Below are 60,948 nucleotides of genomic sequence, written 5' to 3'. Positions count from 1 at the left end.
CAAAGGAACGAATAAAAAATTATAATATTTCAACTTTAATTAAGCCAAATAAATCTACATTCTAATAGTTAAACAAACTAGGAAAAAAAAAAAAGAAAAAAAAAACAAGATCTCAATTTAATTTCCAACAAAGATATAACTTTAGTCACAACACTTTATTATTATTAATATTTTTTTTATATGCAATAGTATCATACCTTGCAAAATCCAATATTCACAAAAAAATTTCAAGTTTACTCATCATGTTTTTTAAAATTTTGGTTACTTGTAAAAGTATTTGAGACTTTTAGTAATGTCATATTTTTATCACTATAATTAAGAAAATTTTTTAATTCAAAAAATGAGCTAAAAGTACTTTGCAAAACATTAAAAGTTTGTTATTATTTTTTATAGTTTAAATGTGAGTGTTGTGTACTAGTCGATCTGTATATTTACTATATAACCTAGGATAACCAATCAAGCCATTACCATACAACATTGTATGCTTGATGCAATCAATTCATCCTTTATAAAATAAAAAAAAAAATGTTTTCACTAGATGATTTTCCTCTTTGTTGTACAACTAGCCATATGGATTTTTGACACAAAAACTTAATGCATGTGGTATTTGAAAAAATGAAGTTAATTAGAACTAGCATCATATGTGATAGAAAATAAAAAGTAATAATCAAAATTTAGTGCTTATTAGAAAATTAAATTCCATAGAGAATTTTTTATTTTTCTCCTAGTTTGTTTAGATATTGATAGATTGACTTTCTAATAAATAGAAATTCTATTAAGATAAATAATGATATGTCTACTTTAAATTTATGAACATGAAGTACATTGTAGGTATCTTAAGTTAGATTTCTTATTGATTAAGGAAAAAGACCATTCAACATTTAGTTGGTAGATGGGAAAAAAATTCTTATTTATTAAAAAATTCAAATTATTCCTTGAATGATTAATCATTGATAAGGGTAGGTAAGGAATTTTCTCTATATATATAAATTCAATGTGATTTTGAAAAAATTGGACTAGTGGGCTCCAATCCATATTTATGCTAGCTAAAAACAACCTCCCTAGATGAGTTCAATATAGTTGATGACTTAACTCCAATAGACAATACAATAAATTTTTTTGGAGCCCATATTTATGCTAGCTAAAAGCAACCTCTTTAAATGAGTCCAATATCTTGGATGACTTGGCTACAATAGACATTAAATTAATTTTCTTGGAGCCTATGTTTATGTTAACTAGAAGAAACCTCTTTAAATGGGTCAATATAGTGGATGCATTACATTAAATTTTTTGGAGCCCATATTTATGTTAGCTAGGTTTCATATTTATGTTAGCTAGAAGAAACCTCTTTAGATGAGTCAATATAGTGGATGCATTACATTAAATATTTTGGAGCCCATATTTATGCTAGCTAGAAGCAACCTCTTTAGATGGTCCAATATAGTGGATGACTTAACTCAAATAGATATTATATTAAATATTTTGGGGCCCATATTTATGCTAGCTAAAAAGTAATCTCTCTAGATGGGTCCAATTGTAGATGATCACTTTACTCCAATGGACATTACATTAAATTGTTTTGGAGCCCATATTTATGTTAGTTAGAAGAAACCTCTTTAGATGGGTCAATATAGTGGATGACTTGACTCCAATAGACAATACATTAAATTTTTTGAAGCCCATATTTATGCTAGCTAGAAGCAACCTCTTTAGATGTGTCCAATATAGTGGATGACTTGACTCCAATAGACATTATTTTAAATTTTTTTAGGGTTCATATTTATGCTAGTTAAAAATAGCCTCTTTAGATGGGTCCAATGATAGATGATCACTTTACTCCGATGGACATTACACTAAATTTTTTTGGAGCCCATATTTATGCTAGCTAAGAGTAACTTCTCTAAATGAGTTCAATATAGCATATGACTTAACTCTAATTGACATTACGTTAAATTCTTTTATCAATATATAATGGCCCCATGATGCCACTTAACCACCACTTTTATAATAACAATAACAACAATAATAACAACAATAATAATCAATAATATTATCTTTGCTAAGACTAGACTTGACATTATGTAAAATACAAAATAAAGACTCGAATTCAATTGTCTTGCTAGGACATGGTGCAACTTCTCTTGATAGGACTTGGTGTGAATGGAAAATCATTAAAAACACTTGGAAAGTTGACAAGTATCAACGTCTTGGAAGACTTCTACTTCAATACATGTTTCTTTTCAAAAGATGAATTAATACCAATATCTAAGAAATTTCTTAGATATAAATTTTAAAGTGCCTAGGCAATTGGCTATAGTATTTTCTTTAACAAATGCAACCCTAGCCGGCCCATACACCCTTAAATACCCCATATACCCTATATACTCTTAAGTAGAGACCTATTCTTGGTTCTAAAAGTATCTTTGTACTTTATATATTCCTTTTTATTAATTTATATTTTTTTTCTTTTTTTTTGCATTGTATAAAAATTAGATAAATTTTACTCATTGAACTAAATACACTTAACTATTATTAATTTAAATTTTCGTGCAAAACTTCCCTTATTTTTAATAAAGTGGAAGTGTGTGAAAATAATAAATAATAAAGATAAGAGAAGTATTTGATGAATTCTCAAATTAATGGTAACTAGGTGTATTTGGTCCAAACTTTAGGGGAGGTTAGTGAAATTAAACTTATAACAACTTCTCTAATTTTAATTTTTAAATGAATATTAAAATAATTTTTTTAAAACATTATTTTTTTTTTCTAATGATAAAAATAACAATGTAAACAAAATATTTACTCAAAATATTATGTACACAAAAATAAAAAATAGTACTTTTATAAACTTAAAAATAATATATATTTGTTTTTCTTTTTAATATTTTTAGTCATGATCGAGTAAACGTTACCCATATCTGTTAAAAAGAAGGAACATTAGTCGATGGCTTTTCTTGCCTTTTGGGCCCCATGCTCCACGTGTTGCTGGAATAGTATAAAAGTCAATGGCTAGTTTGCTCAGAAACCAAAATCCAAAACTTGCTAATCCTTGTTATTCCAAAGTATTGTTGGTTTGTGTTGAAGATGGGTGGAAGGCCCTTTCAACGTTTTCTTGGCTTTTTCCTGCTTTTGCTGTGTTTCAAAGCTGGGTTGGGATCCAGTTTGATGGTGGGTGATGCTAAAGTTGGGTGCACAGAGAGGGAGAGACAGGCTCTCCTTCACTTCAAACAAGGCCTTGTCCATGACTATAGAGTTCTTTCTTCATGGGGGAATGAGGAAGACAAAAGAGATTGTTGCAAATGGAGAGGAGTGGAGTGTAACAACCAGACGGGTCATGTGATCAGCCTTGATCTTCATGGAACGGATTTTGTCCGATATTTGGGAGGTAAGATTGACCCTTCACTGGCAGAGTTGCAGCACTTGAAGCATTTGAACCTTAGCTTCAATCGGTTTGAAGGTAATTATATACCTTGTGACAATTCATCAGTTTGTCCCAGCAGAATAAAAAATCTCAATTAATTCTCTCTTTTCCCAATTTTACAGGAGTTCTTCCCACTCAACTCGGAAATCTTTCCAACTTGCAATCCCTTGATCTCGCCTATAATTTGGGAATGACCTGTGGAAACCTTGACTGGCTTTCTCGTCTTCCTTTGTTAACACACCTTGACTTGAGTGGGGTTGATCTTAGTAAAGCAATCCATTGGCCACAAGCAATTAATAAAATGCCTTCCCTAACTGAGTTATACTTGAGCCATACTCAGCTTCCTTGGATTATTCCAACAATATTCATTTCCCATACTAATTCTTCTACTTCTCTTGCTGTGCTTGATCTCTCCAGGAATGGTCTCACTTCTTCAATATACCCATGGTTGTTCAACTTCAGTAGTAGCCTTCTTCATCTTGACCTCTCTTATAACCATCTAAATGGTTCATTTCCGGATGCATTTACGAACATGGTTTTTCTGGAATCTTTTGTTCTCTCTCGGAATGAACTTGAAGGTGAGATTCCGAAGTTCTTTAGTGTCAGTTTCGTTCATTTGGATCTTTCTGGGAACCAGCTACATGGTTCAATTCCAGATGCTTTTGGAAACATGACTACTCTGGCATATCTTGATCTCTCCTCCAATCAACTTAAAGGTGAGATTCCGAAATCCTTGAGTACCAGCGTTGTTCATTTGGACCTTTCTTGGAACTTGCTGCATGGTTCAATTCCAGATGTTTTTGGAAACATGACTACTCTGGCATATCTTGATCTCTCTTCCAATCACCTTGAAGGTGAGATTCCGAAATCCTTGAGTACCAGCTTTGTTCATTTGGATCTTTCTTGGAACCAGCTGCATGGTTCAATTCTTGATGCTTTTGGAAACATGACTACTCTGGCATATCTAGATCTCTCTTCGAATCAACTCGAAGGTGAGATTCCGAAATCCTTGAGTACCAGCTTTGTTCATCTTGGCCTCTCTTATAATCATCTCCAGGGTTCAATTCCGGATGCTTTTGGAAACATGACTGCTCTGGCATATCTTCATCTCTCTTGGAATCAACTTGAAGGTGAGATTCCAAAATCCTTGAGAGATTTATGTAATTTACAGACATTATTCTTGACTAGCAACAATCTCACTGGACTGCTGGAAAAAGATTTTCTGGCCTGCTCTAATAACACATTAGAGGGTTTAGATTTATCTCATAATCAACTCAGAGGGTCATGTCCTCATCTTTTTGGATTTTCACAGTTGAGAGAGTTAAGTCTTGGATTCAATCAACTAAATGGAACTTTACCTGAAAGTATTGGACAACTAGCTCAACTTGAAGTGTTGTCCATTCCTTCAAATTCATTGCAAGGTACCGTGTCGGCAAATCACCTTTTTGGTCTCTCCAAACTGTTTTACTTGGACTTATCTTTCAACTCCCTTACATTCAACATAAGCCTTGAGCAAGTTCCCCAGTTTCAAGCCCTATATATAATGTTGCCCTCTTGCAAATTAGGCCCACGTTTTCCCAATTGGCTACACTCTCAAAAAGGTCTGCTAGATCTTGATATCTCTGCTTCTGGAATTTCAGATGTCGTTCCCAATTGGTTTTGGAATTTTACTTCACATTTAGCATGGTTAAACATTTCCAACAATCACATCTCAGGCACTTTGCCCAATTTACAAGCAACATCTTATTTGAGAATGGATATGAGTTCAAATTGCTTAGAAGGCTCAATACCACAATCTGTTTTCAATGCTGGATGGTTGGTTCTCTCCAAGAACTTGTTTTCAGGGTCAATTTCTTTATCGTGCAGGACTAATAATCAGTCTGGTTGGGGTTTGTCTCATCTTGACCTCTCAAATAATCGATTGTCAGGAGAACTACCCAATTGTTGGGGCCAGTGGAAAGATTTAATTGTTCTTAATTTGGCAAATAATAATTTTTCTGGGAAAATTAAAAATTCAATCGGCTTGTTACATCAGATTCAAACATTGCATTTACGCAACAATAGTTTGGCTGGAGCATTGCCTTTGTCCTTAAAGAACTGCAAAGATTTGCATCTTGTAGATTTTGGAAGAAATAAATTATCCGGAAACGTACCTGCATGGATGGGAAGCCTATCAAGTTTGATTGTTCTCAACCTAAGATCCAATGAATTTAATGGAAACATACCTTTAAATCTATGTCAACTAAAAAAGATTCAAATGTTGGACCTCTCAAGCAACAATCTATTTGGTACTATACCAAAATGTCTCAACGATTTAATTGCTTTAACTCAGAAAGGGAGTTTGGTCATTGCTTATAACGAAAGACAGTTTCATTCGGGTTGGGATTTCTCCTATATTGATGATACATTGATTCAATGGAAAGGAAAAGAGTTAGAGTACAAGAAAACTCTTGGGCTTATAAGGAGCATTGATTTTTCAAACAACAAATTAATTGGAAAAATTCCTGTAGAGGTAACTGATTTGGTAGAATTGGTGTCATTGAACTTATCAAGAAACAATTTGACTGGATCTATTCCTTCTATGATTGGTCAATTGAAATCTTTGGATTTTCTTGATCTATCTCAAAACCAGCTTCATGGAAGAATTCCTTCTAGTCTTTCTCAAATAGCTGATCTAAGTGTTTTAGACCTATCAAATAACAACTTATCAGGTAAAATTCCATCAGGCACTCAATTACAAAGCTTCAGTGCCTCCACATACCAAGGAAATCCTAGACTTTGTGGGCCTCCACTTTTGAAAAAGTGTCTAGGAGATGAAACTGGGGAAGCCTCCTTCATTGGTCCAAGTAACAGAGACAACATTCAAGATGACACAAATAAGATATGGTTTTCTGGAAGTATTGTTCTTGGATTCATCATCGGATTTTGGGGAGTTTGTGGCACTTTACTACTCAATAGTTCATGGAGATATGCCTATTTCCAGTTCTTGGATAAGATAAAAGATCGGTTCTACATGACAACAACATAAATATGAATAGACTACGGAGGAGTTTCCAAAGTTAAATGGTAAGACTTCTCAAATACTCTCCTTAGTTTTTTTAATAAAATGTATTACATTAGTAGTCACTTTTTATTATTTCTCAATTCCTCTTCTATTAATTAACTTATTCTCCACAATATATTGAGATAAAATAAGATTTTGCAAATACAAAGATCATACTTTTGTTGGATTAGAGGTGAAATTTAACTATAGCTAAGGAAGACTAGAAGATTTTATTATACTAGTCGTAACAACACCGCTTTTTTTAGCTCTCATCGTGTATGGATTAATGTTGTGGCTTGAGAATCATAGTTGAAGAATTATAATTATCACTATTTTTTCCTATCTTGCTTATGCTTATATTTTTGCTTTACTTATTTTTATGAATATTCAAGGTTTAATTGTAAATAACATGCTAAGGACTTTCCTTCATATTAATGAAGAAAAGTTACTTTGCAACTATTGAAGACAGTTTTTCAAATTGATGAATATTATTTCATCTTTGTCTTGCAGAACTTCAATTGGGTTGCATTTCAAGGATTAGTAGGCAATATATGCTTGTGAGTAATGGATTTATACAGTATGGGACAACCTGAGTGTAAGAGCATTTGTGTCTATTGAGTTTGTCTTCTTATAAGTAACTTTGGCATGTATTAAGTTAGTTTCTTATGTTATGTTGTGCTTCAAGCCCTTTAAACATATTATTTCCTCCATATCATATGTAAGGCTTGGTATTTTGGTGTTCCATAATTGATTTGGTATTTTGTGTTTTGGTTTGTTATTCCCTTCATAGAATCAAATATATTAGAGAAAGATATCAAGTCCTTTGTGGTGCAATTGTAGAAAATCTTATCTTTAGAAAAATATTTTCTTTTGCTCAAAAACAAAGTCTATTTTTCCTATGGTGCTATGCTACAATATAAAACCATAGCATGAAATGAGACATGGTAAGACTAAGAACTAAAACAGAACACTCTGTTTGTTTGGTGCCCAAGCATGGAAGCTATTGTAATACAATGAGACAGCTGGTTAGAAGAAAACAAAATTTTAAATAGATTTTTGATGACCAATTGTGAGACAAAATGCAGATAATTGGGAATTTGAAATGTATTATCTAATGTTTGGTTTTTTGAAAAAATTGGGAAAGTGTAACGAAAATTTTGACATTATTATATTTTTTTCAGTTATCGGGAAATGAATGTGTGGGAAATCAAAAAGTTGACATGACATAATATGGGTGTAGGTATGAGATCCTTGTTGGATCTTTCAAATTTTCTAGTAATATTTACATGAAGGAAAAAGAAGAGTTAGCTAAAAAGTGAATTTTTGTAAAAATGTTTAGCGATAAGAAGAAAAAACATGGATTAGAGGGGGAAAATATGAGCTTTTAATAGAATGTTTTTACATATAATTTATTTTTAATTGATTTTTCTTTTATATGTCATATCCCAGTACCCAGTTTTTTTGGATCTTTAGTCGAGTCTCCTAAACTTTGAGTTGTGAAGAATCAAACACTTACATACCCGCATCCGACATACACACCTAAGACCCATGAAACATAGGTTTTATCACATTTCATGTCCTTTTTATTCCTTTTTGTTACGATTCATTGAGATCCACAGTGAAGACCAGTGTTCAAACAAGTATGCAAGTGGAACATTACAAAGAAGATCCCAACTTGGTGTTAAATGCTGGTAAGGGATTCTTTATATATACTTCACTACATGTGTGTGCAGGAAGTGTCTAGGATGGGTTTTATTTCTTAATTGTTCTTTCTATATTGCAGCGTAGGTTTTGGTGTTTCTCACAATGGCTATTGAGGCTTCATCCATTGATATTCCACAACAGATAACAGGAGAAAAGAAGCTCTATACTTCATAGGACACAACAGATAATGCTTGCAGAAATGTGTTTTTGGAGCAGCAATCAGATGTGTAAAAGCCTTTATATTTGGGAACATGTTGAGGTTTGATCAACTTATAATTCTAACGGAGATGACTACATATTGAGGTTTGATCAGTTCTAGAAAGGTGACTGGTTATCATAAAACATTAACATGCTCATTCAGAAAACGAACATTTACCAACCATTCTTGAACACAATACTAATGTAATTAGCATGATGTAATTGTGCATGCTAATTGTTCATGCGGTTGAATTCTGCAACATTTTCTTATGGTCCAGGGCTTACGTTTCTGTTCATTTTTTATTTTAGGTGCTTTGTATCATTGTTTTGTTTATATGCGTTGGTTTTATGACTAATCCTATGCCACACAGCCAAGCATTCACAGAGGACGACTGGAAATTGGTCCAGCTTGTGCTTACTTTGCTTCGGAACATTTTAGCTATTCAAGACATCCCGTTGCAGCACAAGGCTGGGGAGAGCATGCCAGTCTAATTTTCTCCCCGAGAGACTGATTCCATGAGAGTTGATATTCCCAGAATGTTGGTGTTCTTGCAACTATCTCTGTCAAGACAACCTGCTTTTATTGGAAATTTTCCATTACATGTTTATGGGTCAAGAGCTAGAGTTGCTTGGTGAAGCACATCTAAATCACTCCAAGGTTGGTTCATTTTATCTCCTTTTTTTTTTCTTTTTTTTTTTTTTTTCCTACCTGGTGACAATAGAAGCATGCACCTCAGGGGGAAAAAAATTGAACAAAAAAAGGAGAAAAGAACTTTGTAGACTGTTGAGCTTGGAATGCCTATTGGACAATATCTCTGTAGCTGATTTAATGGGTAATCAGTTTTATTTTATTTTTTTTCTTCCTTCTCAAGTCCCTAGACTGTCGAGCTTCATCACATCTGCTTCTTCTCAGTTGGGTTTGATTTTTATTTTCACAAGTTATTTAAAGGGTTGAAAACAACCATACTAAATGGAAATGGAAAGTGTGTTATAATATATTTATAACATTTCTGTTTGTCAAGTGGATGGGACAGCAAAGCTTCACATGATAGTCTCAAGTCCATTATGGAAGAGGATGAAGAAAAAGAAAAACATTCCAGGCCACGCAAGTTGAGTTGTTCTTTGTATTTCTGTGGAGCTTGTACTCAGGTTACAATGGTATATGGTTAACTATTCCTGATGCTTCTGCTGGTTTTTATCTTGAATTCTAGTAGCTTTACCGGTTCTTTCCAACCGGATGGTTCCAAAGAATTTTTCATATCCTCAGTTTTATGGTTATGATTATTGTAGACTTCTCCTTAAAATTGTGAGCCAACTTATGGAGTAAATAGGCTCGGAGGTTGCAATCTTTTCACAAAGCATAATTATCTCTAAGGTGAGAAAAGTCAAAATTGCATATTTCATTTATTTTTTATTTGTTTGGTCCTGCTATTTGGAATGTAAGTATGTATGGATTGTTATCCCATGAATTCATGGTTACAACAATGTGTTAAAAAGCTGTTCACATTGCCTTGAATGGCAACCATCTTTTTGTTTTCCTTTTGCTTTCCACTGTTATCTCACTTGGTCCGTCTTTTCGATATAGGAAAACTAGCTAGGAGACTCCTTCCAAAATGGGATAGGAAGCATTCAACCACTTCGAATGAGGGGGTTAGTTATTGATGATCCCTATGGCAATGTTGTTACTAGAGATGTCACCAACAGGTACTTACAAAATTTATTATTTTAAATCCCTTAATGCTGGTAACATAATAACTTACAAAATTTTTTGTTTATCTTCAGAATGCTGAAAATATCATTTAGACAATTCTGAAAGTGGAAACTCATTATTGAAGCTGGTTTTTTCGTTTATGGGGGCTAGCCTCTGAACTTTGGTTCTTATGGATAGACACACCCAATCTAGTGAGGTGGAAGCTACAGGAATCAAAGACAAAGTTGCTTTCAAGCATATCAGTTTGGATGGCAATTCAGAAGATGAAATTATTGCCTTTAGCAGTGGAAAACAGTTGAGGGTTGCAGCTGCCAACTATATGAATAACTCACTACATCAGCAATTAGCTGACGAATTGGCTGATTTGGGGGATGATGCAGCTTCCATTGTATTACCAATAAATTCTATAACTAGAAGAAAGTTGAGGATGATAAGTTAGGTAATTGGTTAGGTTTGTAAATTCATTTTTGTCATCTATAAATAGGATTTATTCATCCTCAAGATTCTATAAACTAAAGATCCTAATAGTAATGCTTTTTTTTTTTCCTGAGAATTGCATGGGATATTAGTCTTAACTCTTGGAGAATATCCTAAAACGAATATGATTATTACTCTACTAATGGCAGTAGTGATGACAACACATTCAAGATGTAAATAACCTTTAACTCTATGTTAACATTGTTGTTGAATTCATTGTAGGATTTTAGGAAGTTTGTGATACTTTTAACAATCATGGAGATATGTAAAAAGATCTACATGATAACACCAGTAAAAATGGCTAGAATGTGATGGACTTGCTAAAGCTAAGTGAATATTTTGTTGTTGTGAAATTAGAAGTTTCTCTTTTTAAAGTAGCAGGTCAACTTTTACTTTTATACTTTCTACATTTAAAATGTTGCTCCAATTTTCTATGCACTCAACTAATTGAAGAGGCTTTTTGAAATTAATGAAAATATTGTCATGTTATTTCTCTCATATATAGAACTTCAGCTTTTCTTAGAATTGTTCTCTCATAAAAGCCCTAAGGTTTATTAAGAAAAATTTTTGTGCTTTAGAATAGGAAATTGTTTTTTAATTTAAAAACTCTACTTGGTCATTTTTTTCTTTTGAAAATAGGTTTTAAAAACAAATTAGTTTTTAGAAAAAAAAAAAATTGAGGTGTTTTTAACAGATTTTTGCAAAGTGGTCCAATAAACAATTAAAAATATAAAGAATACTTTGAAAACTTTTGCATTGTATATAAGTGCGTGTCACCTTCATGGAGAATGAGATGAGAACTATTTTCCATATTTTAGTTTTGTAACAAAAATTTGTTTTTGAAAACAATCAAAACCTATTTTTAAAAACTATATATTCTCAACTTTTTATTTTTTAAACATTGCCAAAGAACCTTTAGTCACTTAATTTTTTATTTTTTAAAACTTTTTATCTTTGAGTGACTTTGGCATGTATTAAATTTCTTATTTCAATTTATGATCATCCTAATTTAAGCTACTTGGTTCTATCCGCTATGATGTTAAAATGCCTCAATTCATCGACTTACTAGAAAAACTAAGAAATAATGCATATTTTATTATTATACTTTGATGCTGGAACTAAAAATACATGATATAAGAGGTCTTTTTTTGCTCTAGTCAAGTCACTAAATCAACTTGGAAATTTTTTCTTTCCTTAGACCAACTTCTACGGTCACTTTTGCTAGTTATTTTCAAATTATAATCATAAGTTGGAAATTCACCATGAACAACTGTTTCCACCTAACTAAATATTTTCTTCTTTCTTTGAATTTTTAAGTACAAACTACTTTACATTAAAAACTCAAAGAGGGAGTCTTCAAAGTGGGAGTCACTCTATTTTCTCAAGTAAAATTTTTTATTTTATTTTAAAATACTACATTTATTTACTTTATGATTATGGAAACTTTTTATTTTAAAATATGTACCAATACCTTTTGTATCATGTTAATATCATCAATCATTCCAAAAATAATGACTCTATATTTCTCAAATAATATCAAAATAAGAACATGACACTACAAACCTTGGCCAAGAATTTTCATCATCATTATCATTAAAAAATTTATACATTAATATATTTGGAAGAAGCAATGAATAAAAAACTACAATTTTTTAACTTTAATTGAGAAAAGTTAACTTAAAATGTTTAATCAAAGTAGGAGAGAGAAAAGAAAAACACCTCAATTTTAATCTTCAACAAACATATAACTGTAGACCCTCCATTTTGTTTTTCTAGTACATGTCCTATTATGTGTTCATTTGGTGCTTTACAACAATTCTCTGGTGGTCTATTATTACTCATGTAGCTTATCTTTTATGAGCCACCTTGGAGACTTTGATTGAGCGACTTATTTAACCCCATTGTGACTCTTAACGACCTTAATTTAGACTTAGGTTTTTCCTTCAAGTTTAGATTAGGCTTCACTGAGATGCACTTTAGGTTAGACTCATTTAGGCTCACCTAAGCCCACTTAGATTTATCTAAGCCCACTAAGTTCGCCCTAGGTCACTTAGGCACTTTTTTAACTCACTTTCTTGTATGGTTGCATGGCCCACATAATTTGTACAACCTACATGTGTTTGATCTATTTATTTATATATTCACACATTTACCTATCCTTTTAAAAAAAAAAAAAAAAATTGCACGGGATTGATAGTTTTGCTTTATATATATATATATATGTATTGTTTTGTTTTATTCTATTATATATATTGCAAGATCTCTAACTTATATTTATTTTATTTTTATTATTTTTCCAAGGAAATCTCCGTTGTTTATTGACTTCTCACAAAGGCATGTACATGAAAAGAAGGCAAGAAAAAATATTTTTGGAGGGAAGAGATCAACTTGGCTGCATACGTATGGAAGAAAATGATTCTCCAAAGGAAATAGAGGTATTCTGATTTTCAAAAAAATGAAGGGAAATGGAAGAAAAGAAAGTGGATTTCCTTTAGCAGATTGAGTTTTTGAAGGCTGATACAAATACACAAAAGAGGAATATTGGAAAGGGGGGAATGAGTGACAAGCAAAAAAAGGGGAAAAGAAAGAAGAACCAGGGTTTGGACGAACTTTAGGGGAAGCACACAAGAGTGGGAAATGGGCGATTGCAGCCAAGATTGTCCAGGTATGCTTTTGGTTACTCTTAGTGTTCTTACCCATATTTGATTTCTCCATTTGGTCATTTCTGAATATTCAATATATTGTTGATTGGTGTGGACAGAAAGGGCCACAAATTGTTTTGTTGAGATTGGTTGCTTACTTGTTTGCCCTGTTTTGATTTTGATTCCTTTATATGTCGTTGGTGTTTGCTGAAATATGTGACCTCGTGCCTGAATTTGATCAATACTCTGTTTATGTTTAAATCCTATTCCTTATTGTCCCCCTGTCCAGCCCATGGATTAACATGTGAAATGGAGTTGTCTATGTTGATTGATATTTTATGCTCATCATTTCTCTATGTTTACTACGTTTTCATCTATGTTTTATGTTTCCTTTCTCGTACGATGTTTGAGTTTTTGTGTACTTGGGCATGTTTCGAGAGAACGATAGAAGTGTTGGTATGAGGGATGAGGTGTGCGGCAATCCCAATGTACTCGGTGTGTTTCTGTGGGTTGACGAGGAAGATTGAGTGATTCTTGAATTCATTTAAAGGTGTGGTTTCTTGACAATGTGGAGGTCATCAAGAAGACTTAATGGGACTGATGCAAATGAAAATGGATTCTGAAGACTAAAAAGTGATAACCTTTGCTGTCTGTTTAGTTTGATAGAATCAATTGTAGTAGACATCAATAATAAGCAGTTTTTCTAACTTTGCGTCTTTCATGTGATGGCTTTAACTCATAGGATATTGGAAAATTCTGAAACCTACTGATTATTTGTGGAGAAATTAAGGACTGAAGCTCTGTTCAACCTACTGCCATAGTTTAATGGTGCCCAGTCTTCTGATGGTATATTTATTCCTTTACACAACACTATGGTCTTCAAAACGCATTACTCAGCACCACTTGGCTCCACTGTTTACGGAATTTGGGAATGATAGCAAAGATGTTTCAGAAGGCATTTTGTTTGAGAAATCCGACAATTTCTTTAAACAATCTAGTTCTTTACTGCATTTGGTGATGTTATTATTAAAATTTGAACCGTGATTGATTTGTTGATGGGATTTTAAAGATTCGAATGTGGCGGAGGACTTTTGCATTTGTTTATCACAAAATCGTGAGGGCCTCTGTTTATTGTCTTTGAGTGAATTGGGGATTGGATTTGAGAAGAAAACAGAGGAGAGTAAGAGATGGGGGATATTGGTGGTGAGGAACCAGGGCATTGGAACACAAAGGGACAAAAGGAGAAGATTTTAGTCTCAGTGAGGTTGAGGCCTTCGGATGTCAAAGAAAATTCAAGGTACCATGTCTCAGATTGGGAATGCATCAATGTGAACACCATTATATACAAGAACAGCCTCAGCTTACCTGACGGTCCCAGTTTCCATCTGCTTATACGTTAATAGAGTATTTGACTACACCATGAGTATTTAACTCAAGCATTTTTGCATATGGGCAAATAAGTAGCGGAAAAACATACACCATGAGTGGAATTACTGAATATGCAATATCAGATATATATATATACATGAAGAGGCATAGAGATAGAGAATTTAAGTTGAAGTTCTCTGCCATGGAGATTTACAATGAAGCTCTCAGAGACCTACTCAGCTCAAATAGTGCTCAACTTAGACTTCTAGATGATGCAAAGAGAGTGACTGTTGTTGGCAAACTTACAGAGAAGACTCTGAGGGATAGGAACCATCTACAAGAGCTCCTTACTGTAAGGGACTACCCCGTGTGACCACGTGGCAGGCCACCTTAACTCCACGTGGCATCCTTTTATCTCTGTCTAGAAGAATGTAACCAGATCCGAATATCCAATACGGATTAGAAGTACCAATAGCCAGTTACGCTGTGTTCCACTAAAACTACGCAATACACTCCGAATAGGTTTCCTGACCCACTCCCACGAGCAATCATTCTCCTTATGCCAAGAGCACGCTATATGGGATGTCACCCTGTCTCCTCAGATGTCTTGCTATATGCTGCACCATACCGCCTATAGACTGAGGTGACAAGTGAACCATCAAGTCACTCCCACTAGCAATCCCTGTCAGTTGCCTAAAGGGTGATGATTGCTCTATCACCAACTGTGCTGTCATCATGACTACGAAAGTCAAGAAGCCATCTCAGCACAGATGTGACATCGTTCCAAACACTATAAAAGCCCTCCTCCAACTCAAAATCAAGGTACGTGCGCACATACACGCAATAGAGACTCTTTTTTAGCTCCTAAAAGGGGGCAACCTCTCAAGTTGACTTTAATCATCTAACTTGAGCTTCGGAGGGTGTGTCCAGACAACCTGTCCGAACATCTTTTGCAGGAAATAAGAGAGAAACATCGCTCCCAGTTGACCTAGCATCAACATTGGTGTCGTCTGTGAGAATTACGAAATGAAAATGTCCACACCCTCAAGGAGTCGGTCTTCAGCCATGGGTGATGAAAGTTACTTTGATTGGCGTGAGAGTATGGAACGACACCAGCGAGAAAACGAGTGACAAGTATAGGCCCTGCTCCAAGACACTAGGAAGCTCAGGAAAGAGAACGATATGTTAAGGATTCAGACATCTTCATCAGGCCTTCCTCGCAACCAGTAATCAAGAAGCCAACAACAAACTCCAGATGGAACCAAGATGCAACATAACCTAGAAACACAAAGCCCCTCTCTGACGTGCACGGTGTATGGCCTGATGAAAGACCCCTGTCAATCTATCACGCACCACAGGATGAAAGCTCAGACTCCACTCATGTCTTGTCAAAATGGCGACTGATTACTACCCAAAAAGTGCTATTTTGCACCTTTAAGTCATTATGTTTTAAGCACTTTTGTGTAGTAGTTCTCCATTTTTATTCCAATTGGCATGTTAAGGACCTAGCAATGACTTCTAATCATATTTGTGGCTAGTTTTAGTGTTTTGACAGCTTTTTGGATCATTAAGACAAGCCAAGCAAAGGAGAGAAGCAAAGAGGAGAAAAGCAAAGAGGAAAATAGAGTGAAGAAAACAGAGGACAGCAACTGCAGTCTTCCTTCGCACTTTTGGAGCACTTCCTGAAGTCCATTTTCTACATGCTATATACCATTTCAAAGCTCAGGAAGTCAAGAATCCAACGCTTCAAACCGTGTACAATTTGGAGCTGAAATGAGGAAGTTACAGCCATTGGAAGCCAATCACTCCAAGCTGAAGGAAGAATTTTGCACGACTGCGAAATCACCCTTTTGCTGCGAAATGATTTCGCAGCCATTTTGCACAGTGCTGTGGAATTTCTCCTGAAGTTTCCCAATATTTGCGACCGAAACTTTTGGATATTTTGCTTCAGATTTTTGATGTCTAAATCCCCATTTTCTCTTTGTAACCCACCAATTATAGGATTCCTTAGTTATTAAGTTTGGAAAAGGGGTGAATAACCTCAGATATTTTGTTTTGTAATTTTCTTTATATATAGCTCTCGGGAGCTTGTTCTCAAACGCATCCTTTGTACAAATTTGCAAGGAAGTAAAATACAGAGCACTTGCTCTGCTTTTCATTTATATATTTTTGTTTTCTCGTTATTTTTCTTTCTAGCCAATCAAACTCTGAGGATTTTTCCTCAGAGGATGAGAGGCTAGGCTCTTTGTCTCTTGGAGTGAAGAAAGCTGGGTAAGTTTCCTCATGCATAAATTGGAAGTTTTGTTGTTTTAGTTTTTAATGAAGAGAAAGTGTGACCCGTTAATGGTTTTTATCTTTTTAGTTAACTTAAAACGCGTTTAAATCACTTGAGCCAACACTTGGTAAGGCAAGTGATCTCCGTCCATGGAGATGCACTGGTTTACCTCTTGCGAGCTTTTGGGAGGTGGTTTAAAGGTAGGATTTTCTAGAATAGCCAACACTTGGTAAGCTTTTGGACTCTAAGGAGACATCCATTAGTTATCTCTTGCGAGTTTGTGAAGGGAAATCCAAGGTTAAAGATCACCTTGAATGGTAAATGCTAGGTGAGAGACACGAGCCATTGCAAGTTGCATTAGTGAGAGGGAATTAATGTTTGAACCCATTAAGGGGAAGCATCTGTACCACACCGGTTCGGAAAATAACTATAGGTTAAATCTCGAATGCGAGGAAAAGAAACAAGTGACCGGAATTCTCCTTTTTTGTATGAGGAATCTGAGCCTAGTGATCTGAAACTCCAAGAAACACTTTTCTTTGTAATTAAAATCAGTTACTATTATTTTTGGTTAGCTTAAAACCAATCTTTGTTCAAACTTATGTCTTCTTTTAAAGCTAACAAAGAAAAGAAAAAACACCAATTCAGTTTTTGAACTAATATCAATTGCGAACTGAAAACCCATCTCTGTGGACGATCCTAGAGCCACTATACTATGCTAGCTAAATGCTACCCTGGTATATGGTGAAATAGGTTTATAAATTTTGTTGATTACTCCCGTCTGAGGATTGAGATCAAAGCACATCAATTGAGTTGAATCAATTGGAACACCAATCGGGCACGAATCAGCGACGTGATAGGACGTCCCAGTTATCGGACGCGATGCGCGTAAGGTTGGGACCACAAACACCCGGTATGGAGAAGTCGTGTGAAACTACAGCCTAGGAGGCATATCCTGGTCCCTCAGCTGCACCCATCATATCTGACTATCCTCCACACCCACCACTACAACAAATCGGAGAGGATGTGGCAAGTAGAGGGTCCCCGGCTCTATCAGCAGGCGGTTGGATGACATGCTCTCCAAGCCTTTCAACACTCACATTATCAATTATGAGCCCCCAAGAGGGTTCATCGTGCCAAAATTCTCCGCGTACGACGGATCCAACGATCCATTTGATCATATCATGCACTACAGACAACTCATGACCTCGACATAGGGAATGACACACTGTTATGCAAAGTCTTTCCATCCAGCCTCCAAGGTCAGGCTCTCTCATGGTTCCACCGCCTCTTGATGAATTCCGCCGATAATTTTCGGGATCTATCAAAGGCCTTTATGGGACAATATCTGTGCTCAGCACGACATAAGCAAAATATCATCACCCTGCAAAACATAAAAATACAAGAGAATGAATTATTAAGATAATTCATAAAACGATTCGGGCAAGTTGTACTCCAGGTAGAATTTTACAGCATGGATGTTGTCCTCCAAATTTTTAAGTGAAGTATCTGCCCGAGCATGCCATTCTTCGAGTCCCTCGCTAAAAAGCCCCTCGTGACTATGGATGACCTATTCAAATGGGCGAACAAATATTCTATGCTCAAAGGCGATGTCCGCACAACCACACAATAGATCTTGGTCACTGGCCAACCGGCCAAGAATGATGCGATTAGGAATCCCAAAACCATGAGCCAACGAAGGCAATCAAGTAGGGGGCAAGGTGAACAACGCCAACTAGACCAATCTAATCTCACCCCCTCAACGTCTCGTATGAGAAACTCATTCCCATGACCCGCGAGCTGTCCGACTTCAGGTGGCCAGAGCCCCTAAAAAGGGACCCAACCAAGAGGGATCGCAACAGAAAATGTGCCTACCTCAAAGAGCATGAACATACCACGGAGCAATGTAGGAGTCTCCACTACTTGGTGGAAAAACTTGTAAAAGTTGGACACTTGAAACAAAATGTTCTCTCAAAAGGAAAAAGTGAGGAGACATCCCGGGGTCCATCCACCACGACTCCCACAGCTTCCATTGCTCCTAGAGTCGTGATCAACTATATCCATGGCGGACCCCTTGACAAGGAATATAGCTCCAAACAAAAGAAACAAAGGGTACTTCGAGCCACATCTGTACGAGAGCAGGTTAGCTCCATCTAGCCTGGATTGACCAGTGGAAGCACACACCTAATAAAAGGGGTCACCACTTTGCCCCTAGTAGACCCCAACCGAATATTGCAACCGCACCAGGATGTCCTTATCCTGACGTTGGGAATCAGTGACTTCGATGTAAGATGAATCTTGATTGATCCGGGTAGCTCAGTGGACCTCTTACAGGTATCTGTGATCAAACAAATGGGGTTTACACCCTTGAATATGGAAATTCCTAGCGGATATTGTTAGGATTCAATGGGGCTTCTACAACGTCTCTGGGCGACATCTTGTTACCAGTCCAAGTCGGCCCTGTTACCCTTAACGTGCAATTCTTAGTAGTAGAGGACTTACCCCCATTCAATACCATATTGGGACACGCCTGGTTGCATGGCATGAAAGCCATCCCTTCTACATATCATCAGATGGTGAGTTATCTTATCGAAGACGGGCAAATTAATCTCTATGGTAGCTAGCTGGTAGCCCGGCAGTGCTACCAAGTGGCATCGGAAGTCGGACCCTGTAGTAATCATGAACCTCCTCCCGAACGTGTAAGCGTGGCTGATCAATAGCAATTACGGTATCCGAAGGGTAAGGATCCCCCGGTAGTCGATCCCCTACAGACCATTTAGATCTTAAAGGAAGATGGTTACTTTACTTACGCCAGTTCCCTTTTAAAACCAAATGAGGCACAACGCCTCGAAGGGACGCTTCAGTGGAACAAAGATGTTTTCGAGTGGACACACTCTGACATGCCCGAGATTCACCCATTGATCGCCTCCCATCGGCTTAACATCCTGTCATCATCAAGACCTATCGGCCAGAAGGTTCGATGGTTTCACCCAGATAGGCAAAGAATCATTCAGGATGAAATAGACAAGTTACTAGCAGCCAGATTTATTAGGGAGGTTGAGCATCCAGACTGGTTGGCAAACGTGGTTGTAGTCCTAAAAAAGGTGGGAAATGACGAGTCTGCGTCGATTCCACTAACCTCAATGACGCTTGCCCTAAAGACAACTTTCTCCTACCATGGATAGACCAAATAGTGGACTCCACCGTCGGACACGGGATGCTCTCTTTCCTAGATGCCTTTTTCGGGTACCATAAGAATCCCATGCACCCACCAGATGAAGAAAAAACTGTCTTCATAACACCACACGAACTCTATTACTACAAGGTCATGTCATTTGGACTCAAAAATGCTGGAGCCACTTACCAACGATTGATGACTAAAATCTTCAAACCTTTAATCAGGCACACGGTGGAGGTATACATTGATGACATCGTGGTTAAAAGCAAAACCAGGGGCGAACATGGTCAACACTTAGAAGAAGTCTTTTACTTGCTAAGAGAATATTGCATGAAGCTCAATCCGTCCAAGTGCGCCATCGGGGTAAGTACAAGCAAGTTCTTGGGGTTTATGGTCACTTAAAGGGGGATAGAAGTCAATCTAGATCAAATCAAAGATGTCATGGAGGCATCCGCCCTGAGCAGCAAGAAGAAGCTGCAGTGCCTCATCGGTAGGCTCGTTGCACTAGGACGTTTCATAGCTTGGTTCACGAACAAACTAAGGTCATTCTTTCTCATGCTGAGAGCAACCAACGTGAAAGGGTGGATGGAAGACTGTCAGTCTGCATTTGAAGAAATCAAGCATTATCTCACATAACCACCCATACTGAGCAGCCCCCAGCCCGGCGAGCAGTTATACATGTATTTAGCAATTTCCAACTGGGCAGTCAGCGCTGTTTTGTTTCGCTGCCTCTTAGACAAAGAGTAAAGGCTCGTTTACTACACCAGCAAAGTGATGGCCGACACAGAAACCAGATACTCGAAGAGGGAGCAAACGACCCTAGCCTTGAGAAGTGCCGCTCAGAAGCTCTGCCCCTATTTCCAAGCCCATCCAATAGTTGTGCTCACCAACCAACCCCTCAGAAGTATTTTGCACAAACCTGATCTAGTAGGGAGAATGATGAAATGGGCCATAGAATTGAGTGAATACAGAATCGAATCTCAGCCTAGGTTGTCCATAAAAGGATAAGTCATGGCTGATTTCATAGTAGAGGTCCCCCAGCGACACCTTCGACTCACAGAACCAGGCAAAGAGGGATGGTGGACTCTACACGTCGATGGGGCCTCCCAGACCTTAGGATCTGGGATAGACCTCCTCTTACAATCGCCGATTGGGGAGCATCTGGAGCAGGCCATCTGGCTTGGGTTTCCAGCATCTAACAATGAAGCCAAATACTAGGTCATCTTGTCTGGACTGAACCTCGCACTTGTACTCTCAGCTTCCAAGCTCGAAGTCTGCAGTGACTCTCAACTTGTCGGGCATATCCAAGAGGAATACGAAGCCAAAGATGAACGAAGCTTTCTCTACCCACTCCACTAGACAACCCCTTCTGTCCTTACCTGCACCAACCAAAACAAAAAATGTTATCATTAAAACGACATCGGTTTAACAGAAAAAACAAGAGAATGAGCACTCAGAGCCATCTCTACCAAGAATTTTCAGTGAAAAGTTAGGGCGGAAGTCCCTTTCTGAATGCTCTATTAAGCTAGCCCATGGTCCTCGAACCAGGACGTGCCATTTGGCTCTACCCCTATTCGAGTCAGGAAGACCAGTCACCAGTTGGTGGGATAGGATATGGGCAAACATGTTGAAAATATCCGTTTTGCCATTCTTAATAGTGTAGACGAAGAGAACCTCTAACAGGGAGAGGTCCAAATGGAAAAACATGTTCAAGATGCTGCATCTCATCAGCACCTGGATGATGTTAGGGTGGATATAGGCTGGAGGAATTTGGGTATAGTGCAAGAATTGCTTGAAGAAAGACGGAAGAGGAAAACAGAGCCCCGTGTTGAACTGCTCATTTCTAAAGAAGATCGCACCCTGGGTTGCCTTCTTAGTGGATGTCAAATCTCTATCCACTAATTGAATGGAAACACCATTCAGAATGAAGAAAAGCTCGCAGAATTCTCTCTCATTAAGGAGCTTGGTAGACTTCCCTAAACTAGGGCGTTCGGAACTTACGCCTGCTCGACCACCCTTCCCGCCTTGCCTAACCACGCTGGATGAGGCGATATCCTTTTTCGCAGGCATCTTGGAGCAATGGGCCGAGTTGGACCTGCATGGCACAATGTCGATAGTTAGAAAGCAGCTACTCGGCCCTATAGCCAAAAGGCAGTGCCCCAAGACATCCAACGGGCTAACGTACCAGATTTAGGGTCTGCCCTATTCAAGGTACCCAACTCCACTCATCAGTCTTCAATCTCGATCGAGGATTTTCCCGCTATGACACCCCAAACACACAAAGGAAGAATAAATGCCAAGCAGACTCAACAGAGCCTCAAATCAGGAAAACAACAAAACCTAACCCTAATAGAGGTTAGCAGGGCGCGCCATTGACAAGACCTATTGCCCCGGGAAAGTTACGCACCATCTTCTACAAACCTCGAAATAGCCACTTTTGTGGTCGACGAGAACTCTCAGGCACCAGAATAGTTCCCAATCACAAACCAACTACACAACCAAGGAAAAATGGGAAATCGAGGGTATCAGAGAAGAAGGAAGAATGTACTTGATAAGCGCTTTCAGCAAATTACAAAGACAAATCGCGAGCGCCAAGATAAACCAATTGAAAAACTGTTGGAGAAGAAGTACTGCAACACAAAGGAAATAATCGCTGCTTGGATGTGGGAAGTGTAGAGCAAATGGAAGACGAAAAGAAAATTTGAGGAAGAAACGACAAATAAGTGTGCTTCCTAGGGATTAATTTCCTATTTATAGGGGCAAATTCCTTAAGAACCCCAAACGACAGGACGCCCAAAAACGCACCCCTCGAGGCGACATGCCACCTGGCAACAACTTCAATAAATGCCCCTCTCGGACGCCATGTGTCATGCGGTCACAGAAGAGGTTTGAAAAATATTTTAGGTTGTCTTTTCTGTCTGAACGAAACAATCGGGTTAAAAGAGGGCCTTGTAGGGGACTTCCCAGTGTGACCATGTGGCATCCTTATATTTCTGTTCGAACGAATGTAACCAGGTCCGAATATCCAATCCAGATTAGAGGTACCGATAGCTAGTTACGCGGTGTTCCACTAAAACTACACAATGTACTCCGAATAGGTTTCCTAACCCACTCCCACGAGCAATCATTCTCTTTATGCCAGGAGCACGCTCGATGGGACGTCACCTTGTCTCCGCAGGCAGCTTGCTACACATTGCACCATACCGCCTGCAGATTGAGATGACAAGTGAATCATCAAGTCACCCCCACTAGCAATCCCTATCAGCCGCCTAAAGGGTGATGATTGCTCTGTCACCAACTGTGCTATCATCATGACTACGAAAGTCAAGAAGCCATCTCAGCACAAATGTGACACCGTTCCAAACACTATAAAAGCCCTCTTCCAACTCAAAATCAAGGACGTGCGTATACACGCAATGGAGACTCCTTTTTAGCTACTAAAAGAAGGCAACCTCTCAAGTTGACTTTAATTATTTGACTTGAGCTTCAGATGGTGTGTCCGGACAACCTGTCCGGACATCTTTTGCAGGAAAGAAGAGAGAAACATCTTGTCTAGACATCTTTTGCAAGAAAAAAAGGAAGAAGCATCGCTCCCAGTTGACCTGGCATCAACACTTCCCATATGTGAAGCCCAAAGACAGATAGGGGAGATTGCCTTAAATGAAACAAGCTCCAGATCTCATCCAATTCTCCGATTGACAATCGAAAGTTTTGCTCGTAAATTTGTAGGAGCTGAGAACTCAAGCAGTCTTGCAGCTACCATAAGTTTTGTTGATCTTGCGGGGAGTAAACGTGCTTCTCAGATATTATCAGAGGGTACAAGATTGAAAAATGGTTGCCACATAAATCGCAGTTTACTAACCTTGGGAACTGTTATTCGCAAACTAAGAAAATTAAGAAATGCGCACATACCATATAGAGGCTCTAAGCTAACACACATTCTACAGAATTCCTTAGGAGGCAATGCTAGAACTACCATCATTTGCACTATGAGCCCTACATACAGTCATATTGAGTAATCAAGAAACACTCTCTTGTTTGCAAGTTGTGCTAAAGAGTTGTCAACAAATGCACACATCCATGTAGTGATGTCAGATAAGATATGGGTAAAACATTTGCAAAGAGAATTGGCTAGACTGGAGAGTGAGTTGAAAAGTTTAGGATTAAATCATGTTGCCAATGACTCTATCGCACTACTGGAGGAAAAAGAGCTTTTGATTAAAAAGATGGATAAAGAGACAAAATATTTAACTCAGTAATGCAATCTTGCTCACTCTCAAATTAAGGATTTTCTAAAATCAATTGGAGAAGATCAATAAAAACATTCGATTGAATCTAATCAGATTTCAGAACACCAAGTGCAAAATACATGCTCAGATGAACACTCAACATCAGAATCATTAGATATGCCTAATTCCCATTGCCTGGATTTGGATCTCACAACATGCAGCTCATCTCAGTATTTTAACCACGAGAATGGCCTTAATTCCAGATGGGACAACCTACAGCTTCTTGAGGATTCTGAAAACCACTTTCCATTTGTTAATGTTTCTCCAATACCCTCAATGAATACTCCAATATTTGTTGGGCCCGACCCATGTTAGGGGTGGGAGAAGACCATTCAAGGACTAGATAGGAACACAGAAGATGATACTTCTTTACCTTGTCCTGAAGAGAAAGATGGGAAGTTATCTTTGACGGTGGCTGATAATACAAATGTGATATCATTCCTAAGGAAGGAATATAAGGATTTGTGTCATATTAATAAAGGTCATATTCATGATTCTTTGGAGCAAAAAAATTCAAGACATGAAAAGACTATTGAGCACTTTTTTTTAGTATGTATCCTTTAGAACCATCTCTTTGTTTCACTGAGGCAGACACGTCTAGCTTTAGAAGCTTGAGGTTGAATAGAAGCAGAAGTTGTAGACCAGTTATCATGACTATCCAATCTCCATGGTTTGATGAGGTAGAACAGGGTGAGAGCATACTGCCAAATGGTTTAGACAAAGATTTCCCTCGAATACCAAAAGGCTTCCTGCCAAAGCTTCATGAAATGGAGTTTGGTGATGGCATAAAAAATTTTTCTAGACAAGATTCTCAAACTTCTGTTAGAAGTGTTTCCATGGATGAAAAAACACAGAATGTCAAGACATCGAGTGAATCGGATGCCAATAGTGCCCACAAATCTGTTGCACAATTGAATGAAATGGTCGGAGTTCAGTCTGCAATGGAACTTGGTGATGATATGGTCATGGAGCCGATACCAGATGTTGATGACACTACAGGGAAAATTTCTTTACACAAGGAGGAATTGAGAGAATTCTTCAAGGGATTCTAAGACATAATTTAGGGGAGCGATTCTGCAGACTAGGTAAAAAGGGTGGAGAACCAAAGAGAGATCAACACTGCTGCAAATCACTACCACCATTAGAGCTCTCCATTTCAGACTCCTAAATGTTCTCATTAGATTCATCTCCAGAGGTGAATCGCAGTCACTATCTTCATATTGGCATTTCATTATTTTTTTTTTATCAATGGATTTTCTCCATCAGATTGACGTATCATCAAATGAGTTTCTATTGATGAACTTGGTGATCCTTAGACAACACATCATCTATCTCATCACGCATTAGATTCAGTTCATCAGAATCATTTGATTTCCACATCTCCAAACTATCATCAATAAGCATACTACCACCAAGCATGGATTCGTCTATAGTGGCCTAAAGATACATTCATAAATTGCTGAATCTCAAAGGAAAGTTCAGATCTGGTCCAAATCTGGCTGCCATAAAGAAAGAAAACTACCAAACTGGTCGATTGAAGCAAGGTCATTGAGTTCACAATGAAAGTGGGTATCTCTCTCAAAACTTATTGTATGCTTGACATGGGAAAAGCTACTAAGGTAATGGAATTGATGATCAGTTTAGAGGGTTGTGTATGCATGGAAACTTGAGTCAAAGCATGCAACTTTTGGATAAATTTGTGAAAAAGGGATGGGTTCCAAACATCTTCACATACTCATTTTTGCTTGAAGCTGCGAATAATGAGAGAGAGGTTGATAAACCCATTAGGCTCTTGGATGAGATAACTGTTGAAGGGGGGAAGCCAAATATGGTTAACTACAATGTTATGTTAATTAGGCTTACAAGAAGATATCAACAATTTGGATAGTTTTGGGAACTTGGATGGGGAGACTTCTAAGTGGGAGGCCTTGTGTTGAAGCGATCACTGGTCTATCCTGAACTGTGCAAGAGTTAAATCATCTTCGGGATGATCTAGAGCTTATATTCAAGAGTGGGAAAACTTGTGGTTAAGGTTCGTATAGGATTTAGTCTGGTAATATAAGAACAAGAGGAAAGCAATCTGGTGGATCATTGAACATTTGGTGACTCATTGAAACTAACATGCATGGAACACGTCTTTAGATTAGAAAAGACTGTAGGGTTTTGGCTCTCCATCTTCATCATTAGAAACCGGTCCATCAGAAAGTGAAGCATATCAGAAATCCAGCTTTCCAGTGTGTAGAAAATGACAGAATGGCAGATGTAGTCGCTGAAGAAATGTTGATTCAAATTGAATTATGCTTAATACAAGATCGAGCAGCCCATTGTCAATTCCATGAAAAACTGGGATGTATCCTTAAGAAATAATCCATGCATTGGGGAAAGTAGGGGCTGCAGATTTGATTCCAAAAAGGTGCAGCCGCACCATGGCATTGCATATAGACATAGCCAGCTCCACTTCTTTGGCCACATTGGTGCACACCTCTTCCTCTATTTGTTTCTTTGATTGAGAATTTACAGTTTTGAATTGAATTATCAAATCATTTTCAATTAAATAATTCTAACTTAAAAAAATCCATCTCTAGATTTCTTTTAGGCAATAAGAATCCTCATTTTCAATAAACTTTCTTTCTTTTGCAGCCAAATTTCCTTCTGGCATGCATTCTCTTCATAATCTTTATGGTTTTTTTAATTTTCTCGATTTCATCAAGCATGAACAAACTTCATGATTTCAAATAATGGAATTCATTGAACCAATCCATGCAAAAATTAAATGGGCCTTGGTGGGGGTCCAACATCCACATTTTCCCCTTTGATATTGATATTGATTCTAGATATGATTGTTTGATATCTGATTGATTGTGCTTCCTCTTTGTGGTGCATGAGATTATTTTGAATTTGTTATTGGGCTAACCTTGTTTCCCATAGAGGCGTTTTAGCTTGCTATCCAAGTACGCTCATTCTCACCTATTTTCGAGAATTCTATGGACACGTATGCTATTGGTGACTATATCCATACATGATGTGATTCTTGGGTGTTTAGATATATGCTTGATTTGCTTGGATAAAACAAATGTTGTGTCATATTTCCAAACTAACCTTTGATGTCTTTTGATGGCGCTTAAGAAGCGGTTCAAGTACGCATCCTAACTCTCCTTTATTGTGATTTGATCTTGTTTGGCATGCTATTTTTTGAAATCACCTTAGTTTACCTAGGTACCCTCAATCAATCAATTAATTGTCATATTTCTCTCAACTTAGTCAATAAAGACCTTTGTAGGGTTTAGAGGGGTGCTATCTTTTGGAGGTATCTTCCAATAGGTAACTTAATCCCCGGACCTAGACTCATATTTTTCAAAGACACACTTTTCCAAAAATATGGAGTCACTTTTAAGGGTTTTCTTTCTTATTTTATTTTCTCTTTTAAAATAAAATAAAATAAGTGGCAACTCCAACTTTTCCAAAACTAATTTTTCACCAATAAAAACGAGTCTTGTCGATTGAGTGGGGACACACATAAAAAATACAGGTCCACAATAACTTTAGTCATTACACTTTTTTTTTTTTTTTTCCTTTATTCCTTTCACATGCAATGATAGTTCTAGTCATTATACCTTTCAAGACTTAACACTCACAAAATTTTCAAGTTTTGTCATCATAGCTTTTCAAGTTTATTTTAATTTCTTTTCCCTTTTGGTTATACTTATTTGAATGTAAAGAAGAACCAAAGTATATGATTTTACTCTTTGTTACCGCATGGAGTTTAGACATGAAAAATTCATGTATATTTGATCTTCAAGTTATAATAATTAGATCTAGTATTATACATGAAGAAAAAGTATAATAATCTAAATTTAGCATTTGTTGGAAAAAAAAATTGATTTGCAATTTTTTTTTTCTTCTGCATTGTTTAGATATTGACTTATTGACTTATTGACTTGTTAATATTACTTTTTGTTATTTCTTTTATCAAAATGTCTTAATTTGTGATTCTAAAATGTTAATAATAAATTATAAAAGAGATTGTTGCTACTCTTAGCAATTATAAAAACCTTGTACACAAAAAAAAAAAAAAAAACAAACAAAAGTATCCTCAAATAAACAAAAGGTTTTATAAAAATAATTAATTAGACATGCATCCAATTTCAATTTTTTACCTTGAGTACATTGTATGTATCTAAAGTTAGATTACAGAAAGATTAAGGCTATGTTTGGTTCCCGGAAAGTACAAAGGAAAGAAAAAAAAATGCTAAGGAAAATGATTTTCTCATGTTTGGTTGTCCTATGAAAAATATCAAAGAAAATCAAATATAATTAAAACTAATTAAAAACTTATGTATTTTTAAATTATTTAATCTATATATTAATGAGTTAAAATAAATAAAATAAGTTTGAAGTAACAAAAAAAATAATTTATCAACTTTTAATCTATTTTTTTATTTTCCTTCACTTTTTCTTTCCTTCTACTTTTCCTTTGTATTTTCTTTCTCTCGCATTTTCCCTCAAATTTTTCGGGAACCAAACATAGCCTAAAGAAAAATTCCATTCAATATTTAGCAAGATGGGTAAACTCTTTATCTATTACAAAATTCCACATCATATTTTGAATGATGAATCATAGGTGAGGTTAGACTAAGGAATTTTCTTGGTGTAAATAAATTTCAAAGTGTTTTTTGACAAAATAGGTTTATGAGCTCTAGTCAATATCTGTGCTAGCTAAAAGCAACTTCTAGAGATAGGTCCAATATATTGGATGACTTGGCTCCAATAGAAGTTATACATTACTATCATTGTTTTTTTGGTCCAAATAAAATGGTGGGATGATGTCACTTTCTAAAGCAACCTTTATAGATAGGTCGAATATAGTGGATGACTTTATTCTCGTCGAAATTATATTATTGTTATTATTATTATTTTGCAAAAATAAAATGGTGGGATGATGCCACTTCTTTAACCACTCTTTTTATAACAATAATAATAATAATAATAATAATAATAATAATATGGGTACAAAATTAATAAAATAAATAATGATGATTAGGAGAACAAGAGTTAGAACTTATGACAATTAGACTTGGCATTTTTCTTTTTCTAGATTTTATAAAAGTTTCTCCAATTGTCAACTTGTAAATGAATATTAAAATCATTTTTTGTTGAAAAATGAATAATAATATTTTAAAAGTTCACACGAAATTTAATTTAATTTCAAATGAATATTAAATTATAGGGAATAAATACAATAAATGAGAAATAATCTGCAAATGAATAATATTATTACAAATAGTAATATTAATTATAAAATATAAACATATAAATTTTATTAAAAATAATAATATTTCAATAGAAATTATAAATATAGTTTTAATAAATCCATAATTTTTTTTAAATAAATAATATAATTTTAGAAAATGATACTTATTAATAATATTTTGTTTAAGGTGAATTATGAAAACAAGTATAATTCATTTTTGTAAATATATAAATAAATAAAGTTTTTTTCATTATACATAAAATTTCTCTTTAATGACTTATTTTTAAAAGTTATTAAACTTTTAGTTGATATGTAATTTAAGAATTTCTTATATTCTTCTAATTTTGTTGATAAATAAATATTGGAACCAAGGTTTGAAATGTCACGAAAAATCATCGAAATATCGACATTTCATACTGATTATCCCAAAAAAAATGGGAACAAATTTTTATGAAATTTCCTGATATTTCGGGAAGTCAAAGACCACCAGCCTCCAATCAACAGGTCAAAAGGCTTAGGTTCAAACTTAGTTGTGACTGGGTCATCTTCTCTTTTGTTAACATATATACATAATAAATATGTTAAAGTTCATTATTAAAAAAAAATAAATTAATTCTAATTATGTTATTTTAAATTTATTTATTTAATTAATAAATATATAAAAACCACCATTATAATTTTCTTAACAAGTATTTTTTTAATATCGTTTATATGATAATTAAATATTAAAAATTCATATATGCATCATCGTTTATTTTACATTATTGAATGCATTTGAATTAAATAAATAATATTTTTAATATTAAAGGTATTATCATTATCTCATTAATCTTATTTTAAAAAATTACTATCACTTCACTTTTAAATTTTTTTTATATTTACCCTTTTAATTTTATTTAATTTTGAATATTTTTATTTTAAAATATTAAAAATATAAATTAGTTCAAAAAATACTAAAATATATATAAAAAATAATTAAGTTCAAATATTTTATAAATTAAAATTAATTTGATTATATAAATAATAAATTATTAATACCGATATATCCTTACTTACTGATATTTTTCTCTTTAATCATACATATGTCAATTACACTTAAAAAAAATAACTTTAACATATGTATTTTTATTTATTTTATCATTTTTTAGAGTTTCTCCAAATATTTCCATGAATTTTAAATAATTTTTGTTTTACGGATATTTTTGTTAAAATATCCATCCATATTTCTCTTATATTTCCGAAATATCCGTAAAATTCAAGTATCGATATATCCGTGTTTACCAATATTTTAATCCTTGATTGGAACTATCAAAACTTTAGAAATAATATCTTAAGAAATGAAAATCAACTCAACTAGTATTTGAAATAATTTCATGTTGGATCAAAGAGGATCAAATTAATAAAGATAAAAGTTTTTGAAATTTTATGAGTATTACAAAATTAAAAGATATGATAACTAGACTTAAGAAAAGTTGTGAGTGTTGGGTTGGGTTTTGCAAATTAATATGACCTAGCATTGCATGTTAAAAATAAATAAATAAGTAATCCCACAATATTAAAAAATATGATGACCATATGGGAAAAAAGTTGAATGCCAAGTCTTGCAAGTTATAATAATTAGACATTGCATACCATGCCGAAGGAATAAATAAATAATGACTTTGGAATATTAAAAGACATGATGATAAAGAAAAGTTGTGAGTGTCGGGTCTTACAAGTTATATGATTAGACCTTGCATTATGTATTGAAGGAATTAATAAATAAATAAATAGTAACCTTGCAACATTAAAAGATATGATGACTAGACCAAAGAAAAGTTGTAAGTATCAAGTCTTCTAAGTTTTGATGATTAGACCCGACATCACAAATCTAAGGAAAAATAAATAAATAAATGACCAAGTTACAAGCTTGTTGGAAAATTAAAATTGGCATACTCTTTTCTTTATTTTAATATTGAAGGCATTGACTTGCCTTCAATATTAAAAAAAGATTGGCGGATGACCAAGTCAACGTCCATGCTAGCTAAAGGCAACATTTAGAAGTGAGTTGGATAAAATGGATGACTTGACTCTAAATACATGTGTATGTTAGTGTTCTTTTACCAAAATAAAATAAAAGATTCAATATAGTAGATAACTTAACTAAAGTAGAATTCTCATGACAATTCTTCCATCAAAATGAAATGGAAGATGTTACCATTTTAGTACTAAGTATTGTGAATAAAATATGTTAAAATACAAAGTAAATGTAAATGAAAGATAGATTTTTATAACCAATATAGAATTTAGTCTTATAAGTAGAAAGGAAAATAAATAATTTCAAAATTATGAATTTACAACAAAATCCTATTTTGGGTTTAAAAAAATTAAATTAAATTAAGCATACTTAGGTTGCACTCTTTTTTAGTGTCACTCAACTTCAACATTGTACTATTATGGACTTATATGAATTGATCAAATGATGTGAGAATTATGATAGCTTTAAAAATTCACTTTGTCTATCTTTAAATGGATTCATTCATCTTTGAGGCTTTCTTACATTGAAGTCCTTGAAATCCTTATTGAATTAGGATCCAAAGTGGGGATAAATTTGTCACAAACTATATATTCAAGTTAATGTGGGAAATTGATTCATTTGTTTATAACTATTAAAGTTAATGCAAAGCTTTTTCTAGTAACTAAACAATGGAAAACCTCATATTTTCATGTCTAGTTTTGGGGTAACTAAAAGAATAAAAGCATTTGGTTGGCGTAGCATAATGTGTTTTTATAATTTGTAAAAACATACATTTGCAAGAGTTTGGATGAAACTCATGCAAGACTTCAGAAAAAGCATGGAAATAATTTATTCCAATTTTCATTGATATATCTGCAAATTGGGATGATTTTTCTCATGAAGTTTCTTGGAGAACGAGATAATTAATAAACTTCATCAAAGTCTTTTGTATAGCCTACTCTATTTAAAGAACACTAGCCTTGTAATTTTTTGGTATATTTTTTTTAAAAAGAGATCTCTAAAAAATATTCCCTTTTTAATAACTAGCTTGTTCAAAAAAGGGAGAATCATAAGGCTAGAGCAATAAATATCTTTTCAAATCTAATGTAATTTAAGCCTCAAAAGTACTCTAATTTACAAACATTGGTCTAAATGGTAAAGATAAATAAATGGAAAGGTTACATTGAGTAACAATTACAACATGATTAATGCTTAGTAGCACACTTACAATAATAAAAAAGGATAGAGAATTTTTCTTTCAATCTAATTCTGGAACAACTGTCAACTCTTGTTGAAGAGATTTTTTGGGCCTTTTGATGTTTGTTCTTGTTGGACCTATGGAGGCAAAAGGATTGGGAGGCATGGTTAAATTGTCTCCTGTTCCTTCCAACATTTGAACAACAACTTTCATAGAAGGGCGATCTATTGGATACCATTGAATGCACCAAAGTCCCACAATAGTTAACTTCTTTGCAATTTTGGTATCTCCTTCTTCCTCAATCCGAATATGCACTTCCTCCCTTTGATCTAATTGGGTATAAACCCATTCTGGGAAGTATACTTGGCTAGTGTTCTCAATTGTAACATCAATATTTTTCCTTCCCCCTACCATTTCAAGTAACAACATTCCAAAACTATAAACATCTGACTTATAAGACACATTCCCAAAGTTCCTAGATATCACTTCTGGTGCAATGTAACCCATTGTCCCCCTTGCTGCAGTCATTGAAATTGCACTTTGTTCCTTAGAACATAATTTGGCAAGACCAAAATCAGATATTTTTGGATTGAAGTTTTGATCGAGCAAAATATTATGAGGTTTGATATCAAAATGAAGAATTCTTTGTTCACAACCTTGATGAAGATACTCAATTCCTTTGGCTATGCCCACAGCAATGTCTTGAAGCATCTCCCAACCAAGTGAATGGTTCTTAATGGGTGTTGGAAATATGAATTTCTCTAAAGACTCATTTGGTAAGAACTCATAAATTAAAGCTCGTTTAACTCCATCAGCACAGAATCCAACCAAGCGAACTACATTGACATGATGAATTCTACTCATTGTTCCCACTTCATTAATGAACTCTTCTCCATTGCCTTTGGAATCGTTAAGGATCTTTACTGCAACAAGAACTTCATTGGAAAGCTTTCCTTTGTACACTGATCCATAACCTCCTTGACCTAATTTGTCCTTGAAGTGATTTGTGATCTTTTTAATATCAACATAGGAGTATCTTGAGGGATTGAGAGCTTTGTAATCTTCCAAAAACTTTTCAATCTTTTTGGTATTTTCTCTATCAAGTTTATTTGAGTTATACACATAATAGAGTGTAATTACTACAAACACGAGAAGAAAGAAACCAAGGATTAAACCTGCATATGAGAAAACAATATTTTTTTTTCAATAAATGCAAAAGAATGAAATTGAGAGTCAATTTTCTCTTTTAATTCTTAGTATAATTGAAAAAGAAGGAAGTATGGTGAGTGGAAAATCACCTGTAACCAGTTTTTTTTGTGATCCATCTGCAAGAAGAAAAAATAATATTAATAAAATCATTAGCATGTTGCTTTTGAAAGTAATATAATCAGGACCTATTACACAATGTCATGGATTTAAACCTTGGCTTTTTGGGTGTCCCTTAAACTCACGTCACTAGAGGTACTCACTCTTTCCTACATTATGGCCGGTTTCTCAAACATAAAGTTCAAAAATATAAAACCCCTATCTTCCATTAGGTTCTAGGAAATACTATGGCTATGTTTTTTTTCCTTGCAGTTTCCCTACTCCGATCTTCTAGAAACCAAACCTATCTTTACTAATAATTATTTTTATAATAGCTCGAAGGAAGTTGATTAGCTCATACCCTCTGCAGTAGTTGCTCCTTTTCCTAATCAAATAGTTACTGATTTTAAATTACATAATTTTATACTAAAGAGTAAAGGGCACAATTCAGAAATGCAGGTAAATGATTATAGAGGAATGAGTGTTGTACCTTTTGCTGGTTTTTCAACGCATTCAGTTTCAGGTTCCTTGCTAGTGTTGCTCTTCAGTCTGCATTTCTTACCTTGTCTTTCGCAGTCTCCGCATATCGATTCTGACCAAGTGAAAGAAAAATAGTTTTCCCCTCCATGAAGTATAGAAAATGGAAGTGAAACATTGAAAATCTTGTGGCAAGAGGATAGGTCCAACTGGTCGAGATCCGTATCAGAAACAACAGCATGGACTGGGTTACTGGGGAGAAAACTGCAAGGGATGTGCCAAAATAAATTTTTGTACTTTGTTTTACTTGAGGAACAATTGAAGAAGATGAAGTCCTCTACGAAGTAGAAAGAATGAAATTTGAAGTTGAAGGGAGTGGCAGATAAAGTAAAGTTTTGAAGCTGTCTTTGAAGGCAAAAATCTGGGTCATGGACGACAATCTCCTGAGATTTGTAATTTATTTTCTTTACCGAGAGCTTCACTGAATATGGCAGCTCCACTATGGTCTGCTTCTTCTCTGTGCAAGATATCTCAAACCCCGGATATCCACAGTGGTGTGGCTGGTCTTTTAGCCGGAACGGGAACCGGATGGCCGGACCATGGTGACTGCACCTTGATACCTTGCAGACATCTTGACTCGCTTCAATTTCTGCAAATAATCTCATGGGCAAGAAGAAAAATAAAGATAGAACCATTTTCAAGAAACTGCTCATCTCTAGGGTTTTTGCAGTACTCCTCTAGCCTTTTGCAGTGATTAGAACTTTTGCAGTAATTCAATACAAAAAATTGGGGATGGAAAAGGAGATATGCTGCTTCCCTGTATTTACACGTTAAGCTTCCTTGATATTTCCCATCACTCCAATTTATTTATTTATTTTTTGTCGTGTACTTTGCAATTATTCGATTATTTTACGTGCATTAAAATTATATACTAATTGAGAGACTCCAACATTTCTACTTCAAACAATTTTCTGTCAACTCCACTACTCATTTAAACGACTTTGTATGACTAGAAAAAGGATAGAGAACTTGATTCCGCGTTTTGCAGAAAACACAAACATTTTTATATAGTTGATTGTGACACCAATGAATAGAGAAAAATCAAGTTGGAACGAAGTTGAACTATGAGCTGGCTCGCCGACTGTGCTTTAATTTTATATCTTCTTCTGAATTAAAGGACGGCCAAAAGTAGAGCTGCTCTCCCTCTGTTTTCTGAACCTATAACCATATGAGTTTAATTTCAAGGAAAAGAACTCAATTCACTACTAAAAAAGTGGAGATAGAAAAGGAGATATGATGCTGGGCGGCCACTAGCTTGACTTGTATTCCCATCTCATGACAAGTCTGTAGCTTGACTTGTATTTACAAAGTAAGCTTCCTTGATATTCCTTATAACTCCAATTAACTTTTTTTTCTTGTACATTGCAATTATTTGCTTAGTTTTGATTTGGTCGTAGTTGGAGCCTGATGATAATGACCCAGACCATCAAGTTTGACCAGAAATTGAATAATAATAATAATAAGAGGAAGAAGAAGAAAACCATATGGAAAATCAGATATTTTATATGGGTTGTTGATTATGATACAAATGAATAGAAAAATCAAGTGGGTAGAAAGTTGGACTCCGAGCTGGCTTAGCCCAAAACCAGAGCTGCTCTCCCTCTGCATCTGAAACTATGATGATGAGAGAAACAAGACTTGTGGGAATAGGCATGATAACACTCCTCCACGCTTGGTTCCTTTCAAATTGTGTTGCTAGTGAAAACCAGCCCTGCAGGCCGTCTTCTTGTGGAGATATCCGAAACATCAGCAGCCCCTTTCAATTAAAGCTGTGGTCATTCTGGTCCTGCATATGAGCTGGTTTGTGAAAAAAACACTTCATGTCTATAACGTACTACCTTGTGTGCTCCCAATAGATCTAATCTTAGCACTTGAGGGGATGTAGATCTCCTTCACAACGACAAAAGCGAATACAAACTTTTTTAATTGTTTTGGGAACAAAAAGACAAATGTGGTTGTCTAAATTATTCGTATAAAAAACAAAATCCTTTTAAGGTATGATATTTATAGAATATAAATACCTTGTGGGCTCAAATTAAAATTTCCAAAATAAAATCGGTTAAAATATGAAAAATAATTGGTGGAGATTTGGCTCTCTATGCAACCGCTTGAGCGTTCTTAGAGCACTTTAATGCTCTTTGAGCTCTCTCCTTAGTACTTGAGCGCTTGAGGAGATTTTCAAAATGATTTTAAAATCCTTTTAGCTTAGTTTTAAAAACCTTGATCCACACCATGCTTAATAATCCCTAAGTTGCCTTTCTTGGACCTTTCTATTTACATGTGTCATCCCAATTGATTAAATAGCTGTCTTGAGTCTTCAATGGAGAGTAAGACACAATTTAAAAAGATCCTAATATCAAAACAATGGAACAAAATTGTCGATATTAAATTACATAGTATAATATATCAATATATTAGAAAAAGAATATAAAATTTGATTACGCGTTTTGTAGAAAAATCAAACATTTTTATATAGTCGATTGTGACACCAATGAATAGAAAAATCAAGTTGGAACAAAGTTTAATTCTGAGATGACTTGCCAATTGGGTTTTAGTTTTATATCTTTTTTTTTAAACAAAGGACGCCCAAAACTAGAGCTGCTCTCCCTCTAATATTTTCTGAACCTGAACCTATTATTATTAGATGAGTGATACTTCAAGGACAAGAACTCAATTCAATACTAAAAAATTGGATTCCCATGTCATGACAAATCTATAGCTTGACTTGTATTTGCAAAGTAAGCTTCCTTGATATTTCCTCCTAACTCCAATTAACTTCTTTTTTTCTTGTACATTGCAATTATTTGCTTATTATTTTACTTGGCCGTCGTTGGAGCCTGATTGATAATGATCCAGCCCATCAGGTTTAACAACAAATAATAATAAAACCTGATTACTGGTTAAGATATAGAAAATCAGATATTTTATATGGGTTGTTGATTATGATACCAATGAAAAGAAAAATCAAGTGGCTAGAAAGTTGAACTCCGATCTGGCTTAGCCCAAAACCAGAGCTGCTCTCCCTCTGCATCTGAAACTATGATGGTGAGAGAAGCAAGACTTGTGGGAATAGGCATCATGACACTCCTCCATGTTTGGTTCCTTTCAAATTGTGTTTCTAGTGAGAAGCAGCCCTGCAGGCCGTCTTCTTGTGGAGATATCCGAAACATCAGCAGCCCCTTCCGATTAAAAGGTGATCCACCTGGCTGTGGTGATCCTCATCTTGCATATGAGCTGGTTTGTGAAAACAACCGTACCATCTTATATGGGAAATACTATGTTGAGGAGATCAATTACCATAACTCCACCATTAGAGTTGTAGTTCCTGGTCTAGAGAAGGGCAACTGTTTCTCCACTCCTCTTTATTCCTTGATATTACACGGTCTATATCCATATCAAGCTCCTTATGAACACACTACTATAGTTCTGATGACCTGCACAAGGACAATCCATGATCATAACCACATTCCTATTACTTCTTGCGAGGGTAGCAATAACAATGTCTCTTCCTCACAAGCATATACTTATGCACTAATTGGGCGAGGCAAGGTGGCGAGAGATATTCAGAGTTCATGCACCTTGGGCACGACTGTTGTTACTGGTAAATTCGAGGCAGTTTCAGAGACCAGAAAGAGTACTTCAATGTCAGATTTGCAAGAAATTCTGCTTATGGGGCTTGAGCTATCGTTTTTGTACTTCCGCTGTGGCAAATGCAAAGGAGGTCTAAGCTTCTGTGAGCCGAATTTCAATGACAATAGTATAATATGCGACGAGTACTGGACTGATGGAAGAAATTGTAAGTGCTGAAGAATTTCTAAGTGGTGGACCAACTCACCAGTTGGAAATCCAGTTATGCAGTTGAATAATTAAATAATTAGGATAACTAATTTCAGTTGATTGGTTTACTTATGCAGGGCTTAGCAAGTTGAAAGATGATGTACTGGTTCCAATGATCAACTTTTTCAGTAAGGCTTTTGGAGATTGTTTTCTTTCATTTTTATTTTTATTTTTTTTCTTAATTGAACTTTCACTATGTTTTTGCTTCCTAGTGTTATTGTCCATGATTATAGAAACATTGTTAATTGATAATAAAAATCATAATAGCTACACTCTTAATATTTCTCGTTCTGAATTTTATGTCTTCTCTTGTTGACAGCCGAGGCCTTTTTTCGAAGTCCCTTTACATTTGAAGGTAATGCTTACTACCTAGTTCCAACTATTAATTTTTTGAAGTTCTATTTTGGGAAGTCAAGCAATTTTTCTTTTTCTTTTTTCTTTTGCTTGAACTAAAGGGTTATTTTGCAGTAAAAGATTTAGTAAATAATTAGGACAAACAAATATACAAACTGCAATTTTGGAACTAGGCTTTTCATCTTCTATAACTGATACTGCTTTCCTGTTTGAATCATGCAGGCCTTAGAAAATATCTTAATGATGGAGACTATCCCTCCGCGGGTGTTGTAATTGGTAAGGCTTTGGTAGTGCCTTCTATTATCTTCCATGTTTTACATGTTGAACTTTCCATTTTCATTATGCTTACTTTCTGTAGTTTGTATATCTTCTTCTCCTATAATTAATGAAACTCTCTCATGTGCATCTCATTTCTAATTTAATTTATGTCTTTCTCTTATCAGGGGCCTGGGTTGTTCAAAAGGCTGGTAAGACTCCCAACTTCCAATTTTAAATTTGTGTAGGCTCTTATCTGAAATCCTTGAAATTCTTGCATCTAAGATTGTAGACTGTCAAATTCTTTTGCTTAAATAAAGGGTTGCTATTTGTTTGGTTGTGCAAAATTGGGTTCGATTACATTTTAGTTCCACGACATTTCCAAATATTTGTTTTTCCATGGAACTGTTTTGTGAATTTGGATACATTTCATTTCAAATTAAATCTAGTGGGATGGAATGTAAAGAAGCCAAAATTGTGAAATTTGGCTGATTCTAAATTCAAGGGTCAAATTTTGTGCAGCCAAATGCCCCCAATTTTCTCTCCCATTCAAGCAATTGTATTTGTTCGATTTGACATCTAAATGTGTCTTTATAAACCTTTTCCTAAAATATTTCAACTTTCTCATGTTTATCTATTAGTCATAACAATCGTTGGTGGACGCACAATACTCGGGATGTTATGTCTTTTTTCCTACTTGATCTTCAAGTTTCATCGAAGACACTTATCATCAGATGAAGATATTGAAGAATTCTTGCAAAATCACAAAAAATTTCGGCCCATCAGGTATTCATATTCACATTTAAAGAAGATGACCAATAATTTTAAAAATAAATTAGGTCAAGGCGGCTTTGGCTCTGTATACAAAGGTAAACTTCGAAGTGGTCAAATTGTAGCAGTAAAAATGTTGGTCATATCAAAAGCTAATGGGCAAGATTTCATTAATGAAGTTGCTACAATTGGAAGGATTCATCATATTAATGTGGTACGACTTGTTGGATTTTGTGTGGAAGGATCAAAATGGGCCCTCATATATGACTTCATGTCGAATGGGTCTCTTGACAAGTTTATCTTCCTCAAAGGAGAAAAGAGCATTCCTTTAAGTTGGGAAAGATTGTACAAGATTGCACTTGGGGTAGGGCGTGGAATTGAATACTTACACCAAGGGTGTGACATGCAAATTCTACATTTTGATATCAAGCCGCACAATATTCTTTTGGATGAAGACTTTACTCCAAAAGTTTCAGACTTTGGCCTTGCAAAATTATATTCAACAGGTGAAAGTATTGTGTCTCTCACTGCAGCTCGAGGAACATTAGGATACATTGCTCCAGAATTGTTCTATAAAAACATTGGGCATGTGTCATATAAGGCTGATGTTTATAGTTTTGGAATGTTGTTAATGGAGATGGTGGGAAAACGGAGGCATGTGAGTGCACATGAAGAAAATCTAAGTGAGATATTCTTCCCATCATGGATTTATGACCAAATTGAACAAGGTGGACATATGGAAATGGGCGATGCCACAGAGGATGAAAAGAAATATATGAGAAAAATGATCATAGTTGCATTATGGTGTGTGCAAATGAAGCCCATAGACCGCCCTTCTATGAGCAAAGCACTAAATATGCTTGAAGGTGACGTTGAAATCTTGCAAATGCCTCCTAAGCCTACCCTATATTCCCATGAAATGTCAACTCAAGATCGGCAGAACAACCCAATGGGGGATCTAATTTCCTTATGTAATGCAAGTATTACAATTAGCTTAGATGGAAGGTAACTTAACAATGTATCTACTTGCAAACTCTCTCTCTCTCTCTCTCTCTTTCTATATATATATATAGAGAGAGAGAGAGATATATAGATATATACATATTAATGCACTATCTAAGCAACATGGAAGCTAGTTCCTTTACTTTCTAATTTCTAAGGAATACATAATTGTAATGCTTGGAGAGGTTAATTCAAGCAATTTATTTTGTAATGTATTTGTTGCAACAACCCTCAAAGTCCAAAATTCACAAGCCAACTACATCTTTTTTTCTAAGTTAAGGTGTGAGAGGATTGATAAATATTTATTATATTATGATAAAAAACACAATGCTTCACTAATGTAACTTTGACCTCTAAATTGAGTTGTTTGTTAATATTTCTTTGAATGAAATTAGTATGACATATACAAAGGAATGAAATTGATAGAATGGAATAAGTTATCAACATTAAAATTTGGAAACAAATATTGAGCTTTTGTTCACAAATAGAATTCATCAAGGTTATTTTTTGAATTTATAGTCCTTAGTATACTTGCATTAAGACTTGGAAAATAAATTGAGAAGAAGTTATTGTAAGGAATATCTTGATATCTATATTCCCAACCCTATATCATTAGAGTGCATGCAAAAACATCTTGGGGGTTCTCTAGATCTAGCAAGCGAAAGCATAATGAATATTAAAACTTAGATCTATGGAAAATTGTGTTATTACCTGTGAGCTGGATGTTTCAAGATGAAATCCAGTCAATGAAGAATCAATGTGTATCTCATAAACCAATAGATCTTCCACCAAATGACTCTCTTACTTGGGTTCTAGCATGAAAAGAGATAGAATCCTCTCCAGAGGGGTGGAGGTGAAGGTTCCTTTCCTTAAAAGTCTAAATGGTAGAAACTCTAAAAGTCGTAACCCTTAAGAGGGTTTATATGGGTTTTTCCTTATGGGCTTAAGTAACTTGAGTCAATGTTGGATTTAAGTCAATTAATTTAACTTACCTAGGTCCTAATTATTAATGAACCCTATTAGTTTCCAATTCATTAGTTTGTCTAATCCATAGAGATCATTCATAATCTCTTATGTAACCTTATATATTTATAAAAAAAAAACTCTTATGCACACATATGAATATAAAACACAAAATCCCTTAAAAACCATCCCACAAAGGAATATAAGTTTGAGTGGGAACCAATGAGACCCATAGAAAAATATCAACTCCCTTTGAATCAAAATGCTAAAGTTAATTTGACATTCCACTACAATTGCACTCCAATATATTATGATATTATAACAAGATACTAACCTTGAGTCTATCCAGTATGTGTACTTCCCATGAACTGGTATCCGTAATTTAATAAGTTGAATTCTATCAACCTCTTAAGATTACCTTTATCATCTTTGAGTCTCATAGTCTCTTATTATATGATCAACTAACATGTTATCACAAAAAGCATATATCAAATTCCAATTAAGGAATTATTACAGTCATAGATTTTCTAATCACATGTCCTTAGGATCACCTAAAAGAATACCCTATCTCAAACCTATAAGATGTCATATTGTCTGCCTTGAGTATACCTCCTACTACCAACATCAATCAACAATAACCTAATCTATAGGGAACATATGACCACCTTAAGGTCTCACTTATACATCAAAGTCACTAAAGACCTTAGCACTAGCTCACTATCCTCTAAAGGTTGAAAGGTCATACAATATAGTAGCTTAGTGAGATTATGACTACCCAATAATCAACATCATGACTCATCATAAGTCATGTCCAATACAATCATACATACTAGTGCACTAACCATTGAAAAACCATCCTGATGACCAACACAAGTCATCCCCTGAATTAGGAAGTAGTGCACTACATCCTCAAATGGATCGCCTAAGTCCATAAACTAACTATGAATAACTCATCTTGAAAGAAACCAATGAATTAGATCTTTAGTCCAATTTTTAATACGCTCAAGTCATGTACAATGTAAGAGATGGCATATTTAAATGTTAAGAATGCATAATGCATGAATAGGATAGATGAATTTGGGAAATTAGGATACTATTATAAACAGTAAATTCGTTCATTATTACATCATGTTATACTTTTAAGGGTACTATCCTAAAAGTTGTAATATTAATTTGGTCTTTGGTATATACTATTTTCATCATCCATAAGGAAAAACAAAGAGCAATTCTTCATGGGTTGGATTAATCATATATCATATCCATTTGGTTATCTAAAGAATTTGTTAAAAATAAAATAAAATAAAATAAAACTAGAGCCCTAATCTTAACTTCCATTATTAAGGCCCTAAACTTACTTCAATAGACCCTAGTCAACAAAACACTTGGCCTAATTGAGCATTAAAACTTTGACTTTGTTTTTACTATTTGAGTTATGATCATGGCAAAAATAGCATAAGAGCATCTTTAGGGCTTTCAATATATCAAGAACTCCATACAATTGTGTTTTCCATGTTCTAATGTATTCATAATCGGACAAGATATTGGATTAAAAAAAAAAAAAATTATGTCATGGGTCATTGACGGGGTCATTGGTTCAACTATGATATATAGCATCATATAATAAATAATAATTTATTATTAAAATTAAAAGTTAAAAACATATATAAATATTTCAAAAAATTAAAATTCTTTTTTTACTTTTCTAAATTTTCATAATATCAATTAAAATAAATAAATGCACAACTAATTTATTTTCAAATTAGTTGCTTGGTAAAATACCATTGGATACTCAACTATAAAGCTTCAATTCTTATGTGAAGGAAACACTGAGCTTTATGGCCCCTTCTAAAAAGTTGTTAAAAGAGATGAAACAAGATCAGAAGATTCCCACCCCGATCATAGTGAAGACCAAATTCAATTGACTATTAGTATTGCTCTTAGATTCATTAGAAAAGATTCTCATGTCTCTTTGCTGCTCAATGATTCATGGAGATATGTTTATCTCCAGTTCTTGGAAAATAAAAGATTGCACGAATTCACGGGACTGCAACAATTAATATGCATAGGAGTCTAGAAAGCAAAGCAGTAACAGTTCTCTCACTCTTTGATCGCTCCAAGGAACATGCTAGAACTTCCCTCGTTTGAAAACAGTCATTTTCTTTTCATACAACAAATCGAATATATTTTTGCAGATTGATAAATGTTGTTTCACCATTGTGGTGTAGGGCTTCAACCTACTTTCCTGTGAATCATTAGTCAATAGTTTATGTTGGGGAGAGTTGGGAATGTTTGTAATAGGACATCAGCACGACAACAAAATTTCTTATCACATAATTGTTTTAGCATGCGTTAAGTTTCTTGTTTTATTTGTTAATCACTGTACTTATGTTTCGTAGTTTTCGTGTTTTATATCTTATTGAGAGGCATGTAAAAATACTAAATCTAGCCAGCTTAAAACTTCATAATGTTACCTCCATTGGTAACCTGCAAATTTTTCAAATGACAAAATTCTCTGGACGGCATTGTTATTTTAAACTTTATCTCTCGTCTAACATGGGAAATTGCTCCTAAGATGTCCTATTCTTATTTTGTTTTTCTTCAGCTCAATATCTCCATCCACGCTCGAGTCTCTGAAAGTTGCTCCAAGATATGCTTAAAAAATTATTTCAACGATTACTTCTATAAGGTATATCCATATGAAAATTCCATTGATACCATCATCATATACCCCCCATTGCATAAGCCAGAGAACATGAATTGAGAATATTATATAGGTCAGTGCTCGGTGTATTAAGAATTCCAAACAGAAACTTGCAAATTCTCAGTTATTTGGAAGTTTTGTTGCTTCATGTTAGACATGGTTGGAAGGTCCGTTCAACCACTTCTTGGGTTTATTGTGCTTTTACTATGTTCCAAACCCGACCTTGGATCCTGTATTCAGGTTGGTGATGCTAAAGTTGGGTGCATAGAGAGGGAGAGACAAGCTCTCCTTAAGTTTAAAGAAGACATTGCTGATGATTTTGGAATTCTTTCTTCATGGAGGAGTGAAAAGAACAAAAGAGATTGTTGCAAATGGAGAGGAGTCCAGTGTAGCAGCCAAACCGGTCACATAACCTCGCTTGATCTCAGTGCCTATGAATACAAAGATGAGTTCCGGCATTTAAGAGGTAAGATTAGTCCTTCATTGCTTGAACTGCAGCAGTTAAACCATTTGGACCTTAGTGGCAACGATTTTGAAGGGAGGTCTATGCCTGAATTTATTGGTTCCCTCACCAAAATGAGATACCTCGATCTCTCTTCTACTCATTTAGCTGGACCTCTTCCCCATCAACTTGGAAATCTTTCAAACTTGAATTTTCTTGATCTCAGCGGTAATTCTAATATGAGTTCTGAAAATCTCGACTGGCTTTCTCGCCTTTCTTCTTTAACACACCTTGGCCTGAATCATCTTAACCTTAGTAAAGCCATCCGATGGGCAGATGCAATTAATAAACTTCCTTCTCTCATCGACTTGCTCTTAAAATCTTGCGATCTCCCTTCCCCCACCACTCCATCTCTTTCCCTTGTTACTTCTTCAATGTCTCTTGCCGTCCTTGATCTCTCTTGTAATCAGCTCAGTACTTCGATATACCCATGGTTGTTCAACTTCAATAGCAGCCTTGTTCATATTGACCTCTCCTATAATCATCTGCAGGCTTCACCTCCTGATGCTTTTGGGAACATGGTTTCTCTTGAATACCTTGATCTCTCTTGGAACCAACTTAAAGCTGAGATTCCGAAATCTTTTAGTAGCAGCCTTGTTTTTCTTGACCTCTCTAATAATCAGTTACAAGGTTCAATTCCAGACACTTTTGGGAACATGACCTCTCTTAGAACTGTCAACCTCACTAGGAATCAACTTGAAGGTGAGATTCCAAAATCCTTCAACAATTTATGTAATTTACAGATACTGAAGTTGCATCGAAACAATCTTGCTGGAGTGCTTGTAAAAAACTTGTTGGCTTGTGCAAATGACACATTGGAAATTTTGGATTTATCTCATAACCAATTCATTGGATCACTCCCTGATTTGATTGGGTTTTCATCGTTGACAAGGTTGCATCTTGGACATAACCAACTAAATGGGGCTTTACCTGAAAGCATAGCACAGCTAGCTCAACTTGAATTTTTGAAAATTCCTTCAAATTCATTGCAAGGCACTGTCTCTGAGGCCCACCTCTTCAGTCTCTCCAAATTGCAACGTTTGGACTTATCTTTCAACTCCCTGTTGACTTTGAATTTGAGCTCAGACTGGGTTCCCCAATTTCAACTCACTCATATATTTTTAGCCTCTTGCAAACTGGGACCACGTTTTCCAGGCTGGCTTAGAACTCAGAAAGGTGTTGGTTGGCTTGATATCTCAGGTTCTGGAATTTCGGATGTCATCCCCAATTGGTTTTGGAATTTCACTTCCAATTTGAATCGGTTAAATATTTCCAACAATCAGATCACTGGTGTTGTGCCGAATGCATCAATAGAATTTTCTCGTTTCCCTCAAATGGATATGAGTTCAAACTACTTCGAGGGTTCCATACCAGTATTTATTTTTTATGCTGGATGGTTGGATCTCTCTAAGAACATGTTTTCAGGATCAATTTCTTCGTTGTGTGTGGTTAGTCGTGGAGCTTCGGCCTATCTTGACCTCTCGAATAATCTGCTGTCAGGTGAGCTACCCAACTGTTGGGCACAATGGGAAGGATTAGTAGTTCTTAATTTAGAAAATAACAATTTCTCTGGGAAAATTCAAGATTCGATTGGCTCCTTAGAAGCAATTGAATCATTGCATTTAAGAAACAACAAGTTAACCGGAGAATTGCCTTTGTCTTTGAAGAATTGCACAAAGTTGAGGGTAATTGATTTAGGAAGGAATAAACTGTGTGGAAACATACCATCTTGGATAGGAAGAAGTCTCCCAAATTTGGTTGTTCTTAATTTACGATTCAATGAATTTTATGGAAGCATACCTATGGATCTGTGTCAACTGAAAAAAATTCAAATATTGGACCTCTCCAACAATAATATCTCAGGTATGATACCAAGATGTTTCAATAATTTCACGGCCATGGTTCAACAAGGGAGTTTGGTCATCACTTACAATTACACAATTCCATACTTTAAACCGTTGTCTCGTCCAAGCTCTTATGTTGATAAGCAAATGGTTCAATGGAAAGGAAGAGAACTTGAGTATGAGAAAACTCTTGGACTTTTAAAGAGTATTGATCTTTCAAGCAATGAACTAAGTGGAGAAATTCCTAGAGAAGTAACAAATCTTTTAGATTTGATTTCATTGAACTTGTCAAGAAATTTTTTGACTGGATTAATCCCTCCTACAATTGGTCAATTGAAAGCAATGGATGTTCTTGATTTGTCTTGGAATCGACTTTTTGGTAAAATTCCTCCCAATCTATCTCAAATAGAGCGCCTCAGTGTATTAGACCTATCACACAATGACTTTTGGGGTAAAATTCCAAGTGGGACACAACTACAAAGCTTCAATTCTTCGACATACGAGGGAAATCCCAAACTTTGTGGACCACCCCTTTTGAAAAAATGTCTAGAAGATGAAAGAGGGGAACATTCCCCTGCCAATGAAGGCCATGTTCCAAAAGAGGCAAATGAGTTATGGTTTTATATTGGGGTTGCTCTTGGATTCATTGTAGGATTTTGGGGAGTCTGTGGCACTTTACTCCTCAACAGCTCATGGAGAAATGCCAACTTCATATCCTTGAAAAAACCAAAAAATTGACTAATGAGGACTCCATAAAATAAATGGTAACATCTCTCTCCTCTCTCTCTCTCTCTCTCTCTCCTTTTTGTCTATCTATCTGATTTTTAATTAAGACAAGATATTGTCAGGGAAAGCTAATGATTGAGAAAGATCCCTTTGATCTAATTAACACTTAACCTTCCCTAACTTATTATCAAAGACCAGTGGTTGAAAAAAAAAAAAAACAATCAATCCCTAATCAGCTTCACCATAAATTAATTTTCTGCAATGGGGATCATAGTCAAACGTTTAGTTTTTTGTTTTTTTTTTTTGGTTATTCTCTTTCTTCTTACAGTTTTTTCATTTGCTGTTATTCAACTTCACTGGCTTCACTTCTCTTGAAATATCATAACAACTTTCAAGATGTTGCTCTGTGCAACATATCAAATGTTCTGTCTAAAAACCAAGAGCAGTGACTCCAACTTTGCTTTTTTAATTGATGAATATCATTTTACCCTTGTCTTTCAGGACTCCAGGCTGCTTTCCTTCCAATGGCAGTAGGTAGCATCTGTTGGGGAGTATTGGGTGAATTATTATGGAACAGTTGTGTGCTTGAATTCAACAAGATATGTCCATTCAACTTCTTAGCTTATAATTTACTCTAGCATGTATTAAGCTTTGTGTTATTTGATGATCAGTACTGTAGCTTAAGTTTCTTGGTTTATGTTTTATTATGTAGTGCTTTTGTTTGATTTATACCTGTAATTCATTGGGAATGTTAGTTTTCTTTCAGAACTTATTGGCTCTGTTGTGCTTTAACTGAAAGCCAAGTTATAATTCTTGGAAGTAGTTTTGGAGCCTGGTCAGCAATTTTAGAATCCTCTTCTTATAGGCTTATGAAGAAACAATGAAAACATTGTTGCAAATAGTGAGGAGCAAAATGTGTTGCACTGCTTCTGTTGGACTTGAGTCATCCACTAGTAAAATGCATCTAAGATTGAGTTATACTTAACCTGTTGTGAAATTGATGAGATCTTCCTTCCTTATATTTCCCATATCATCAATTCTTCTACTTCTCTTGTTGTTTCTAATCCCTCTTCTAATCATTTATGTACTTCAAGAGCTCATTAAAGAAAGTCATCTTAAGAATTTTCTTGTTATTCTTTCTTTTCCTTCTCTTGTTTCCATGGTTTCTTTCTCTATATTCAGAATAAAGAATATAAGGAATAAATCAGACAATAGTTGTAATGATCAAGTCATAGTTGTGTCTTCTCCATAATTACTAAAGCAAATTGTTGAGATCACATTACTATATGATAATAATTGTATGATTTAGCTAGATCCTATGTCTACACCTTTATCAAGCCTATGTACTTAAAATAGTCTTAAGTCAAGTCATTATCAACCCTAGTTCTCTTTCTCAATCTCCTAGTCCTTTGTCTCTGTCAACCCTACCATGCATAACTTCCTCTTAAACTCATTCAATTGAACTAGCTCCGTTGACATGCGCAATTCTATACTCTGATATAAGCTTATAGTTAGAGTTAGTCCGACAAACTAAAAAAAGTTATTTTGAAATAGTTTACATTTACTAATAAAAGTAATGTTTATTTACATACTTTTGTCGAATTGAACGTTTATTTTCTAAATAATATCATTATGACTATTTCATTTAATCAAGTTACACTATGCATGGTTTGAATATATGAGTGGTTGCACATAAAGATATAGACCATGGGCTCCATGAAAGTTGATAAGTTTTTTACTATTGTTCATGAGTTTGGGCAACTTAATAGTACTTGTAATATATCACATTCTATTCGGATTTTGCAATGTCTAATATATCAAGAGTTTGGCATCCTTGATGGCACCTTAATCTTGCAATGATATATAAGGAGAAACTCAAACAATAGTCATAATCAAGTCATATTCTATGTTAATAAACTAAAAGATAAGCGTTCAAGAGATGACAATTATTAAAGAGATCGATATTTATATTGGTGTAAAAATGTCTTATTTGTATTAATATTTTTTATATATCTAAAGATAAATAAGACACTTTCATATCAATATAACTATCTCTTTAATACTTATCATCTCTTTAAGTCTTATCTTTTGGTTTATTAATGTAGAATTAGGGAAATCTCTAAAATATTATCTTTTTTTTATTTATCAGGTATAAAGGAGGGAGGGTCGATATAATGAATAATACAAAGTTTTAAAAAATTTAGTTCCATAGAACTATACAAAACTAATTTGAAAATGATTTTATGTTCTTTAGAACAAAAAGGAATTTTCTATTCTTTAAAACTAAAGAATATATTTTGCGAACTTTTAATATGAGATAATCTTTTGAGAATTTGTTCGGAAAACATATTATTTTTATATTTTAAAATTTACATTTTTTTTTATATAAAGTCTTAAGAGGGAAGTTTGAAAGTACCAAGATTCCAAAATATTATCAAATAGGCTCTATTTTTTTTTTTAGCATCTTCTCTTCTCTTGTCTATGAAAAGACCATTGAACATTTGTTATTGGTGGGGGCTTTTATCATAATGATGCCACCTAACTCCATTTGGCTAGGTCAAAATTAATAGTCCTAGATATTATTTATTGGAATAGCTTAAGTTGTTGCAATCCCTTCTTGGTCCTTTTTTTTTTTTTTTTTCCCAATGTCTCAATCCATTGACCATACTAGGATTAAAAAGAATGGTGTGGAAAGATGGAAGGCATGTTACCTCTTAGTGTTCATACTTGAGAGTCTTAGATATCAACGTCCTGTCTTTTATGTAACCTACTAATTTGAAAACGAAGATTAATTTGAAGACTTTTAAAGATGAATTATTATTCGTAAGACTGAGGTGTCATGTTCTTCTAAGGTGACTTCTCACAAATTTACTAGTAAGTCCCAAAGTGATCGATCTTAAGAGTGGTTGAAGTGTTTTTCTTTTTCTTTAACAAAAATTATGTATTTGATAATTTTTTAAAAAATTAGATAATCACATGCATAATAGGTGATCCTTTAAGAAATTTATTTTGTTATTTAACATTTCTCTGGAAAAAAAAATTCCATTTATATTTAACCATCTTTAAAAGTGTCTTTAACAAAAATATTGCAAACAAGAGGATGACAAATTAAAATATATTTTAATAAAATCACTTCACAATAAAATTTTAAAGTGTGTTTGACAATAATTCTAAGAAACGTTTTATCATTTTTAAGACTTAAATGATAAAACTTTTTAAATATTAAAAATACTAGAAACGCTTCCTATAATTACTACCAAACAAACTCTTAGATCACATTTAGAAGTGTTTTAATCGAAGTGTTTTTAGTGAAAATATTTTCTTCAAAAGTATTTTTAAGAAAATCACTTATCAAATATTTTTTCAGAAAACACTATAAATGATTTTTAAGATTTTTCATACTATTTCCTAAATTTTGTTAAATCCCTAATTTAAAAAAAAAAAACATTTTTTAGTCTAAAAGTGCTTCCTAGCTACTAACCGAACTCTTAATAACTCAACATTAATTTTATAAATTAATTTAAATGGTAAATATGATAAACATATATGGTAAACTAACTTAATAATATTACATAAAATCGAATTTTAGTGAAGGAAATTAGCTAAAAGAAATTAATTTTTATAAGCCAGAAATAGTTCTTGTTCTTACTATCCTATAGTACTCTTTCTTAACTTCCTATCAGCTCTTTACCATAGGTAAATATAATTCTTAATTCTTTCCTTGGTTTCTTGTTCATAATCTCCCTAGCATCAACATTACTAAAAAGCACAGGTGGTTAATCTAATTGAACACATCCACTCACACTTTCTCACATATGAAAATTACACCAGCCAAACCTGTTGCCAACTTAGATATTTAGGTAGCTCTTGCAGCAACAATAAATGTGGCCAACAACGACCATAAATATGATTGGAAAAGGGTCAGCAAAATAAGGTTCAAATATAATTGACACTTACCATACATGAAACCCCACACGGGAGATTTTTTAAAAAATAATAATAAAGTAATTTTAAAAAAATATTTATTAAAATATGATATTTTTAAAATTATTTTCAAATTTATGCTATTTTCAAAAAATTCAATAGAAAATCGTTTTTTTAAAAAACAATTTGTACTGTATTTGAACAGAAGAGAACTTCTAATTAACTTTATAAAAAGTCTCAAAAAATTCGAAGATAATTTATGAAGTATGATATTTTAATACATGTTTTTTAAAATTACTCTAATTTTTTCTAAAATCCCCCACATGGAGTTTAACAGAAATGAACTAATATGAGCCAATGTTGTACTGTACTGGCCAAGAGCTACGAAGGCAGACTTATTAAACGATGGATCCAATTATTATATGACTGTCATAGCTTGGTCTTCTTCTGAGAATTCAGAAGAAATCCTCCTCTTTATTTGGCTCTGCTGTCAGCTTCATGTTGAAGATGGCTCAAGGGTCCTTCCAACACTTCATCATCTTTACTTTGCTTTTACTATGTAGCAAACCTGGCCTTGGATCCGGGTGCGTAGAGAAGGAAAGACAAGCTCTTCTTGATTTCAAACAAGGGCTTGTTGATGATTTTGGAATCCTCTCTTCATGGGGGAATGAAGAAGATAGAAGAGATTGCTGCAAATGGAGAGGAGTCCAGTGTAGCAACAGAACCAGCCATGTGATCATGCTAGATCTCCATGCCCTGCCAACTGATATGGTTTACGAGTACCAGTCTCTGAGAGGTAGGATCAGTTCTTCACTGCTTGAACTGCAACACTTGAATCATTTGGACCTCAGCCTCAATGATTTTCAAGGAAGTTATGTACCTGAATTCATTGGCCTCTTCAGCAAATTGAGATACCTTAATCTCTCTGAGGCTCATTTAGCTGGAATGATTCCTAGTCACCTTGGAAATCTTTCCAACTTGCATTTTCTTGATCTTAGTCGTAATTATGGTATGAGTTCTGAAACCCTCGAGTGGCTTTCTCGCCTTTCGTCTTTAAGGCACCTTGATTTGAGTGGCCTGAACCTTGACAAAGCCATCTACTGGGAACATGTAATCAATAGACTTCCTTCTCTTACTGATTTGCTCTTGCATGACTCTGCTCTTCCTCAGATCATCACTCCATCAGCTCTATCCTATACTAATTCTTCTAAATCTCTTGTGGTTCTTGATCTCTCTTGGAATTTTCTCACTTCCTCGGTATACCCATGGTTGTTCAATGTGAGTAGCAGCCTGGTTCATCTCGACCTCTCATTTAATCAGATACAGGGTCTGATTCCAGATACTTTTGGGGAAATGGTGTCTCTGGAATATCTCGATCTCTTCTTCAATCAACTTGAAGGTGAGATTCCACAATCCTTGACTAGCACCAGCCTTGTTCATCTTGACTTCTCTGTCAATCATCTGCATGGTTCCATTCCAGACACTTTTGGGAACATGACTTCTCTTTCGTATCTCGATCTCTCCCTGAACCAACTTGAAGGGGGCATTCCTAAGTCTTTTAAGAACCTGTGTTCTTTACAAATGGTAATGTTGCTTTCCAACAGTCTCACCGCACAGCTTCCTGAGTTTGTCCAGAACTCATTGAGCTGCAGCAAGGACACACTGGAGGTTTTGGTATTAAGTTGGAACCAATTCACAGGGTCATTTCCTGATTTTACCGGATTTTCAGTGTTGGGGCATTTATATATCGACCACAACAGATTAAACGGGACTTTTCCTGAACATATTGGGCAGCTATCTCAGCTTGAAGTTCTCGAAATTTCGGGTAATTCCTTGCATGGTAACATCACTGAAGCTCACCTCTCTAGTCTCTCTAAACTGTACTGGTTGGATTTGTCATCCAACTCTTTGGCTCTGGAATTGAGCCCTGAATGGACACCCCCATTTCAAGTTGGATATTTAGGCTTATTGTCCTGCAAAATGGGGCCAAATTTTCCTGGTTGGCTTCAAACACAAAAGGATTTGTTCAGCCTTGATATCTCCAACTCCTCCATTTCAGATGTCATCCCCAGCTGGTTTTGGAATCTAACTTCCAAGTTGATTAAGCTAAGAATAGCCAACAATCAGATCAGGGGCAGAGTGACAAGTTTAAGAATGGAAACTGCTGCTGTGATAGATTTGAGTTTGAACCGCTTTGAGGGTCCAATACCAAGTCTTCCTTCAGGCGTTCGAGTTTTGAGTCTCTCCAAGAATTTGTTTTCAGGGTCTATTTCGTTGTTATGTACAATAGTTGATGGGGCTTTGAGCTATCTAGACCTCTCAGATAACCTACTATCAGGAGCTCTTCCTGATTGTTGGCAACAATGGCGAGACCAATTGCAAATTCTCAACTTGGCAAACAACAATTTCTCAGGGAAACTTCCTTACTCGTTGGGCTCCTTAGTTGCGCTTCAAACATTGCACCTGCACAACAACGGTTTCCTTGGAGAATTACCTTCGTCTTTGATGAATTGTACAAAACTAAGACTTGTTGACATGGGGAAAAATAGATTCTCTGGAGAAATACCAACATGGATAGGAGAAAGGCTATCAGACTTGGTTGTTCTCAGCCTTAGATCAAATGAATTTCATGGAAGCATACCTTCAGATATATGCCTACTGAAAGAGCTTCAAATATTGGACTTTTCCCGAAACAATATATCAGGTACCATACCAAGGTGCCTCAACAATTTTACTGCCATGGCTCAGAAAAGGATATATTCAGTCATTGCCCATGATTATCTTGCCTTATTAATTGTTCCTAGAGGTCGTAACAAGTTAGGAATCACTCCTCGATGGGCTTCTATCAGTGGTAGCTTTGATACCATAGCCAGATATGTTGATAGTGCATTGATTCCTTGGAAAGGAGGTGAGTTTGAGTTCAAAAATATTCTTGGACTAGTGAGGAGCATTGATCTTTCATCCAACAAATTAAGTGGAGAGATCCCTAAAGAAATAACCGAGCTCATGGAATTGATTTCGTTGAACTTATCAAGGAACCATTTGAATGGACCAATCCCTTCAATGATTGGTCAATTAAAATCATTAGATGTTCTTGATTTGTCTAGAAACCAGCTTGATGGCAAAATTCCTAGTAGTCTTTCTCAAATAGATCGACTCAGCGTCCTGGACTTGTCAAGTAACAACTTATCAGGTCAAATTCCATCAGGTACCCAGTTACAGGGATTTGAGGCTTCTTCATACATGGGAAATCCTGAACTGAGTGGGTCACCGCTGAAGACAAAGTGTCAAGAAGATGAGACAGCACAAACTTCTCCCACCTCAGACGGCAATGAAGATGACCTTCAAGACGATGAGTTTGATCCATGGTTCTATGTTAGCATTGCTCTTGGATTTCTTGTAGGATTCTGGGGAGTTTGGGGCACTTTAGTACTCAAAAGGTCATGGTCAGAGGCCTATTTTCGGTTCTTGAACAAAATAAAAGATTGGTTTTTCTAATCCCGGAAGAATCATCAAGGCTAACTTCCTGTCAGGTATGTTGATTATTTGAGTGTTTAGCATAGGAATGTTGCAAGCTTGAAAGCACTAGGCATCCATTCCATTGACTATTGTGTATTTCTAAGAATCACCTGTCTCTTTTGTTTGTGTAAAACCTTTTATCCAAGTATTTTCACCTTCAATGTTTCATTCCATTTAGTATGTTCTGTTTCCACATAGATCCAATATTGTCTATGCTCAGATTATGTCTTCTGTAGGTGTTTCAAAGCTTAAGAACATTCAAAATAGCAACCCAATGACAAGGACAATATTTTCAGAGATAAGGTTAGAAATGGGTGGCATAAGGTAGGAAATCCACTGGAAAGCCCATAAATCAACCCTCCTCTTTAACCAGTTGCTTCTGGCCTAAGGTTAAAATAGGATGGAGGACTGGAACAGTTGGGCATCAAACCATGACCAGAATCAACTGCTCCATTTGAAGCCCTAAGAATGCGCTGTTGTATTGCCATAATCAAGTACAGGTTCATGTTCATAAATTGAACTGGAAGATAACTGAAAAAATTGAAATATTCAAAGGGATCACTGAATCCGAAAGCAAATGTGAGAAACTATATTTAGAGAGGGACTATCATATCAAAGAATTGGGAAGTCATGATACAGATCATTTGAATAAATTACAACATCATAAGAAGCTCCCTTTAGACACAACCTACTAGGGAGGATACTGGTATGAAATTTTTGGTCAAACCATCACACTGGAAATGGAGCAAGCTTCACTCCATGACCTCCAACTAACAAAAAATGAAAAAATATGAGCCAGAGAGAGAGAACAAGCAAAATTTATAATATAGATGTGACACGAACAGAGTGATCAGCTGAACCAGTCACAAGGATGGGCAATGTCGGGTGCCAGTCTACAGTTGTTATAGCTGCAGTATGAGGCAATGTTCTCCACCCACTAGTATGACCTCGAACCTGAAATAGATGAGTAATATGTGAGGGATCCGGGGGAGAATTCTCAGCTATCTCTTGTTTTAAGCTCCCCTATGAGCCTCTCAACAAGGATTTAGCTTAGTTTATCTCTAGCTCAGGAAGTGGAAAGCAGGTAAGGTAAGAAGGAAGTCGAAAGTAATAATAAACCTCTCCTGCCTTTTCAACAAGCAACACAGTACAGCATTTGATGTATAAAGCTGTGTTGAGCCAACTGACTAGCTTAACCATATCCGGAGAGAGGGGGAAAGGGAGAGAGAGAAAGAAGAGACTTAAATGGACATACCTGATATATGGGTGCTCTTACTGAACCAGATGTTACCAATAATCTCCTCCCATTAGCATCTAATGACATTTCATGCCTATAGTGTCTTGAGCTCTCAATGTTGCAGAACCTGCAGAATAAAAACAGACTATTTGCCATGGTTTTTTCTTTGGGAAAGGAATATGCTAATATAAAATGTCTAACCATACTTATCTAACGTTCTTTTGGAATGAAATGATTTGTTCTGGGGCAGCAGTATGCTGTGTACCAAAGGCACTCATTGTTTCAAAGTAAACACGGACAAATATTTATTTCCATGATTTTAAGCTTTCATAAGTCTTCATGAAGTAATTTGAGGAGCTCAAAATACCCAGAAACTGAAGCTACAAAGCCTAGTGTCAGTTTAATTGAAACTTTGATCCTTCCCCTTTTACTTTCATAAATTTCCTTGATTTCCACAAATGCATTTTAATTCTGAATGACTGAACTTCAACCCTCCAAAACCACTAATGAGTTTCCATCTTTAAAAATTAAGGGACCATAATTTCCACAAATTTGTTTTGAAATTTTCAGTGACCAAACCTCAACATTCTAGACTCTAAAAACAAATCCCCACCTTTAGGGAATTCGTTTTCAATGCAGTAAATAAGGCTGTAAAAAGATAATGATTGAGAAAAATCATTCCATATGGAATAAAACATTGTTGCAATTCAAAAATTCCACAAACCTCCAGTTTATTAGGTGGAATGATACCACTATATTCACACAGCAAAACAACTATTTAGTCATTGTCCAAAAATTAATGATAGACTTTCATGGACTTTCCTTCTTCAGTATTGACTTGTATGGAATTTCAAGACTATTATACTAGCTGAACTGTTTGATTCCAAAATAATCTCAAGTGGCCAAGCATCAAAGCCCATGTTAAGGCAGAGGGGTCAAGAACTTAAAGTACCTGCTACAATTTCTTGACCAAAGAATTTGACCTTGGTTGTGCAAGCTCCATTCCAATATCTGAACACACAACTTATCATGAGAGGAGGATCTCTATAAATGATGTTAACATAAGAACAACAAGAGGGAGCTGATAGAAAAATGTGGTTATCTGAAATTCAAAGGATCAAAGTAACAAGACAAATATAGCACTAAAGGTACTTTACCTTTCCATCAGACCCCAAACTATAAATGCTTGTTTCATCAGGACCAAAAAGTAGAGAGCTTATAGCAGAGTCATGAGCAGGCCAACCAGTAATTTGTAGTCCAGCAGACATATCTTTGGATAGTTAAGGTATATAGCTTAGTAGATATGCTTGTGCAAGCAATGCATGCACATTCCCCTGTACATAATTGAGGAACTTGCCTATCTAGAGAACAAAGTTGCTCTTAAAAGAGAAAAGGCATATTCAGTGAGATCGTTTTCAGAAAAAGAAAAAAAAAAGAAAGGGCAGATCACATATAAAAAATCAGGGAGTTTCCTACTCATAATGAATCATTAGCACTTAAATAATATCAACCCAAGATGAACATACACTATTAAAAGGATACCAAACATGTGAATCATTCCATCAGTGGCAGCAGCAGCTAAAATTTTCCCATTGTGGTTAAAGCATAGAGAAGTAATTGCTGGTGGATCTTCACCAAGAGGAAGAACTGTCTTCATTGAAGTTGAAAAATCCTTTAGGCTAAATGAATATCATAAGAAATAAACTAACTTTGTCAACACATGAAGCATTGACATAAATAAGCACATACCACGGCCTTCCAAGTCTTCATGTTCCAAACAGTCAAAGAAGCGAAACCAAATTTATCAAAATAATTTCGCCCTTGCCTAAAACATAAAATAAGATCAAAATTAGGTCTAAAAAATTTATCTTAATAATATAAGAAAGAAAAAAACATTAATACATAAATACAGATAACTATGTTTAAGATAGGGAACAATGTCCTATCTAAACACATCTAAGCATTTTTTGCTCACAGAAATACTGTGACTAAATCTATTCCAATGATTACTCATTAAAAGTACGATTCTCCTTCAAAAAAATATATATAGATTTACCATTAAATTAGCATATTGCCTACAATCAAGTCTCTTATATTTAATAGCTACTAAACTAATTGTATCTAGTGACAATTAACGATTGGGGAACCAAGATGAGACATCAATAATTCCGACAGCACTATGGTAGTAGAAATCCCAGGCAGCTTGTCAAACTCATTTACAGAAACTACATCTATCATATCCAGAGTAAAACCTTATCAATTGAAAATCATACGTCGATCTGGTCAAAACATTATTACAGGAGAAAGAGTCTTGCTCACTCAAACAGATAATTAGAATTCAGATATCTTCAGAAGATATGTAAGATTAAGAAGAAAGTACCCTCTGGATGCTGCTGCAGAAACAAATATTGGCTCCACAGGGCTGCATTTCAGATCCAACACACTGCAGTATAGAAAATATGTAAGAGCAAGCACAAGGAATAAGAGAATCACAAATCAAAATTTGTGAATAATAACCTTGGAAATGCTTCAGTAGTGTTAAGATCACAAACAACTCTCTTTGCATCAACATTCCAAGCTTTAATGCCTCCATCAGCAGTGCCTATAAGAAGCTTCAAGAAGATTGACGACACTTAAAAATGAATTTCTTATCTCAAATAACCAAAGAATCATCCCTACATAAAACCAAATATAAAACCAAGAAAAATGCTAATAACGTACCAAACGATCAGATTTACACTCCCATTCAAGCGACATGATCTCGGCCCCACAATAGATGGTTGCATTTCTAGATGTTGGGGTTGAAGAATCATATGTCCAAATCCTTTGTTTAAAGAAATCAAGGACAAAAGGCTATTATGAATTGGAAAATCAAGCATAATCAAGACAAAAGGCAGTTTGTCTAGCCTCCGCTAGCATACACATTAACCTAGTTGGCAGCCTAACCACTGCCACCTCAGGATTTGATGTAGTCAAAGCATGAACCACATTTAAGAACTAACCCACCCATGAAAGCCATGTAAGTTTAAATGGGAAACACACACACACACAAACAAAAAAATGGAACTGATCCAGAGAAGTATTATTGACCAAAAGTTAAATTCCATGGAACCAAGATTATTACTGTGCCCCAGGGGCATAAAGATGTTAAACTTCAAGGAACCAAAATTATTACTGGGCCAGGGACATAACGATGTGGCAAAACAGTTAGACATACAGTTGGAGCTTTTAAAGCAACATGTATATGCACATAGTAAGAGACCAGGCTCCCATGAAACTGAGGGGGCCCAGGCTGCCAAAATGTCTCTCATTGAGGTGATCCCAAACATTTATCAGGTCATGACATTTTATCTCTTTGTAATCTCAATATGTTATCAAATTACACAGTAAATACCTGACTGTGCCATCCACTGAAGCGCTGGCAATATTGTCTCCAGATACAGAAAAACGGCAACGGCTGATTGGACTTGTGTGGCCCAAGAATGTTTCCTACAAACCACGGTCATTAGGAATTAAATGACTTCAATAAAGAATAAACTAGAAATATAAAAACAAAGAAAGCCAAAATATAGTACTCTCACATTTAAGAATCAACAAAATGGATTTACTGATTTTTTTTTTCCCTTTTTCAGTAGTAATTCATTAATATGAATTGGTCAAGTCAAAGAGGATAACCCATCATTTCAAAAACACAGAATCTGACCAAAAAAAGGATAGAGTACTTCAAACAAACATTCAAACAACCCAAACTCAAGAGAAGCCAGAGCAAACAACCAGAATTCAAATAAGTTCTTACAAGCAATTTTACCTGGAAATCCACTTTAACTTCTGGGAATTCCTCTTCTCCTTCCATTTCTCTGCCATTTTCTGCCACCATACATTCAAAAATTACTTAAACAACTCTTTCCTTTACTCTAAGAACTGCATCTAGCTCAGTATCAATTAGAGGCTGCTTATCCTAGCTATTTGTGACAGGAAAAACACATCGATGTTTCAGCAGATCAAAGTCAGATCCTTGGTGAAAAACAAGGATGCTGGAATCTCAAATGCAATCCATAAAAATCCAAACAGGATCATGATGACCTTTAAGATAACATTAAAATTAGAAGTTGGATTGTAGGGCCAAAACTACAAAATCATTATGTATTGTTTGAAAAAAAATAATTAAGACTTCCCCCCTTTGCCCTATGATATTTCATTTTCATTTTTTATAGATAACTTTTTCCATTTTTTGGGTCAATGCTAGGACTTGAACCTGGAACTACCCTGTCCCCATACCAAACCCTTGCCACTTCAGCCAAGCCTCAAGGGTTTCATCCTATGATCCTTCTAGGGTATTTGCTTGTACGAGGGATAAAATCCTAGATAGAGTAAAATGATGAAAATGAATTTGTCAGGCAACTTCAAATAGTTGGGAATTGATGATTTTTTAGGTGGAAGAAAATATTTCTGTTTTTCATTTTTAGCATAAACATATAGGCTTATGGATCAGGGAGCATGACAAGAAAACTAGTCAAAACTAGTTGTATGCTGGTTGTTCTGGCATGTGAGATAACCAGGACTTTGTATCTTCTAGAGCTGACTAGTTGCAAGTAACCACTCCCTAGCCAGTAGATATCAAACAGTAAATCAACAATAATTTTATTTCAGGACTTTGTGACAAGTGAAGAATGAAGATGGAAGGATTTAAACCCTAATCTGCTAATACGAGCTTGGAACTTGC

At 35.2% G+C, this 60,948-nt stretch overlaps 6 protein-coding genes and 1 pseudogene across 8 annotated transcripts in view; 5 read left to right on the top strand and 2 right to left on the bottom strand.

Annotated features, from left to right (window-relative positions):
• Nucleotides 1–3,047: 3,047 nt before the first annotated feature.
• LOC117933082 (receptor-like protein EIX1) lies at nucleotides 3,048–10,589 on the top strand. 3 transcript variants are annotated; one of them, XM_034854449.1, is made up of 9 exons: nucleotides 3,048–3,457; nucleotides 3,544–4,551; nucleotides 6,148–6,487; nucleotides 6,975–8,155; nucleotides 8,248–9,024; nucleotides 9,389–9,524; nucleotides 9,657–9,741; nucleotides 9,952–10,070; nucleotides 10,149–10,589. In XM_034854449.1, the coding sequence occupies exons 1-3, from the start codon at nucleotides 3,085–3,087 to the stop codon at nucleotides 6,447–6,449; spliced, it is 1,683 nt and encodes a 560-aa protein (XP_034710340.1). In that variant the 5' UTR covers nucleotides 3,048–3,084; the 3' UTR covers nucleotides 6,450–6,487; nucleotides 6,975–8,155; nucleotides 8,248–9,024; nucleotides 9,389–9,524; nucleotides 9,657–9,741; nucleotides 9,952–10,070; nucleotides 10,149–10,589. The 3 variants fall into 3 exon arrangements, with proteins under 3 accessions (XP_034710340.1, XP_034710341.1, XP_034710339.1); XM_034854450.1 differs by lacking the exon at nucleotides 6,148–6,487; XM_034854448.1 differs by having other exon boundaries at nucleotides 3,544–6,487.
• A 3,794-nt stretch (nucleotides 10,590–14,383) lies between these two features.
• On the top strand, nucleotides 14,384–24,490 carry LOC117933487 (annotated as a pseudogene).
• Nucleotides 24,491–32,710: 8,220 nt separating this feature from the next.
• On the bottom strand, nucleotides 32,711–35,298 carry LOC117933486 (rust resistance kinase Lr10-like). Its single transcript, XM_034854865.1, has 3 exons — nucleotides 34,544–35,298; nucleotides 34,047–34,073; nucleotides 32,711–33,923 (listed from the first exon to the last, which is right to left on the bottom strand). Exons 1-3 carry the CDS (start codon nucleotides 35,241–35,243, stop codon nucleotides 32,809–32,811), a joined length of 1,842 nt encoding a protein of 613 aa, XP_034710756.1. The 5' UTR covers nucleotides 35,244–35,298; the 3' UTR covers nucleotides 32,711–32,808.
• Nucleotides 35,299–37,588: 2,290 nt separating this feature from the next.
• Nucleotides 37,589–40,846, top strand: LOC117933518 (LEAF RUST 10 DISEASE-RESISTANCE LOCUS RECEPTOR-LIKE PROTEIN KINASE-like 2.3). The gene is made up of 6 exons (XM_034854907.1): nucleotides 37,589–38,386; nucleotides 38,505–38,555; nucleotides 38,747–38,782; nucleotides 39,004–39,057; nucleotides 39,225–39,248; nucleotides 39,678–40,846. Exons 1-6 carry the CDS (start codon nucleotides 37,630–37,632, stop codon nucleotides 40,814–40,816), a joined length of 2,061 nt encoding a protein of 686 aa, XP_034710798.1. The 5' UTR covers nucleotides 37,589–37,629; the 3' UTR covers nucleotides 40,817–40,846.
• A 3,783-nt stretch (nucleotides 40,847–44,629) lies between these two features.
• LOC117933390 (receptor-like protein EIX1) lies at nucleotides 44,630–47,540 on the top strand. Its single transcript, XM_034854755.1, has 3 exons — nucleotides 44,630–46,348; nucleotides 46,401–46,475; nucleotides 47,472–47,540. The coding sequence occupies exons 1-3, from the start codon at nucleotides 44,630–44,632 to the stop codon at nucleotides 47,538–47,540; spliced, it is 1,863 nt and encodes a 620-aa protein (XP_034710646.1).
• Nucleotides 47,541–51,886: 4,346 nt separating this feature from the next.
• LOC117933041 (receptor-like protein EIX2) lies at nucleotides 51,887–55,179 on the top strand. Its single transcript, XM_034854392.1, has one exon. The coding sequence runs from the start codon at nucleotides 51,968–51,970 to the stop codon at nucleotides 54,965–54,967; it is 3,000 nt and encodes a 999-aa protein (XP_034710283.1). The 5' UTR covers nucleotides 51,887–51,967; the 3' UTR covers nucleotides 54,968–55,179.
• Nucleotides 55,180–55,550: 371 nt separating this feature from the next.
• The window catches only part of LOC117934115 (WD repeat-containing protein 91 homolog), a 9,402-nt gene continuing 4,004 nt past the window's right edge, over nucleotides 55,551–60,948 (bottom strand). Inside the window, exons 6-16 of the mRNA XM_034855732.1 lie at nucleotides 60,034–60,092; nucleotides 59,620–59,714; nucleotides 58,947–59,049; nucleotides 58,743–58,837; nucleotides 58,606–58,668; nucleotides 57,975–58,050; nucleotides 57,768–57,876; nucleotides 57,383–57,495; nucleotides 57,178–57,236; nucleotides 56,244–56,352; nucleotides 55,551–55,942 (exon numbers count right to left, since the gene is read on the bottom strand). Of these exons, the coding sequence (XP_034711623.1) occupies nucleotides 55,808–55,942; nucleotides 56,244–56,352; nucleotides 57,178–57,236; nucleotides 57,383–57,495; nucleotides 57,768–57,876; nucleotides 57,975–58,050; nucleotides 58,606–58,668; nucleotides 58,743–58,837; nucleotides 58,947–59,049; nucleotides 59,620–59,714; nucleotides 60,034–60,092 (1,016 nt within the window). The 3' untranslated portion in view covers nucleotides 55,551–55,807. The remainder of the gene's footprint in view (nucleotides 55,943–56,243; nucleotides 56,353–57,177; nucleotides 57,237–57,382; nucleotides 57,496–57,767; nucleotides 57,877–57,974; nucleotides 58,051–58,605; nucleotides 58,669–58,742; nucleotides 58,838–58,946; nucleotides 59,050–59,619; nucleotides 59,715–60,033; nucleotides 60,093–60,948) is intronic.

Source organism: Vitis riparia, chromosome 16 (genome assembly GCF_004353265.1).
Source record: "Vitis riparia cultivar Riparia Gloire de Montpellier isolate 1030 chromosome 16, EGFV_Vit.rip_1.0, whole genome shotgun sequence".
NCBI classification, from domain to species: domain Eukaryota; kingdom Viridiplantae; phylum Streptophyta; class Magnoliopsida; order Vitales; family Vitaceae; genus Vitis; species Vitis riparia.
This window is presented reverse-complemented; position numbering and strand designations above follow the sequence as displayed.

Coding starts and splice junctions, on each gene's coding strand:
- LOC117933082 (XM_034854448.1), top strand. CDS start 3,085: ATGGGTGGAAGGCCCTTTCAACGTTTTCTTGGCTTTTTCCTGCTTTTG. Junction 3,458..3,543: donor TAGCTTCAATCGGTTTGAAG/GTAATTATATAC, acceptor CCAATTTTACAG/GAGTTCTTCCCACTCAACTC.
- LOC117933486 (XM_034854865.1), bottom strand. CDS start 35,243: ATGAGCAGTTTCTTGAAAATGGTTCTATCTTTATTTTTCTTCTTGCCC. Junction 34,074..34,543: donor CGTTGAAAAACCAGCAAAAG/GTACAACACTCA, acceptor TTCTTCTTGCAG/ATGGATCACAAAAAAAACTG. Junction 33,924..34,046: donor ACAAAAAAAACTGGTTACAG/GTGATTTTCCAC, acceptor TCTCATATGCAG/GTTTAATCCTTGGTTTCTTT.
- LOC117933518 (XM_034854907.1), top strand. CDS start 37,630: ATGATGGTGAGAGAAGCAAGACTTGTGGGAATAGGCATCATGACACTC. Junction 38,556..38,746: donor TCCAATGATCAACTTTTTCA/GTAAGGCTTTTG, acceptor TCTTGTTGACAG/CCGAGGCCTTTTTTCGAAGT. Junction 38,783..39,003: donor AAGTCCCTTTACATTTGAAG/GTAATGCTTACT, acceptor TGAATCATGCAG/GCCTTAGAAAATATCTTAAT.
- LOC117933390 (XM_034854755.1), top strand. CDS start 44,630: ATGGTTGGAAGGTCCGTTCAACCACTTCTTGGGTTTATTGTGCTTTTA. Junction 46,349..46,400: donor ACTTCGAGGGTTCCATACCA/GTATTTATTTTT, acceptor ACATGTTTTCAG/GATCAATTTCTTCGTTGTGT. Junction 46,476..47,471: donor CTCGAATAATCTGCTGTCAG/GTGAGCTACCCA, acceptor GATTCATTGTAG/GATTTTGGGGAGTCTGTGGC.
- LOC117933041 (XM_034854392.1), top strand. CDS start 51,968: ATGTTGAAGATGGCTCAAGGGTCCTTCCAACACTTCATCATCTTTACT.